This window comes from Gopherus flavomarginatus, chromosome 1 (genome assembly GCF_025201925.1).
Source record: "Gopherus flavomarginatus isolate rGopFla2 chromosome 1, rGopFla2.mat.asm, whole genome shotgun sequence".
NCBI classification, from domain to species: Eukaryota; Metazoa; Chordata; order Testudines; family Testudinidae; genus Gopherus; species Gopherus flavomarginatus.
The window spans coordinates 212,981,088-213,053,176 of NC_066617.1; the positions used below are offsets into that span (position 1 = coordinate 212,981,088).

The window sequence follows — 72,089 nt, forward strand, 5'->3', positions numbered from 1 at the left end:
CACTTCAGACACATGACTGTCATGCATAGTAGTAGGGCTGGCCAGAAAATGAGGATTCCATTTTGCAAAAAATGTTGAGGTTTCAGCATTCTGTTTCACTTTGCATCTGAGGGAGAGGAAGGGTCTACACTGCAATTGGACACCCACAGCTGGCCTGTGCCAGGTGACTTGGACTCACAGGGCTCAGGCTAAGGAGCTCTTTAATTTCAGAATAGACGTTCAGGCTCAGGCTGGAGCCTCAGCTCTAGGATCCTGCAAGGTGGGAGGATCTCAGAGCTTGGGTTCCAGTTTAAGCCCAAACATCTACACTGCAATTAAACAGCTTCTTAGCCTGAGGCCCGTGAGCCTGAGACAGCTGGCATGGGCCAGCCACAGGTATCTAACTGCAATGTACACATACCAGAAGAGAGACTTACCCTAGAATAGCCAATAACTTAGCATTTAGGGCATTAACCTGGGATATGGGATATGACCCAGGTTCATGTCCCTGATCTGCTTGATTCAAAGCAGAGCCTGGATTTCCCACATACCAGGTGAGAGCTCTAACAAACCCATTTGTGTATTGGCTATTCTAGGGTAGCTGGAGCTGTATCTCTCTGATCTGGCAAGTAATTCCATCCAGGACCCAAGAAACCTTCCTGATGAAAGTTTCCTCAAAAGTGAATCATTTCTGCAAAAAGTTTCGGTTTCGATGAATTGACATTTCTCGACAAAAAAAGCTTTGTTGAAAAATTCCCATCCAGATCTACTAACCAGTACTTCAGGGCAGCCAAGCACAGAGATTTCTTCCTTCTAGTAAGTCATCAAACATAGCTTCAGAGTTGTAAGCTGTGTGATTAAGAAACATTTTAGGTAAATTGATTCATACAGTATTTATACAGCTAAACCAGTATATAGCATCAGTTCAGGTGGAGTGTGATTGTTCTCTAGAGATGTAAATGTCAACACAGCAAGGCAGTTTATGAGGAGGTTAAGCCACAAAAAATAGTGGCCATAACTTTGAATAGAAATTTGAGGAGTGAGAAAGTTTGCATTATTGAAAAATCAATTCCAGTACTTTGCCTTCTCCTGAGTCTTGCCCCGGGAGTTGGCACAACCTTTCTTTAGCATTTATACTGTCCACTTAAGCAATACAACAACGAGCACCAGCTACAACCACAGCAGCACTACATTTCTCCTTTACTCTCCATATTAACATTAAACCTTCCTAACAAGAATAGCACTTTGCAGAAAAAATGCCCTCTGTCATCAGATCTGTCAAGATTCAGTAACTATCTGTTCTATAGCAAACCTCCCAACTGACACAGAAAGACTCCAGGCATTATTTTGCTGAGACTGCTCCTATCATACAAAGATCTGCTGGAGGCTTCAATTGCCTTAACTTACTGTAGTAAGAGATGATCTGGCTGGGTTTTCTGTGGAACAGCCAGAAAACCCTGAGGAGGAAAAGAAACAAGCAGGATGTGGGAGTCGTAGTCTGAATGTATATAATGCAATATTCAGAGCCTTCTGGCTAAAAATGTTCTGATGGCTTAAGGGGAGCACTAGTCATATTATTAAGAAAGGATTTGGGATGGGCTATATTGATGGACAAAACCAGCTATTTTCCAAGACACAAACCTCTGAAGACAGACTGCACATTTCCAGTGTGGTAATGGTTAAATAAAAGCTTTTCTGGCACCATAAAGTCCACAGCAATTTAAGCTGCAAACAGCCACACAAACAACAATGAGCTAAATGTAATAAATGGTACAGTAGAATTGGGGTCAGATGCATAGCTTATGGGCATGGTATCTTATCATTTCAGAAACCCACACACTGGAGTTGGAAAGTAAATATCCTGTATCCAGTTTCAAAGCAGAAAATAATATTTTCAACTACTACAGGACAAAGTCAGGATTTTTATGTGAGGGATAAAAAATATGCCCTAGTATGGCAAAAAAGAGAGATTGTTCCTTCATGGAGAAATCAATGTTTAAGTTATACCTATTTTAGCTGTTCCCAGGAGAAAGGAGGTAAAAGGAGCGAGGCATTATAGAAAGTCAGTCCAAGCTAGGGGGTAAGGCTGGGCAAGATGCTCCCAGAAAATATATAGTGCATCAAAAGCAGCCAGTGAAATGGATTTGCGTCATAGTCAGATTACGAGAGAGATTCCCCCTTTTATGTAATTGTGGGAATTACCTTCTTTCCAAGTTTCTTCAAGACACAAGGGAAGAGAAACAGAAAGCTAGGCACAGAACTGACTAGGTTTCACAGACTATTTTTTGGGAGCAGGGTGAAGAAATGTTTTGTGCTGAAAGAACATAGAAAAAGGCATATTTTAAGCATCCACATGTAGCAAAGGGCAGTTGGACGTTTCTGTTTGGATTATTACCCGGCAGTATAAATGTTTATTTGAACACCATACAAACTATCCGAAGCTACTGAGTCTACCAAATTATGCTGGAAATCTCACATGACCATGTTTTCTCATGAGATGTTTCGTTCATTCTATAATAGTATTTTGTCTCTTGTGCCTCCAGTCCTAGCTGGAGCCTGGAAGCAGAGGATGGAAATTGAAAAAAAAGTAGAAAAGGTACAAATACATATATAACTAGCTATAGCAAGCTTCCAACAAGATAGAGCTTAGAGTTGATTCAGATAAAGGTCCAGGTTAGTTTTATTTTATTTGGATATGTTTGCTCATCTCTTGTCACAAAAGCAAATGGGTATTTATTGATTACTTCCATCCACACCACTGGATTCAATGTTTCTGCTATACCATTGCACTGATCTCTTCTGGCTAAACCACTGTATTGATTTCTTCTGCTCCTGTTATATGCTTTCTCTGATTCTCTTGTCCACTCACTTCATTTAGCCAGGAAGTTATAGGATTAGGCCTGATCCTGCTAACATTTATGCACACAATGAATTTACACACATGAATACGCCTGTGATTGCAAATCTGTCGTACAATTGCTCAAAACCTGTGATGGGCTTTCAGTCATTCGGTCAAAATGATATTCGGTAGCAATCTATAGTTATCAGTGATGGTAACTGGACTTTCTCTCCCTTAAATTTCAAAGACGTCAGAACTCACAATCATGGCCTGCTTTTCAAAAGAGCTCATTTTGGACACATGTTGGATGCTGAGGTTTTCTGAAAATCTGACTCTTAATTATTGCCTAACCAGGAGCTGGGCTCTTTGGGAAATCTTACCCTAGTTAAGAGTGCTGAACTCTTGAAAATCTACTACTGTGAAAAGAATATTCATTTCAGCTGTCTCATATAGATTTGGTCAAAAATGTTCCATCTTAATTTCTTACTATGGAAAATTGGGCCTTCAGTTAAACAAGCATTTGATTTCTTTGGAATTTTCAATTTTTCAATGGTAAATGAAACATTTGTGGCTGAAAATAATTTTTTACTATTTCTGGCAGTTTTTAGTTGCTAACTGTTGTTTTTTTTTAATGTCAAATTGACATTTTCTATGGAGAAAAAGAATTCCAGCTGTAATGTTTAATAAAATTGCACTGAAAATAAATGTTCTCATATTGTTCCAGACATGGGGTTTTAGATAAAAAACACCAAGTGTCATACCAGTAAATTCTAAATATTTTTAAATAATAGTCCGAATATATTTTTGAAACACATCATTAATGTTGACCATTAATGACCATATATACTCATTTTTTATATGAGGATGATGTCTTCACAGATAAAATCCTGGGATATATTAAAAATTGTATATGATAATAGCTTTGTCTGTTTCCATCTAGAAGGGGGAATATAGAGAGCTTTAATACCCGTACCAAAACAGAAAAAGAAAAAATTTATGCATGGAGAACCTGTGCTGCCTGATTATTATTACTATACTTTTTCGGGCGTCCTCTGGGTGTTATTTCCACTCACCTTTATGGCTCTTTCATCCAAAAAAACCCAAGAATTTGTAAGAAAATTCTATAACCTGGGAGACAGATTTTCTTCTTCATATAAAAACACTCACAGCCCCGTGGTGACACTGAAAGAATGGTATTGTTTAGATAGGGTTATGCACTGATGTGCATTTGACACACATTATCAGAGCAACTCTGTTCATGCATATTGCTTTTTTAAAGGAATGGGTGTAAGAGCCACATGGACATTGTGTCTTTTTAAACAAGGGATCCATCGGCACTAACAAATAACCAGAAATGTGGTGAATTCAACATGTTTTGTGCTCCCAGAACATATTAAAGCAGATAGCAATTTTTCTTAAATGTGTTTGTCACTCACGTATATTATAAAAACAGAGCCTATGGTTTGGTTCTGGACAGTTCACTGCAAGTGCCTGGGTCCTGATTCTGCAAATATTTATATGCACATGCTTAACTATAATGCATGTGAATAGTCCCACTGAAGCCCATGGAACAACTCTCATGAATAAAGCTGTGTGTGTGTGTGTGTGTGTGTTTCCAGGACTGAGCCCATAGGTGGCAAGTTCTTTGGGACAGGTATTGTCTTTTTGTTATATATTTGTGCAGCACCTCACCCAATGGGGCTGGGACCTGTACATGCTACCACAGTACAAATAAATAAAATCATAGTAAGTATTACATAGTCAAAACTTGAGCAGCGTGACTGGTCACCTATTTCTCATTGAATTGTTTCTGCTCCCTGTTTGGAGGCCATAGCTGTTCACGGGCAGCAGGCCTGAGTAAACCCGGAGCTTTGCTTTTCTCACGATGAAGGTGGGAGCTGGAGATAAGCAGGCCGAGGGAAATTTAGGATATTTAAAACTTTTTCCTTTCTTTACCATCATGGCCTTGGCCTGAAGCATCACTCTTAGGAAAATAAGGCCTCTGTAAAATGACGGGTCCCATACCATATAAGATATGCAACATTTATTCTATGGAGTGGTCCATCATTTTCTGCCTACAGAAACAGTCCCACCACAGTGATTGGCACATCGTTATTGTATGTGTGAACTGTCATAAACAGATAGCTAAGGGTTAATGTCTCTTTCACCTGAAGCACCTGACCAGAGGACCAATCAGGAAACCGGATTTTTTCAACTCTGGGTGGAGGGAAGTTTCTGTCTGAGTCTTTTGTCTGTCTGCTTGTTTTCTCTGAGCTTTGGAGAAGTAGTTTCTGCTTTCTAATCTTCTGTTTCTAAGTGTAAGGACAAAGAGATCAGATAGTAAGTTATATGGTTTCTTTTCTTTGGTATTTGCATGAATATAAGTGCTGGAGTGCTTTAATTTGTATTCTTTTTGAATAAGGCTGTTTATTCAATATTCTTTTAAGCAATTGACCCTGTATTTTGTCACCTTAATACAGAGAGACCATTTGTATGTATTTTTCTTTCTTTTTATATAAAGCTTTCTTTTAAGACCTGTTGGAGTTTTTCTTTACTTCAGGGAAATTGAGTCTGTACTCACCAGGGAATTGGTGGGAGGAAGAAATCAGGGGGAGATCTGTGTGTGTTGGATTTGCTAGCCTGATTTTGCATTCCCTCTGGGTGAAGAGGAAAGTGCTTTTGTTTCCAGGACTGGGAACGGAGAGGGGGAGTCACTCTGTTTGGATTCACAGAGCTTGTGTCTGTGTATCTCTCCAGGAGCACCTGGAGGGGGGAAGGGAAAAAGGATTATTTCCCTTTGTTGTGAGACTCAAGGGATTTGGGTCTTGGGGTCCCCAGGGAAGGTTTTTCAGGGGGGACCAGAGTGTCCCAAAACACTCTAATTTTTTGGGTGGTGGCAGCAAGTACCAGGTCCAAGCTGGTAACTAAGCTTGGAGGTTTTCATGCTAACCCCCATATTTTGGACGCTAAGGTCCAAATCTGGGACTAAGGTTTGACATGAACACACAGAGTCGGAGTTAGGTTCAGATCCCTCTAAAAAACTCCTTATCCAAGTCTCTGGCTAGGGTTTTAAAAAGCATTACAGCTATGTCCTACTACGGGATATAGCTAGCCTATATCCATTCACTATAAGTGCACTTTGCAGCAGGATGGATCCTGAAGGTAGGTTGCTGGGAGTAACTGTGCTGTAGCTGAAGCAGCTGCTTCTTGCCAGTATGTAGGGAGAGCAAAGATGATAAGCAGCCTTTCCCTGTTAGTGCTAGTTCTGGTGATGCAGCAGGAGGATGTACTTTTGTCACAGGTGCAGGAATGACCACGGCTTTTCTCTTTATACGTACTCTGGTCAGTATTGGCCAACACGCCTCCATGGTTCTTTCATTTCCCACATTGGTACTTCATTTGGGAGCTAGGTCCAAGGGGGGACAAAGATGAAGACCAGTGAGGGTTATAGCAATGTGGTCTCAGGCGAAATAGCACCAATTACAGACAGTGGCTGAGTAGTGTAGGGATAACCTGCCAGGAAGAAAAAGACACAGTGGGGTGGGTATGTTAAAACCAAACCTTTTATACATTAAGGAGATTACCACTATCATCTAAAAGGTCAGAGCCTGTGGTCTGCTGGGTGCTCAAGGAAGCAGATGCCACCAGAAGGAGAAAATCACATGGAGCTGGCTAAATAAAGCTACCTGGCTGGGCAAGATATCAAAACTCTGCTCAGTTATTTTGTAGGAACGTATTCCTATGGGTGGCAAAAAAACCCTGGTGGGAAGCCAAACAGAACAAGGCCCTGTACCTCTCAGCAGCTTGTCTATTGTTTGTCACCTATCAGCCAACTAATGATGGCAAGGCTGAGTGACAGTTGGGAAGAAATTGGAATGTTTTTAATTTATTTATTCAGACTGAGATTTTCCAAGCTGCTTAAGGAATTTGGACTAGAATTAATAGGGATTGGGCATCCATCTCTTCCAGGCAGTTGTGAAAGTCAAACCCTTAATTTATAAAAGCAAGAAAAAATGAAGGATAACATTTTCAAAAGCCTCCAAATCCCATTAAAAGTCACTGGGACTTAGGCTACCTAGTGATTTAGGTGGTTGTGAAAATAGGATTTAGGAGGCAGATTTTTAAAAGTATTCAAGCGCCTAAACATGCAGTAAGGCACCTACTGTGATTTTCAAAATCATTTAGGCAACTAGGTGCCTTTGAAACTCCTACTAGGTGTCTATCTGCATTTTGAGGTCCCTAAATAACTAAAAATATGACCCTAGATTCCTAAGTCATTTAGTCATTTTGAACATTTTACCTTAAATGATCTGGAGCCATCAAGCTGTGCTCATAGGTTAGCTGTGCAGCTGCATGATATTATCTGTATCCTTTCTCTCCTTCCCCTTTGCCCTCCAGCTGTGTGTTACCCTCACTTACTGCACTATTTTCAAAATTAAAGTGCAGATATTGATGCAGCAGCACCACAAAGAAGGAAGGGGGAGCGGTCATGGGTGCCAATTCATAATATATGTTGGTACAAGTGTATGTGAAATGTTTTGGGTTTTGTTTCACTCAGTCTATTTACTTAACTGAACCTGTACTTCAAATCTTTTTACACTGTTGACCCTAGAAAGGTGTTGAAAAAGGAAGGGGTGAGAATGGTTGTATAAGTGTGTGTTTATACTAGAAATGACTTCACTTTGTTCTTTTCTTTTTTCTCGAAAGAAAATCAAGCAGGATCCCTTTAATGGTGAAGCATGATGGGATCACTGTCCAGAGAATGAAAAGCAGCCATTCCAGAGCCCCTTTACTTTGATGTGTGCTCAGGTAGTGTAAATATCTGAAAAAGTGAGATGCGATAAAACAAGAATTCAGTTGAAACATTAGGTCAGCAGTGTAGTACATGGTAATAGTTGATGGATTTTTTTGGTTTTGGAGTGGGGAGGAGGGAAGAACTAAGGATAAATGGAAGGTGGGTTTAATATTATCTTTAATAAATCAAAAGTATTCTCTTAATGTGAAAAGGCTAAGTTAATTACATTTTGGGCAGGATTCTATGTTGCAGACTGGAAATGGGAAAACAATTGTACCTGTCTTGAGAAAGATCCCACAGGTCTATGCACTGGCAAATGCACACTGTACTCATCTATACACAATATGGGTCTAATTCAATTAAGTTAATGGAGTTGCACCCATTCACAGAGGGCTGAATTTGACTCCATCTATGGATGTATACACTTGTGTGTGAAGGGAGAGTACTAGATACTGCTTTATGTTTTGCTGGGGAGATGGAAAGAAAAGAAAGTATAATGGAAACAGAGCAACCAGCATACACAAACATGGTCTAATACAGGGGTCGGCATCCTTTCAGAAGTGGCGTGCCGAGTCTTCATTTATTCACTCTAATTTAAGCTTTTGTGTGCCAGTAATACATTTTAATGTTTTTAGACGGTCTCTTTCTGTAAGTCTATAATAGATAAATAAACTATTGTTGTATGTAAAGTAAATAAGGTTTTTAAAATGTTTAAGAAGCTTCATTTAAAATTAAATTAAAATGCAGAGGGCCTGGACCGGTGGCCAGGACCAGGGCAGTGAGAGTGCCATTTAAAGTCAGCTTGTGTGCGGCCTTCGGCATGTGTCTATAGGTTGCCTACCCCTGGTCTAATATATAATATATGTGCTGCAGTCAGGAAATCTCCCCTCACTCAGGACTTCGAAATACTATAGGTAATATATGTGGCACTTCAGTTGAGACGAAGTACATATCTCCAAAGGCGAAAACAGTCTCTGTTCGTGCACACTGATTTTTTTTTCTTTTTCTTCTCTGGCTTTGCAATTTGAAAATAGCTTTCACGTGGAAAGTTTTTCAATAAGCTCCATCCAGCCAAGAGAATTCTGGGTCTGTTAACAGGATATTTACTTTGAGGTAAATGCCAACTTTGGTCAAGGTTTATTGCAGTTAGTTATCTGTGGCTATGTATTAAAAATGTACCATGTGGAAAGAGAGACTGAAATTATGGCTATTTCCTGCCTGCTCACTCTCCCCAGGAAAGCTGTCTTTTGAGGCCCTCTGCACCAGAAAACCTAGTGGAATACTGGAGGGGAAATTTCGCTCTCTCTTCGTCCTTTCACCCTATTACTTCCTCCTCATCCCAATAGCTGTGAGCATGCCTGTGAATTGTCTGTTATTTTGAGGAATGTCACTCATTTTAGTCCCAAAGTTAACTACATTCCAGACAGATTGCATGCTCCCTTCACTTTTATTGTTGAGATTTATTGATGTTATCAGTAGCCATACAAACAAGTTTACACTCAAGGGGCAAATTCCTCAGCAAGTTTCCTACATGAATGTTTTGTGCCCCTTATTTTGTGTCTTTGACGCATGTTGTCTCCAAGATGGGCCTTGCCAGGTTGAAGGGTATGTCTGTGAGGATTAAGGTAAAATACATTGCTGATGTTCAAGAAAGCTGTCACAGCCACTCACCATTCAGTGCTCTAGAGATGTGCACATCCTCAAATGACTGAAGACCTGTAGTGCTGTCATTGAGGAGAAAGAGTAGAATAGAGTGAAGCGGTGAATTAATATGCTTGTCTTTCACCTCTAGAAGCCTTGACCTGTTTCAAACTTGGATTAGAGTTCACAAGTGAAATGAGTATTATAATCTTGACTTAGTCTCTGGTTGACATAAGTCCCCATCAAAAACTGACACACAATTTGTTTCCAATAGAACTGCTGCCTCTGGAAAGTTGTCAGTGCCAAAGAGGTGCCAAAGGTGTTTCAGTTCAGCTGTAAAAGAAGCTGACAAGTTGGTGAAAGGATTTGCACTGCAACTGCCTGTGCTATATGTTACTGTGGTCCATGACAAGAACTTCCCTGTCTCTGCAAAATTCAAGGCCATGTGGTCACGAATTGCCATGCAGAAGACTTAGGCTCAGTTCCCTGTTCTGGTCTCTTGATCCCTAGCCTAGCCAGGAAGGCTGCAGAGGCAATGGCCCAGATCTTCAAAGGTATTTAGGCACCTAACTTCATTTGAGTTCATGATTATCCCCCAAGTGGAAGGGAATATTGTGCATCATGTACTAGAAATTTTTTTGACTCATAAGGAGCAGTGTTTTGGGATTGCTGTCCAGTTGTTCTTGGGCAGAAGGATATTGCTGTGATGTGGGCTTTAAGGAGGAGGAGCATGAAGATGAGAAAGTGGAAGACTCCTCAGTGGAATGGAAGACTCCCCTTGCCCCATTCCCAAGAAAGAAAAACAAAGCAGTGCTTACAAACTGTAAACATGATTACAAATTATCAAACCACCCAATTATGTCAAGTGCTTTATAGTGCAAAGCCCCTTCCTAATAACAGATGAGTTAAGCCATGTTCTTTGTTAGGAACACTGCTCCTAATGAACAATAAACAGGTAATTGTCCAAACAGACAGATAGCCATGACAAGGAATACCCCACTGTTTTTTAGCAATATCATTTCTCAGTTAGTTAGGGGCTAGAATGTTGTAACCTTGCAAACTGCACTGCCCCAAAAGCATGCTAGGGACTGCCTCTGACAGTCACAATTTGTTCTCCCCTTGTTCCTGGGAAAAGTAACTCACTATTGCCCATGGCCAATAGAAGATTACTTTCCTTCAGAGGTGACTTACTAAGGTGACTTAACTCTGCTGGCCATTGCATTGGGGAAGAAGAGTGAGTGAAACTTCAGGTAGTTCACACAGGAACAGTCAGACACCCTTCTTCCCTGAGCAGGCTCAATGGACAATTAACAGTACTGACCTATGTAGATCAAAACTTCTCTTCTGGAGAAAAAATGGAGAAAGGGCACCGACCAAACTTACACTCTATGTGAAATCTGGATCCTCAGATAGTGCTTAGGTATTGTGCCTTTATGGATTCAGCAGATCCTGGATACAGATCTGAGGTCACTAGCATGCCTCTTATCCGAAGTACTGTAACACAGTGGAACCCACCATTTAAACAAAGACCTACTAGAAAAATAGCATTTTGGTGGAGCAAAGGTTATCTGCCTAGTAGGTTTGTGCTGTTTCTCTGTGACTCCATTGTTTATGGATATACCCATCAGTGGCTTTATCAGGCTTGAGGAGCTCACTCACCCAAACAGCTTGTAAACCACTTTTGCCTGCTCCCTTATTCCCCAGGAAAATGAATTTCAGTGCATGTATCATGCAATGCACTGTGTCTCAAATGGCAGAGGTCAACAAGTCTCTCCTTCTCCACAAACTGATTTCTTGCTGAGTCTCAAATATCCATTTGTAATGCACATTGGAAGCAGAGCTAAGTATCAGTGAGATTCTAGCCAGAGAAGTGACTTAAAAATGATAGTGTATAGTCCTGGTCCCATTTTTATTGCCTCTTGGGTGATTTCTGTAGCCTTCCAGTTTGTTCTGTGTACCAATGAGACTATTTTTCTGTCATTCCCATAAACTCAAACTCTGATCTGAAAAATCAATCTTTGCTCTTTCTGCCTCTTGCATTATAAAAAAGGAATCAAAGATTCTGTAACCAGAATTTAGCTGGCACTTTTGCAGATGACACAGAAGATAGCCTTTTATACCTCCAAGGGATCTCTAGCTAACTATTGAAAATATTAAGTTTTAGTCACTAAGATAAGCAGATATAAGTCAGAGACAAACAGAGAATAAATGCAAGGCCAAACCTGGCCCCCACTGCATTTGTTCTGTGCCACCCTGCCAAAGCATAGCAACAACAGAGCCAGTTACCCAAGGATTCCCCTAGCACTGGGCAATCCCCAGGTCGCAGAGGTGCAGCATAGGCTGGTGTAGTGCTGGCTTTCTTGAACCTCTGGTGTTAGGGCCATGTAGGGGGTTCTTTGGGAGTGTGAGTGGAACATGTTGTGCTCCAGAGAACCTCAGTTTGCATAACAGCCCTGGGGGAGGGGGAAGGGAAGGAAGTATCTACAACTAGCATAACACAGAGCAGTGCTGAAGCCAAACTCACCCCCAGCATACTTCAAAGGCATCATGGAAGTGCCAGGTGTCTCAAAGGCGCTTCTGTTCCCCCTCTGTGGCTGCACTGTACAGACCTGGTGTAGCTCAGGATTGGGACCTCTATTTTATTAAAATGCTTGTGTCATCAGTAGAGTGCTGAACCTAGCACTCCTTCCATCTCGCTGCCTATGTGAGCTTATTTGGGGAGAGGAATCACAGTTCCCTTGCTTTTGGCTCCTGTTGCTTTCTGTCTGCGAGAGATATTATCTCTGTTAGTATCTGAGCACTTGCCACATAAAATCAGTCAATATCAGCATAATCAGAGAAGACCCTAGTAGACTTCATGGCATCTCTAGCACTTCTCTCTCTTCGGGGTAAAAACTCTGCTTGGGGTAATATTTTAGAGTCGTTGATCTCTATTAAGGAGAAATGGGGCTTTAGCCTCACCTGTGACAAGATCAACTCACCTTCCCACCTGGGAAATAATGAATGAAGTAATGAAGTGATCTGATTAATTCAGGATAAGCCTGGGGATACCAGGGAGGGAGGGACAGATTCCTGGGTTAGTCCTTGAGGAAAGGAGAGTGAGTAGGAGCTTAACACGCTAGCTAGTCAGTCCGGGAATGCTAGAAGCCTGGAGAGCTGCAGCTGGGTGGAGAAAGCATCTGTAGGTGAGTGCTGTAGGGAATAAGGGTCAATTTGAACAGAACCCAGCAACAGGAAGGAGAGCTTGGGGCTCCTGATTCCAGAAGAGTGAAGTGCTTGAGTGACAGGCAGATGCTGGGGCAAAGAGAAGCTAAAGAAGGCAGGGCAAGTATTGTCTCCAGCTGCTCAGAGAGCCGAAAGAAATAGTCCAGGGGTGGCCAACCTGTGGCTCCAGAGCCACATGCGGCTCTTTAGGAGTTAGTATGCGGCTCCTTGTATAGGTGCCAACTACAGGGCTGGAGCTACAAGCACCAACTTTCCAATGTGCTACAGGGTGCTCACTGCTCAACCTAGGTCCTGGCCCCAGTTTATTCCTTCCCCCAAGGTCCCTACCCCTTCCCCTGAGCCTGCTGCGCCCTTGCTCCTCCCGCCCCCGTGCCCCCTGCACACCACAAAACAGTTGATCATAGTGGGCAGGAGGTGCAGGGATGGAGGGTTTGGTGCTGATCAGTGGTGCCACTGGGGGGTGGAGAGGGGAGGAGAGCTGACTGGGGGCTGCTGATGTGTTACTGTGGCTCTTTGGCAATGCACACTGGCAATGCACACTGGTAAATTCTGGCTCCTTCTCAGGCTCAGGTTGGTCACCCTGAAATAGTCTCTTAGGGAAGGAGGCTGGGCCCAGCTGGAGTCAGGGTGGAAAATACTTTATTTATGAGTTGATTTGAACTCAAAGTAGACTCTGAATAGGGGACTTTTGTTTCATAGCTTTTGGATTATGTGGAGTTCTTTAGGGCTGAATAGAAGAGGAAACTGAGGCAAGGTGCTGCAAGCTGCCCCTGGTAGGGAATATTTTTTTTTAGATTTTTATTAACTTTCCCTCTTCTAATTATTGGTTGGAAGGGGTGTATTGAGTGAAAGGGGGTGTCAGTGTTGTGAGGCTTCTTTAAAGAGGAAGGATTTGCAACATTTCCTCTAGATAGCCTGATCCCCTTGACTGAGAATGCTTTGTCACCACCTTTCACATCTATAGTTCAGGACTTTGCGCTCTGCATTGCCCCAGAGGAATACAACTACAGTGGTGCTTCACAGCTCAAAATTCAATCTTTAGTGTAGCTGGGGCTTGATCTGTTAATTGCTTTGAAACACTCAACTCCCTTAAAGTCAGAAGTTCAGTTCCCTTTTTGAGTGGCCCTAAGAGTTAAATCAACTTAGAATTTTCTTCCTTGTCCCCTTTGCTCCACCCATTCTTGGTCTAAATACTAGAGTTGGTTGGGAATTTTCTGTTGGAGAAGCAGCAAAGAATCCTGTGGCACCTTATAGACTAACAGACGTTTTGGAGCATGAGCTTTCGTGGGTGAATACCCACTTCTTTAGATGCATGTGTGACACATGCATCTGAAGAAGTGGGTATTCACCCACGAAAGCTCATGCTCCAAAACGTCTGTTAGTCTATAAGGTGCCACAGGATTCTTTGCTGCCTTTACAGATCCAGACTAACACGGCTACCCCTCTGATACTGTTGGAGAAGTATTCTGATAAAAAATGCCCTGGCTGCTTATCTGGAAAGGTCTGGTTAATTTTGCTTTGGACCTGTAGAGTGAAAGTACATTGACAAGAGCCACCTACGTAGGGAAGCAGTGAGCTGAGAAATTCAATTTTTGGTTCTCCCCAAAATTCCTTCCTGTGTGGGGAACCTTGCATTTCCTACTTTTTGTCCTGCTTTAGGATGAACTCTTTACAAAACTCTGTGTGTGGGTAGGGACTCCAATTTCCTGTCCAACTCTACTAACCAGCACCCTTGCCCCTTCAGCTGTTTCTCCAACTCATGTCAATGGACCTTCTCTCATACAACCTCTTATACCTGAAACCCCTTTCTGACTGTTAGCCATTCTTCCACTCTCTACACATTGGAACCTCTCTTAGTTGTAGAATTTAAGGCCAGAAGGGACAACAAGATCATCTAGTTTGACCGGTATGTCACAGGCCACCAACACCACCCAGCAGCACCCCTATAGCCTCTTAATCTTTCCTCAAAGTAGTTGTTGCTTAAGAACAGGAGGATGGAAATAAGCGTGTACACATATGCGCTGTTAACGGCATGATGTTGCTGTAACCCTTGTCCTTCATTCTCACAACCACTCAGTACTTGTCACCATCATTTATATCCAGTCCTAGCTAAGGGTTCAATTCTACAACCCTTTACTTACATTAGTAGCCCTCATGCAAGTATTCCATTGAAACCACTTGAGTGAGTAAGGACCACTCCAATGAACCAGGGTTTTCAGGAGTGGGGCCTTGAGTAGTTGTCATGATCATTGTCAGTAAAGCATCTTGCATACCAATGGCACTGTCTAAATAAGAAATAATAACTATTATTTCTGCTACAAATTAGCTATCTAGTTAAACACAGTATTAATCCATCATAATTGGCTCAAATCATCCTGAAACTGTGGGAGTGTTTTTGATCCAGATCTGAATTTGACAAATTGTCCATTATTAACAGAGATCTGCTTCTAAACCTGGATCTAAACATCTTTGATCTCTAGTGTTTCTAAATCCAGATGAGGATCCAAATACTGCAACTTGCGCTTATTAGTCATGGCTACATTGACAACCATGTTGCTGTCTTTTTTGTGTTTAGTTTAAAAAATAAAATAAAACTTTCAGTGGTTTATTTTGTTTTTCAGAAATAAAACTAGCATACTGTAATGTTAAGTGAGATACATGTTGTCTTTGAGGTAAGATGACTTTTGTGGGATAGCCAGAGAAACTAACCTGCATTGAAATGCTGTCACTTTAGACCTGTATCTGTTTCTATCATTGATGCAATCTTCAAGATGACAATGAATAAATTCATTGTTAAGTCTTAAGATCATCTACAGCAAGAATCATGTTTCTTATCACAGAAAACCATGTCAGTGGAAGTGAGCATTACCAAATACAACCACGTTTAATAACATCAGCAGAAAGTTGATAGCATGCCTGGGAATGCAGCCAAGGACCTAAGCAGCTAAGGGATTAGCCAAGGAGGGACCTACTTTCAAATGCGTTTTCAAAAAGAGACTTAAGGCTTGAGGTGTCACAACAATATGTGAAGGCATTAGAGTAGAACCTCAAAGTTACAAACACCTCGGGAATGGAGGTTGTTTGTAACTCTGAACAAAACATTATGGCTGTTCTTTCAAAAGTTTACAACTGAACATTGACTTAATGCAACTTTGAAACTTTACTTTGCAGAAGAAAAATGTTGCTTTCCCTTTATTTTTCAAGTCGTTTACATTTAACACCGTACTGTGCTGTATTCTTTTTTTTTTTTTTGTCATCTTTGCCATTGCCTGATCGCACAATTTCAGTTCCAGATGAGATGTGTGGTTGACTGGTCAGTTTGCAACTCTGATGTTCATAACTCTGACCTTCTATTGTAGTTTCCTGACTCATAGAGGTGCCTATCTTATTATAAAGATATGGGCACCATATCATTGGGGTGACATGGCCTCCGTAAAGTTATATGTACAGAACTAAGCTCCAAGTTAAAATGTCCTGTCCAAATGACCTTACCACAATGAAATCAGTCACACTTTATTCAGTGTTTTGTTTTTTTTAAAAATCCCATTGCTAATTTTTTTCTGAATTAGTCCAGAGAAACTTTCTTGGACATGATTAAGGTTGCAGAGAGGCCAAAAGGGTATTTATAGAATAGAAGAAAAAGTTTCAAGGCCTCTTCAGGTTAAGACATAAGTAAGCATGTTAGCTCAGATCCTCAAAGGCATTTAGGCACCTGTCTACCTTTTGAGGACTTGGGGCATTAGGTTTTAGGATATGCCTACACTATGAACATTAGTCAAATTTATAGAAGCTGATTTTTTTTTTAGGAAGTGATTTTATACAGTTGATTGTGTGTGTTCCCACTAAGCACATTAAGTCAGTGGAGTGCGTCCACAGTACAGAGGCTAGTGTCAACTTTCGGAGCGTTGCACTGTGAGTAGCTATCCCACAGTCCCCCCAGTCTCCGCCACCCATTGGAATTCAGGGTTGAGCTCCCAGTGCCTGATGGGGCAAAAACATTGTCGCGGGTGGTTTTGGGTACATGTCATCAGTTGCCCCTCCCTCCGTGACAGGAATGGCAGACAACCATTTTGCGCCTTTTTTCCATGCAGATGCTATACTACAGCAAGCATGCGGTCTGCTCAGTTCAGCCACTGCTGTTGTGTCCTGGGTGCTGCTGGCAGCAGATAGTACGATAGGACTGCAAACCATCGTCATGCTTCCGCTGTCACTCTGCTGTCCTGCAGACACCATACCATGGCAAGCATGGAGCCCACTCAGATCACCGCAGCAGTTATGAGCACTGTAAACACCTCGCGCATTATCCTGCAGTATATGCAGCACCAGAACCTGCAAAAGCAGGCGAAGAGGCTATGGCAGCGCAGTGATGAGAGTGATGAGGACATGGACACAGACCTCTCTCAAATCATGGCAATTTGGTAATAGTGCAGGTTCATGCTGTGGAACACCAATTCTGGACCTGGGAAACAAGCACAGACTAGTGGGACTGCATAGTGTTTCAGGTCTCGGATGATTCCCAATGGCTGCGAAACTTTCGCATGCGAAAGGGCAGTTTTGTGGAACTTTGTGACTTGCTTTCCCCTGCCCTGAAGTGCAAGAATACCACGATGAGACCAGCCCTCACAATTCACAAGTGAATGGCAATAACCCTGTGGAAGCTTGCAATGCCAGACAGCTACCGGTCAGTCGGGAATCAATCTGGAGTGGGCAAATCTACTGTGGGGGCTGCTGTGATCCAAGTAGCCAATGCAATCACTGAGCTGCTGCTATCAAGGGTAGTGACTCTGGGAAATGTGCAGGTCATAGTGGATGGCTTTGCTGAAATGGGATTCCCTAACTGTGGTGGGGCGATAGATGGAACCTATATCCCTATCTTGGGACCAGAGCACCAAGGCAGCCAGTACATAAACCGAAAGAGGTACTTTTCAATGGTGCTGCAAGCACTGGTGGATCACAAGGGACGTTTCACCAGCGTCAACGTGGGATGGCCGGGAAAGGTACATGACACTCGCATCTTCAGGAACTCTGGTCTGTCTGAACGGCTGAAGCAAGGGACTTCCTTTCCAGACCAGAAAATAACCGTTGGGGATGTTGAAATGCCTATAGTTATCGTTGGGGATCCAGCCTACCCCTTAATGCCATGGCTCAAGAAGCCATATACAGGCACCCTGGACAGTAGTTAGGAGCTGTTCAACTATAGGCTGAGGAAGTGCATAATGGTGGTAGAATGTGCATTTGGATGTTTAAAATGTGCTAGTGCAGTTTACTGACTCGGTTAGACCTCAGCAAAACCAAATATTCCCATCATTATTACTGCTTGCTGTGTTCTCCACAATATCTGAGAGAGTAAGGGGGAGATGTTTATGGTGGGGTAGGAGGTTGAGGCAAATCTCCTGGTGGCTGATTATGCACAGCCAGACACCAGGGCAGTTAGAAGAGCACAACAGGGCACGCTGTGCATCAGAGAAGCTTTGAAAACCAGTTTCATGACTGGCCAGTGAGTGAAAGTTCTGTTTGTTTCTCCTGATGAAAACCCACCCCCCTAGTTCACTCTACTTCCCTGTAAGCTAAACACCCTCCCCTCCCACCTTCGATCACCATTGGAAAGTCAATAAAGTCATTGTTGTTTCAAATTCATGAATTCTTTATTAATTAGTCACAGGAATAGGGGGATAACTGCCAAGGTAGCCTAGGGTGGTGGAGGAGGAAAGCACCAGATGAGGTAGGGGAGGAGGGAAGGACAAGGCCACACTGCACTTCAAAACATATTGAATGCCAGCCTTCTGTTGCTTGGGCAGTCCTCTGCGGTGGAGTAGTTGGGTGCCCGGAGGCCCCTCCTCCCGCCTCTGCGTTCTTGGGCAGCTGGGTGAGGAGGCTATGGAACTTAGGGAGGAGGGCGGTTGGTTACACAGGGGCTGCAGCAGTGGTCTGTACTCCTGCTTCCTTTCCTGCACCTCAACCATACACCACAGCATATCAGCTTGATCCTCCAGTAGCTTCAGCATTGTCTCCTGCCTCTTCTCATCACACTCCCGCCATCTCTCTTCTTGATCCCACCACTTCTCATCTCGCACGTCCCTCCTGTTCTCGTGTTCATTTTTTGTTTTCCTGGACTCTGACATTGTTTGCCTCCACGTATTATGCTGGGCTCTTTCAGTGCGGGAGGACTGCATGAACTCAGAGAACATTGCATCGTGAGTGCATTTTTTTTACCTTCTTATCTGCACTAGCCTCTGGGATGGAGATAATCATGGTAGCGCTGAAACATTTGCAGCTACAGGAGGAAAAAAGGGAGAGTTGGGCTGACCATTTAAAATGGGTTGGCCATTAAAAGGAGGGGCTAAGATTTTCTGGTTAATGTGCAGCACAAACCCAACTGAACTCCCCCTCACACCCAATTTTCTGGGATGATCGCTTCACTGCTCCCCCCACCACATGGCTAACAGCGGGGATGATTTCTTTTCAGCCATAGGCACACAGCCCAGCAGGAATGGCCACCTCTGAATGTCCCCTTAATAAAAGTCTCCTATTTCGACCAGGTGACCATGAATAATATCACTCTCCTGAGGATAACACAGAGAGAGAAAGAATGGATGTTGCTTGACTGCATTCCAGTAGCTTTACTGGCCGTGAATACATCCCAAGTCTTCAGGGAAAATTAATTATTAAACACTCTTGCTTTTAAACCATGTATTATATTTACAAAGGTACACTCACCAGGGGGGCCTTCTCTGCCTTCAAGATCCAGGAGCCCAGGTTGGGAGGGTAATGTCTCTAGGGTGATAAACAGTTAATGGCTGTCGGGCAGAATGGTTTCTCCACTTGTCTGCTGTGCACTATCTTCAGCCTCCTCCTCATTATCATCTTCCTCATCCCCAAAATCCTCATGCCTGTTGCATGAGACTCCCTTGCAGGAGTCCACATACAGGGGTGGGGTAATTGTAGGGGCACCCCCTAGAATTGCATGCAGCTCATGATAGAAGTAGCATGTCTGGGGGTCTGACCCACAGTGGCAGTTTGCCTCTTTGGTTTTTTGGTAGGCTTGCCCGAGCTCCTTAAGTTTGACGTGGCACTGCTCTGGGTCCCTGTTATAACCTCTGTCCTTCATGCCCTTGGAGCTTTTTCAAATGTTTTGGCATTTCATCTTTTGGAATGGAGTTCTGATAGCACAGATTTGTCTCCCGACACAGCGATCGGATGCAGTACCTCCCATTCAGTCCATGCTGGAGCTCTGTTACGATTCTGGGACTCCATGGTCACCTCTGCTGATGAGTTCTGCATGGTCACTTGTGCTGATCAGCTTGCCACTCTGGCCAAACAGGAAATAAAATTCAAAAGTTCGCAGGGCTTTTCCTGTCTACCTGGCCAGTGCCTCTGAGTTGAGAGTGCTGTCTAGAGCGGTCACAATGGAGCACTCTGGGATAGCTCCCGACACCAATACCGTTGAATTGCATCCAGACTACTCCAAATTCGACCCGGTAATGTCAATTTCAATGCTAATCTCCTTGTCAGGGAGGAGTACAGAAATCAGTTTTAATACTCCCTTTAAGTCGACAAAAATGGCTTCATCGTGTGGACAGGTGAGGGGTTAAATCAATCTAATGCTGCTAAATTATTCTCTCTCACACATCAACATAAGCAAATCTCCATTGATGTCAGTGGAGCTACACCAGTGTACAGACAGCTTTCATGAGGGCACAATCCAGTTCAGTGTGCCAGATCCATTAGTGTATTCTGGCTGAATGCCTCCGGTGAGGCAAAGTAGCCGTAACGCTGATTAACTGAGCTGTTAAGCTGGATGCCTGGATCTTGCGCATCACTGGAGCAGCAGAAAGCAGCTGGAGCATTGTAGCGGCTCCATCCCTGAGGCCTGGTCCCCATGCAGTTATTTCTACTCACATACTTACGGTGATTAGGCATGTGAGGTGGGTTTTTTTGTTTTGTTTTTTTTTTTAAACCAAAATAATTATACTGGTAAAAACCCCCATTGTGGACTCAGTATAAGGCACTTTTATGATACTGTAGGGTGACCTGATGTCCCAATTTTATGGAGAGAGTCCCGATTTTGGGGTCTTTTTCTTATATAGGCTCCTATTACCCTCCACCCCCTGTCCCGATTTTTCACACTTGCTGTCCGGTCACTCTATGATACTGGCATAAAGGTGCCATTTACTGGTATAGATTATTCACCTTCTTGTATGGGAATGGCTTTACGGGTATAACTGGCCCCACATCAGGGGAGCTGTACTGCTCAGACTATACTGGTATAGTTCAAGTGGTGCATCTCTTTCATGTACATAATGCCTTTGTTGTGGACAGACATGAGGGTGGCTTCAAGCTGTTTTGCTGAATGGAAAAAAATATTGTGGCTCTGGAAGGAGGAAAAGAGGAAAATAAGAGATAGTTAACCCCTTCTTAATCTGTTTTTAGTAGGTCAGACAAAACTCTGGATTTCTGGAACTAGCATTCAGTTCTCTGATTAGCGGCTTTATCTCTGGCCACAGCTTTTGAAAACATTTCCCTTTTCCATCTTTGCTTTCTGCAAAAACATTGTCTTCCTACTGCTCAAGGAGCTTATGGAACTGATTACCATCTGAGACTGGGAGGAAGGGAGAGGAAGATAATAGTATGTAAGCTGATAAAAGCTGCAGGAACATCTATAAACAATCATGCATGAATTATAGCTTCAAGAACAAAAGGAATTATTGAGTGACTCAGAAAACGCAGATGGGTTTGAGTTTGACCATTTTTATTTCTCTTTCTTTCCGGTGTCTTGGATCCCTTTCAAGTGTCCCTGATTTTGCATGAAGAATTCTTCTTCTCCCCTTAATGTACATGGTGGTGTTTGTCAATAACAGAACAGGGAGATCAGCAGAAAAGATCAATTAAGGTGGAGCAGGCTGCTCCACCCTTGTGCTCCAGCCTTACTCCATGGACCAGTGTCCAGCAGAGGATGAGGCCATGACCCCGCCGCCTTTCCATACTAATGTTCAGAGTCCTGCTCCATCACAAGCAGCCCTAGGACATCCTAGAATATAGGGAGCACAGCAGGGAGCAGCTACGCAGGGGAGGGAGAAACTTCTCTCACCCCAAAGCTCTGAGAGTCTCTGGCTTGCCCACACACTCGGAATTCATCAGACAACTACAAACCAATGGGCACGTTCATAAAAATCAAAGCTATTTCTGGATAACTTGCACACAGAAAAAAAGATTAAAATTGAGCAGATAAATGTTTTCATTACTGCTCTCCCTGAGCAAGTCAATAAGGATTAGGTTTAAAAAGATCACATGGCACGCTGAGCATGATGAAGAATGTACGGCTATTATTTTGTTTAAGTTTTGCACCCATCAGGAAATGACCTCAGAGGTAAAAATCATTATTTCCGAGAGAGTCCTGAGGGAAATCAGTCAGGACTAGAACGAGCCGCCAATGTTTGCATGCAGTGTTGTATCTATAACTACACATGAAGCATGGACTTCAAGATCATCATGACATACATGTATGACTGCAGACATGTGAAGGCTGAAAAGGTTAACTTCTCATTACACCAATGAATCAGGAAGGTTGTTACAAGCAATGGAAGCTGAATCTTTGAAAACTTTTTGGTCTGCATTTCTGCTCTAGCAGAGCTGTAACAACGTTGTCTTGATCAATGGAAAGAACTGTTAACCACTCCTGCTAGTAAATTTGACAGCCAATTTGGAATTTCAGTTATTAGATAGTGATACATAATATACAACCACATTCTTCCATTTTTCTAATGACGTCATTAGCTTATTTTCTATATAGTATAATATGCATTAAAGGAGCATCTAGCATTCCCAACTGAAAGATGAGCCCCTTGGTGCTTTGCCTTGTACAAATACACAGCGAGACATTCCCCACACCAAAGAGCTGACAGCTGAAATAGACAAAGCATGTAAACCTTGCCCTAGGTTACACTGTATTGTTCTTTAGCTGTTATTGCCACTTTCAGGAATGGTACTTCCTGCGGTAACCTTGATAGTGCCTTGTCTAATCTGAGACCAAGTGACTAGTGATTCAGCATTCTTCAATTTCTGGGTGCCCAACTTGAGACTGCTTAAGGGAACCTGAGTTTGAGAAAGCTCTAAGTTCTTGATTCTCCATCAGTCAGCCTCTTTAAGGTGTGTCAAGTTAAGCACCCAAAAATGGAGGCAACCCAAAATCATTAGTACCTTTTTTAAAAACCTTGGCCTTGGTTTTAACCTGTCAGGGGGCCAAGGCCATTTAAAAGCGATGTATAAAAATAGTTTCTACAGTTTCCAAGAACACACTTGTTTAGCTAGAAGTATGTTTAAATTCAGTTTCAAAGCAATCTCCTAGCATGATTTAAAAGTTCAGTGTAGATGGGACTTAAAGATGCATTTAAGAGTCACTAAGGAAGAGTAGCAAATCAAAACACAAACCTGACCTACTTACTGACTTTTACACCTCCCTCTGTATTGGAGGGGTGTCATAGTATAATTCCCAATTCTGGACCTTAGCGTCCAGGATATGGGTACTAGCATAAAGTCCTCTAAGTTTAATTACCAGCTTAGATTCTGTAGTGCTACCACCAATCAGGAATTCCAGGGCCTGATACCCTCTGGTCCCCCAAACCCTTCCCTGAGGGCCCCCAAGACCCAGATTCCTTGAGTCTCACAACCAAGGGGAATGAACCATTTCCCTTCCCCCTCCTTTCTTCCTCCCAGCTCTTTCCCACCCTGGGTACACTAGGAGACCACCGTGATTCAACTTCTTGAATCACCACCCCAAGAGGAATGTTACCTTCCCCCTCCCTTCTTCCCCGGAGAGAGATACAGAGATAAACGCAGAGAGCAGGTTTTTCTTCCCTCCTCCCTTTCCTTTCTCCCACCAATTCCCTGGTGAGTGCAGACTCCCTTCCCTGGAGTCTTACAAAAGATAACCAAAAAATCAATTAGATTCTAAAGAACGAGGAAAACTTTAATAAAGAAGGAAAAACATAAAAATTGTCTCTGTAATCAAGATGGTAAATATACAGGGGTTTTTTTTAGCTTATAAACAATAGAAAGAAGCTTTTTCCAGCAGAAATACAATTTAAGCTACTTCCAGCAAGTACACATCTGCAAATAAAGAAAAACAAGTTAAAAGACTATAACAGCCTTTTTACTTAGTCACTATTCTGAATAGATAAGAGACTGATGCAGGGAGATTGGCAGAAACCTGGTTGCACCTCTAGTCCCGTCCAGGACCCAGAGAGAACAATGCACAAACCTCAAACTCACAAACAAAGGCTTCCCTCCACCTAGATTTGAAAGTATCTTGTTTCCTGATTGGTCCTCTGGTCAGGTGTTTGGGTCCCTGTTTGTTAACCCTTTACAGGTTAAAGAGACATTAACCCTTAACTATCTGTTTATGACAAGGAGCCTTTCTGAATTATGTTGGCTCCCATCAAGGGCAATGGACTCCATCCAACATGTATCTGCAGCTTGCTAGTCTACCTGTGAGAGTGGTAACACTTTCACTTGCATTTTTGTTTTTGTAAATTGACGCTTATTTGGGGCCTGATCCTGTACCATTGACATCAAGGGGAGTTTAGCTATTGATTTTACTGAGAGCAGGATTAAACCCTTTCTGAGGAAAGACATAGAAAGAATGGGACTTTACTCATTTAGCTGATTTAATTCAGAAAAAGAAACAGTAGGAACCTGCATGGTACCATTAACCTTACAGTAGTTCAATTTGCCGAACATTAGCTGACAATCTTTTTCAGTCGCCTAATTCTTACTGTCATGAGGAAATCCATTTCCTGCTGGGACATGAACACTTGATCTAAAATTCAAAACCACCTGATTTAAAGGAAAATTTCCATTATCAGAGCTGGAGGAGTGCTGCAAAAATGTCAGTACGTATTTGTTTGCATATTCAAGAGAATTTACTTTTGTCTGCACCACGTCGTTTGTTTTCTGTGAATATTCTGCCAGAGGAGTTTACTCACAGGGATATTGGTACAAAACATAAAATGTAAGCCAGAAGTGAGCAAACTATGGCCCGAGGTGACTGCATCCAGTTCTCCAAATATTTTAATCTGGCCCTTAAGCGCTCAGTGGGGAGCAGGGTCTGGGGCTTGCCCTGCTCCAACGCTCCAGCCAGAGAGTGGAGTCAGGGGTTTGCCTCACTCTGTGCGTGCCATGGCAACCCCTCAGCCCCATCCCGGAGACCTCACCCCCTCCCACACCCCAAACCCAATTTCATGAGCATTCATGGCCCGCCTTACAATTTCCATACCCAGATGTGGCCCCCGGGCCAAAATTTTCCTACCCCTGGGGTAAGCAATACTGGAGAATATTAACAGAAAACAACCAGTCAGGGATTAGAAACATACCAGGTAACCAGTAGCCAAATGTTTCAAAACTGAGTGCCTAAAGTTAGGCAGCAATAAAGTTAGGCACCTCTGGTTGATGATTGGCCTGTTTTTTTCTGGGAAGCTGAGCAGCTGTAGCTCTTACATGAGGTATCATTTGTTCACATGCCTAAGTGTGGATCTTGCTACTTAATTCTAGGCACTGAAGTTGGAAATTTGGTGAGTGTGTTCACAACACAACTCAAATTGGACCAGATACTTGGAACAAACTGGCCACAAATAAACTCTAGACCATGAAGTGTTTGAGGAATTTATTAAACAAATAATTCTGAATGATAAATACAGCTAAGAAAATAGTGATCTCCTCCTCAATGACTTGCAAACAGAAAGAGATCAAATTCATCCAGTAAGTTATTCATTACAAATTGTTTACTGAGGCTGATATTCACCCCGTGCAGAGACGAGCACAAGGCTTATGCACCACTTAAGCCCCACCTAAATCCTGGGAGCTGAGAAATATGACTAACATAATTTAAGTGATGCATAGGCCTTTTGCTGACCTGTCGATACACATCATTGTACACCCTCAGGTCTACTATCCAATAGCTTTGAAGTCACTTGTCACTAGCAGAAATTATATACTTTAAAAAAAACAACACAAATCTCTCAAACAAGGACCTGATTCAAACATAGTCAGTTGAATTCAGCGAGCTTTGCATCAGTTCTCAGATGCACAAACAAACATTTCCCGCCTCCCTTTTCAACATTGGCCCCTTCTGGAATTTGAGTCAAGAATTTTCTGTTACCTTTTCTTTATTTACTCAAGGAGGACAACGTTCCACTCAATTCCACAAGAAAGGTGGCACTGGCCCTTTAAGAGAGGCCAGCACACCTGTGTCTCATCAGCTGCCCCCCAGTAGGGTTTAAGTGGGCCCATAAAATGGAGAGAGATGGAGACCAAGGGGTCAGTCATGAAAAGGGCATGTAAGAGACTGTAGGAGGTGTCTGAAGGAAGATGAAAGTGGTTCCTGGGGAAGATTGAAGGCAGGACTATGGTAGAGAAGTTGACGGCTACCTCCCTGAGCCAGGGCTGGAGAGAGCTGATAGCAGAAGAGCAGCAGAGAGAGTTGCTTGCTGACTTCTAAGGTAAAGCTGAGGGCTGATGTCAGGGAAGCATACCTGCCTCCCTGAGGTATCCATGGAGGAGAGCTGGAAAAGGTTAACAGGACAAAGGGAAATATGACTGCTCCTCTGGTGAGGATGCACTCCCAGAATAGGGGGTGGGGGGTTCCAACTAGGAAGCGCTGGGTTGCACTCTAGCTGGAAGGGCTGGGGTGACTGTTCTGGCAATAAGACAGGAGACGACTGAAAATGTGAGGTAGAAAATGCCAGAGAGTGATATATGGGGTATTGAGAGATGAGATGACTTTGGATTTTAGGACTACAAACACATACATGGAATAAATAGACTGTCTTGGGGTGGTTTTTACAAAAATCATAATTCAAGTAGTCCATAATAAATTGGCCCCAAGGAGGGGTATTAGTGAGTCAAGAAACTTGGTGTAGAATTAATGGAGACTCTGCAGAATGGACACTGAGGCAGGCTCTCCTGTTGTGTGCTGGAGTGAGCACCAGGTTTTGAATGCTGTCCTCTTCTGGAGGACAGTCCTTGTCAATTTTGAGCCCTTCTTCCTTGAAATAATCTTTCTGTGCTTGAGAAGATGAGCAAAATGCAATGTGCAGATACAAAATACTTCTCAAAGAGTTTTTTGAAGATGTAGCTGCCCAACTTACAGTGATGTTAATAGGACTAAATCCTCATACTATATGTAACTTAAATAATTTAAGGACATGTCTTCCTTTATCTTATTATCCTCTGATCAATTGGCTATCGCTTGGTATTTCCTCATAGGAAAAGAATTCATTTTGCACTTATCTTTGTTAGTCATACTGCCATCCTTATCACTAAATGCCTCCTTGATCTTACAGATAGGATGCTGGTTTTAAAATCTTCTCTCAGACTGTCCAGCTGTGCTTCCAGACGCATAGGAACACAATTAGTGGGGCAGTGCTGGCACAACGCCATAACGGTTTTTGTTGTAGAGAAATTGCATTGAGTTACTTGCAGGACAGCCAGCTGCTTCTTAGCTTTGTCCAGTTGTACTAGTGCCACAACCACTGTTGTGCTCTGCTCTGCTGGCCAAAAGCTCAGTGGATAGCATAGTGTGGGGAATCCAGTCTGAAAGTAATCTCTGACCCTAGGAGGGACTTAAATATCAAAAGTAAGGTGATTCTAGTCTCCACTGATGGGGAGAGAGAGGATGCCTCTCTCATGCATTTGCCTAGCACATCATTTGGGGAAGTGTTACTCTACTTGTTGATGAGTCCTTCTGTCCATGAACCTGCGTGCTGAGATACAGCCATAATGATGGTTTGCATATAGGGAGATGGCAAACATCATGGCAGTGGCCCAGAGCAAAGGGATGGCCCTATTGAAGTCAACAGGAGTCTTGTCATTGGGCTAGAATGTCACACTGTGACACCTATTTGGACTGGCTACAATCCTGAAATACTTTGCACAGGGAAGGGAGAACTCTTTGGTGTACTTCATGGCCAGGCTCAGGCCAGCTGAGGGACTGCTTACACCCAGATTCCTGGGAGCCATTGGCTGTGAGTATGATGAAGCTGCTCTAATCATTATGAAAATCAAGAGTCTGAATGTCGGCATAAACATCCTAAGCTGTAGCTAAAGGAGAGAAGAGAGGATTTTCTCTCCACGTGGACAGCCATTAGCAGGTGATGCAGCATGTAGATTTTCAGAGAGATGGCTGAAAATTGCTATTCTCTGGACCCCACCTCAACAAAAGAAAAAGATTAATGGGAAATGTTCCATAGCTGCTCTGCATATCCTGCCATCTCATCTACAGGCTGCATGCAGCTTCTTCAGTGGGTGGCCATTTCAAAAGGGCTAGTCACCTGTGGGCAGGGAGTAAGAATAGGAGAAATTGGTGATAGTCAGATATTTCTCTGTAAATAAACAATGTCATCAAAATCCCATTTCCCTGAACAACATACAAAACAAACTGCAGGAGAAAGTTCCTGTGTTCACTGTTCCAAGCCCCTTGCCAGCCAACACTCTGTACCCAAAAAGCTTTTTCTCAGGTCCCTGTTACCAGCCTTCTGTGACTGATGGACCACAGGGACAGAAGCAGCAAGAGAAAACTATGCAGGCAGTATGGGTTCTATCTCTCAAACACACCTAGACAAAAGCAGTTCCGCCAATCCAAACCCTAGCTACTGCATTTGAAACCCCTTAGGCCTGGTCTACACTACGAGGTTAGGTCAAATTTAGCCGCATTAGGTCGATTTTATAATGAATGCGTCTATGCAACCAACCCCATTCCGCTGACCTAAAGGGCTGTTAAAATTGACTGCTGTACTCCTCCCCGATGAGGGGAGTAGTTCTAAAATCGACCTTCCTGGGTCTAATTTGGGGTAGTGTAGATGAAGCGCTGTGAAATTCGATGGTATTGGCTTCTGGGAGCTATCCCAGAGTGCTCCAATGTGACCGCTCTGGAAAGACTTTCAACTCCGATGCACTAGCCAGGTACACAGAAAAGCACCAGGAACTTTTGAATTTCATTTCCTGTTTGGTCAGCATAGCGAGCTCAGCAGCACAAGTGACCATGCAGTCCCAGAATCGCAAATGAGCTCCAGGATGAAGTGACTGGGAGACACTGGATTTGATTGCAGTATGGGGAGAAGAATCTGTGCAGGCAGAACTCCAATCGAAAAGAAGAAATGTTGATATATATATGCCAAAATCGCACAGGGCATAGTGGAGAGAGGCTACACCAGGGTTGCACAGCAGTGCCACATGAAAATTAAGGGGATCAGGCAAGGCTACCAAAAGATAAAGGAGGCAAACGGTCACTCTGGGTCAGAGCCCCAGACATGCCACTTCTATGCCATTCTAGGAGGGAACTCTACCCGTACTTCAACACTCTCTGTGGACACCTGCATGGTGGCAGCCTCACGCAACATGGATGAGGATTTTGTGGAGGAGGAGGAGGAGAATGCGCAGCAGGCAAGCTGAAAATATGTTCTCCCTGGCAGCCAGGACCTTTTCCTCACCCTGGAGCCAATAATCTCCCAGGGCCTGTTGTTTCTGGACGCTGGAGGCAGAGAAGGCACCTCTGGTGAGTGCATATTTGTAACTACACTACAGGGGTTAAAAGCAATTGTGTTTAATGTTTGATTTGCCCTGAGCAATTGGGATGCATTCACTGCCAGTATAGCTAATGGAAAAGTCTGTTAGAGTGTCTGGGGATGAAGAGGGAATTCGCCAGGGACATCTCCATGAAGCTGTCCTGGAGGTACTCAGAAAGCCTTTGAAGAAGGTTTCTGGGGAGGGCTGCCTTATTTCGTCCTTCATGGTAGGACACTTTACCACACCAGGCCTGTAGCAAGTGCTCTGGAATCATTCCAGCAAAAAGAATGGTAGCGGATGGTCCTGGGTTTTGGTAGCATTCATGCAACATTCAGTCTTTATCTTTCTGTGTCAGCCTCAGGAGAGATATCGTTCATGGTTACCTGGTTGAAATAGGGGAAATTTTGTAAGGGAACAGTAATCCCCTCTGTTTGGTGATCCCCGACACATTAGACTCTGGGCATGCTTGGCTGTTTTCACTTGGCTAAAAGGGATCATTCCAGAGAATAGCAACACGAGGAGGGAGGGGTGTGCAGCACATCCACCCCAAAACCACAGCCCCTCCTTTTAAACGGCAAACACAACCAGCATTGGTTGCTATGGGAAAGGAGGGCACTGTAGTTTGAAGCTTTTCACACATGTTATGAATGCGGAAGAAGCCAACCTCACGTATCCTTCGGCTTACCATGGCTGCCTGCAAACTGAATTCTGTTGCCCAGCCATGTGTAATGTGTCACCATACCGGCAGGCGCGCAATATAAAAGGCAGAATGTGATCTTGTACCTAAAACACATGTGCTATGAATTGCTTGATTCACTGTGAAAGAGTCTCCCTTTTGTTTTTAGAAATGTATCTTAAAAGTCTACTCTCCCTTTCTTCCCCCTGCTGCTGCAAATGTTTCTATGCTCCCTGCATCATCTCCGTCCCTGAGGTTATCGCAGATTAGAAGGTAAAAAAAAATGCACTCACGATGACATCTTTTCGGAGCTCATGCAATCCTCCTGCACTGAGAGGGCACAGCTGAATGCATGGAGGCGTTCAGTGACAGAGGCCAGGAAAGCCTTCAGTGAGTGTGATCAGAACAGGCAGGAGGAGATGCTGAAGCTAATGGAGCAAACAAACATGACGAGGCATCTGGTGGAGCTGTAGGAAAAGCAACTAGAGTACAGACCACCGCTGCAGCCATTGTATAACTTCCTGCCCTCCTTGCCAAGTTCCATATCCTTCTCACCCAGATGCCCAAGAATGTGGCTGGGGTGGGGGGGAGGGGAGCAGGGTGGGGAGGCTCCGGGCACCCTGCCACTCAACTCCGGGGGATGGCTCAAGCAACAGAAGGCTGTCATTCAAACAGCTTTGATGTGTAGTGTGGCTAAAATAAGCAATGTGGCCTTGTCCTTCCCTTCTCCCCCACCCCACCCTGTTATTAAACCCTTTGTACACCCCGGCTTCCTTTTACTACTCAGTGTTATCAGTGATCAATTATTTTTAATAAAGAAAGAATGAATGGATTCAGAACAATAGAGACTTTATTTCCTGTGCCAGCTGTGGTCAAATGGGGCTGGGGGATTGGCTTACAGGGAAGTACATTCACCAAAGGCGGTGGCTTTGCATCGAGGACAAACACACACAACTGTCACACCATAGCCTGGTCAGTCATGAAACTGTTTTTCAAAGCCTCTCTGATGTGCAGCGTGCCTCGGTGTGCTCTTCTAATTGCCCTGTTGTCTGGCTGTTCAAAATTGGCTACCAGGCGATCTGCCTCAACCTCCCACCCCGCCATAAACGTCTCCTCCCTACTCTTACAGATATTATGGAGCAAGCAGCAATAACGATGGCAATATTGCTTTCATTGAGATGTAATCTACTCAGCAAACTGTGCCAATGCCCTTTTAAACGTCCAAATGCACATTCTACCACCATTCTGCACTTGCTCAGCCTGTAGTTGAACTGCTCCTTACTGCTGTCCAGGCTGCCTGTGTACGGCTTCATGGGCCACGGGAGCAAGGCGTAGGCTGGGTCCCCAAGGATAACTATTGACATTTCAACATCCCTGTAAGCCGGTTGTGTCGGGGCTCGTCCCCCTCAGGCCCGGCGGGGAGCCAGGGTGCCTCCTTACGCACTGCAGTCCGGGTCGGCTTAGCCCCTCGGCAGGTATTGAGCGGGGTATAAGGTCTGTAAACAGGGTAGAGCCCCGGCCCTCTAGCCTGGGTCGGGGCTCTCAAAGTCAATAAGCCCCGGCCCTTGGACAGGGCGGGCAGCAATAGTTCAGGCTCAGGCCTCTAGCGGGGCTGAGCAAACACAGTATCAGCCCAGGCCCTTGGACAGGCCGGGCAGTAATAGTTCAGGCTCAGGCCCCTAGCAGGGGCTGAGCAAACACAGTATCAGCCCGGGCCCTTGGCTCGGGTGGGGCACCAAACACAAGTCTAGTTTGCTCTGGCCCTCTGGGTCAGGGCAGCGCAGTGGCAAAGTCAAAGGGGCCCAGCCCTTGGTCCGGGCGGGGCACCAAACACAAGTCTAATTGGCTCTGGCCCTCTGGGTCAGGACAGAGCAATGGCAAAGTCAACGGGGCCCAGCCCTTGGTTCGGGCGGGGCACCAAACACAAGTCTAATTAGCTCTGGCCCTTTGGGTCAGGGCAGAGCAGTGGCAAAGTCAATGGGGCCCAGCCCTTGGTTCGGGCGGGCACCAAACACAAGTCTAATTTAGCTCTGGCCCTCTAGGTCAGGGCAGAGCAGTGGAAAAGTCAACGGGGCCCAGCCCTTGGTTCGGGCGGGGCACCAAACACAAGTCTAATTAGCTCTGGCCCTTTGGGTCATGGCAGAGCAGTGGCAATAGGCGGGAAGAGGGGGAGTCTGCAACCCGGTTACGGGTGGCAGGGGGAACGCAGGCCCTCCCACTCCACTGCGTTCCAGCCCGGGGCCCTAGCAGCGGTCAAGACCCGCTGCGGTCAGTGGGGATCCTGGCCGCAACACACTGACATGGGTTCGGGCTCTTCCGGAGCCAAACCAGGGTCGGCTACCCCCGGGCCACTTCCAACCTCCCCCTCTCTGGGTACCTGGTTCTTGCCGGCGTCGTCTGGTGCGTCCCAGACCATAGGTTCCTCCGGGTACCGGTCGGGAGGAAGCTCAGGCCACTCCTCGGGGTATCGGGCACACGGCAGATCAGGCCGACATTCCTCCCGGTACTGGGTCTGAGGCAAGTCCAGCCAGCGCTCCTCTAGGTAGTGGGCGCGAGGCAGGTCTGGGCAGCGCTCCTCCGGGTAGTGGGCGTGGGGCAGGTCAGGCCAGCGCTCCTCTGGGTAGTGGGCGCGGGGCAGGTCCGGCCCGGCGGGAGCCCGGGTACCAGCGTCTGTCCTCTCAGGCAGCCTGCCTCCAACTGAGCGCTGGAGCCGGGCTTTTATACTTCCTGTCCCGCCCCTTGACTTCCGGGGGGCGGGGACAGGCCGTGCTGACTCCGCCCACTGAGGCGCCTGCTCTGGCTCGTCCCCCTCAGGCGCGGCGGGGACCCAGGGCGCCTCCTTACAATCCCTAATGGTAATTTTCTGGTCTGGGAAGAAAGTCCCTCCTTGCAGCTTTCCGAACATCCCAGGGTTCCGAAAGATGCGAGCGTCATGCACCTTTCCCAACCATTCCACGTTGATGTCGGTGAAATGACCCTTGTGATCCATTAGTGCTTGCAATGCCATTGAGTTTATGTACTCTTTGGCAAAGTGGTCCAGTGCCAAGATAGGGATATGTGTTCTGTCTATCACCCCACCACAGTTAGGGAACCCCATTGCAGCAAAGCCATCCACTATTACCTGCACATTTCCCAGAGTCTCTACCCTTCTTAGCAGAAGGGTATTGATTGCCCAAGCTACTTGGATCACAGCAGCCCCCACGGTAGATTTGCCCACTTTGGATTGATTACCGACAGACCGATAGCAGTCAGGTGTTGCAAGCTTCCACAGGGCTATCGTCACTCTCTTCTCAACTGTCAGGGCAGGTCTCATCTTGGTATTCCTGCACTTCAGGGCATGGGAAAGCAACCCACAAAGTTCCATGAAAGTGGTCTTACACATGCGAAAGTTTCACAGCCACTGGGAATCATCCCATACCCGCAACACTATGCAGTCCCACCAGTCTGTGCTTGTTTGCCGAGTCCAGAATTGGCGTTCCACTGTATCAACCAGCCCCACTGCTGCCATGCTGTCCCAATTGCCACATCCCCGTGCTTTCAGGAACATCTGTTTCCATGTTCTTCTCACAATCTTCCTCGTGCTGGTGGCTCCTAGCTAGGCTCTGCACATACTTTAGGATAATGCACAAGGTGCTTGCAATGCTCATAAAAGCAGTGTCCAGCTGAGCGGGCTCCATGCTCGCCGTGCTATGGCGTCTGCACGGATAACCAGGAAAAAAAGGTGTGAAATGATTGTTTGCCGTTGCTTACAAGGAGGGAGGGAAGGGAGACTGACGACTTGAACCCAAAACCACCCGCAACAATGTTTTTGCCCCATCATGCATTGGGAGCTTAACCCAGAATTCCAATAGGCAGCAGGGACTGTGGGATAGCTACCCACAGTGCACCACTCCGTGAGTCAGTGCTAGCCGTGGTATTGAGGACGCACTCCACCGACTTACTGCATTTAGTGGGGACACACGTGATCAACTGTATAAAATCAGTTACTAAAGATCAACTTCCATAAAATCGATCTTGTATTGTAGCATAGACATGCCCTTAGACCACATGGCTAAGCTTCAACTCAAGTTTTTTCATGGTCCTGTGTTTTGGGTGCTGCTGCTGTGTTTCAACCACTTATTTACAATGAGTTCTTTATGTTTATCCTGAAAGGAAGGCAACAACTATATCTGACCCATAACATTTAGTCCAAACCATAACTCTCATACTTATTCTATACTTATGGAAAGAGAGGGTCTTCTTTTAGGGAAACCTGTCTCCGACAATGATCCTGGCCTTGTGGTGAAAATCATAAAGAAGTAAAGAGCATAAAATATATAGACAGCTGAGATTTTAAAATTATTTTTGGCTCTTAAATTATTGTAACCCAGGAATGTTTTGCCTGTGGCACTCTGTATGCCACAAATAGTATATAGGATTATCCTGTTAGCACTAATAAGCCCCAAATTTCAAAACATAAAGCATTTGACAACAGTTCAGGGATTATTTTGGCTTCAGTGAAGAAATGTAACTATTATAGCTCTAAAGCCATGAGATTTGATGATGGAGAATTTATGATCTATTCATGTCCCAACACTAATTATAAAAGAAAAGATCCCAGAATTACCAGGTTGTAGAGTTCTAACACAACTTAATAAAAACACTTTACATTTTTTCCCCAAAGTGTTTTTCTTTTCTTTTCTTTTTTTTTTTTTTTTTTTTTTTTTTTTTTTGTGTGTTTGTGTAGTATAAATTATTTTTATGGCCCCAGACGAATTATCTGCAATAATTTATCCTGCATACAATAACGCCTCTTGGTGAGGACAGGTCTAATCAACTGTACTGAATCCCTTGTCATTGAATCCAAGCAACTAACCTCTTGACTCCAAGAGATAGTTTATATTGTCTGAACAAAAGGCACAGCCTTGAGGGGCAAGTGTTTACTTCTTCCTAATAAATGGAGAATAATAGATCTGTAAATGTTTTCTGCTATTCTGCATCAAAATGAAATATTAAATTCAACATATAGCACCGGCACTATCACCACAATCATCAACAGCAAAAACATACCTTCAGTGTAGCAGCTGTAGCTACTTTAATGAGAAATCTACATAGAAAAAATAGGCAATCAAATTTCTGCAAAGTATGAAATTTTCCATTTAAATTCTCTTCCTTTAATATAACACAGCTGCAACAGTTCTCTATGGCTTTTCCTACAAATGCCTCCACTCAGATGACTCTTAGTAACAGAATATCTTTGAAACAACTCATTTGAGATTCAGAAGATTTCCCCTAAAAGAGACTCGCCCTGACCCCAAAAATTTTAGCAAGCAAAAACCTGTATTATTTGCAGTAATAAGGCAGCAACTAGTTATCCAGAGACTGTTGTAAATGAAGAACATATTTCTGATAAGTGAAAATGGCTACAGATGTAATGAATTTCTATGTCATTTGCTTCCAAACAAATATCTGGTAATTTTAGTCAAAGTATTAATCTTCAAAAGGCCTTTGATGTTATGAGCTGTTTGTCTACTGAACTTTATAGTTTTGGTTTTAATGAGGAAGGGGTTCTGTGCTTTTCATCATAGAAAGTCATTATTGGTGGATTGAATTGCTTAGAATTTACTGTAAATTGCAATGTTTGCCTATTGCTGGAGCTGCTAAAATACTGGTCTTGACATGCTATTTTTTTCATATATTAATGATCATCCGAATCCTTGTTCTGTTTCTGAGACTTCTATGTGTTGATGCTGGATTTTCTGTATACATGGGTTTGCCATGGCTCTTAAAGAAATAACACAGCATGATTTGAATAATGAATGCATTTGTCTTTGGAAGATATTACTGAATGAATACAAAAACCCAAAGAATTTAACAGAAAATACTGTAACTGCTGGCTGTGAAGTAAAAATGTGTTGGCTTTTTTAAAATTACTGCGATATCAAGTGAAGAAGTGGTGGATTGTGTTAAAATTGGGTCAAAACTAAATGATTCGCGTCCATTGATTTTTCACCACTCCCCTCCATGCAGAGGGGCAGCACAAGGCCTATGCTACACTTCAGTCCCTATTAAGTTCTATTCTGAAGATTTCAGTGGAACTTAAGCAGTGCATAGGCTCCTCTATACAGAAGGATGAATTTCACCCTTTATGAATTGCTGTATATGAGCAGTTTATTAGGTATCTGCAGGTATAAAGAAGTCATTATCTGTATGAAATTTTAGTTTGTACTGACTTCACTAGTGCTTTTTATGTAGTGTGTTGTAAAACTAGGCAAATATCTAGATGATTTGATATACCCCGGAAGACCTCTGCATATCCCCCAGGGGTACATGTACCCCTGGTTGAGAACAACTGCAATAGATGACAGTAAAGTGGCTTCTCTCAAAACTGAGCCATTGTTTTATTAGTAAAGTGAAGAATAACAATATATGCAGTAACCATTTTAGTTCACCATGTCCCTGACATTGAGGGCTGTGTCCTAGAACTATGCATAAAAGTAAGAAAATTATTTATCCAGTATTTTTAATGGAAGAGTACACCAATTTGGCTTTAAATTATTTACCAGTGTTTTCTCTCTAAATGTGGTATATTTTGCATCACGTCTTGCTTGCTAGAATGATGAAGGTAGGTGCTGAAACCTCATAGTAAATATTATTCATATGAAATGAGTCAATGTTGCCTAGTAGATGGAGCACTAAATTGGATTCAGGAGACTGGAATGCAATCCAAAGTAGGAAAAAACAGATTAAAAAATATTTAGATAGATGAGATGCATTCAAGTTGGCAGGGCCTGATGAAATTGATCCTAGCATACTTAAGGAACTAGCTGAAGCAAATTGTCTTCAAGAACTCATGGAGGATGGGTGCAGTCTCAAGGACTGGAGAAAGGCAGACATTGTTCCCCTTTTTCAAGATGGGTACTAAGAGGACAGTCAGCTTAACTTCAGTAGCTGGAAAAATACAGGAACAAATTATTAAACAATCAATTTGTAATCATCTAGATGATACGTGATATAGTCATCATGCGCTTGTCATCATGGATTTATCAAGAACAAAATCATGCCAAACCAACTTAATTTCTTTCTTTGGCAGAGTTAATCATAGAATCATAGAATATCAGGGTTGGAAGGGACCTCAGGAGGTCCTCTAGTCCAACCCCCTGCTCAAAGCAGGATCATTTCCCAACTAAATCATCCCAGCCAGGGCTTTGTCAAGCCTGACCTTAAAAACCTCTAAGGAAGGAGATTCTACCACCTCCCTAGGTAACCCATTCCAGTGCTTCACCATCCTTCTGGTGAAAAAGTTTTTCCTAATATCCAACCTAAACCTCCCCCACTGCAGCTTGACACCATTACTCCTTGTTCTGACATCAGGTACCACTGAGAACAATCTAGATCCATCCTCTTTGGAACCCCATTTTTAGGTAGTTGAAAGCAGCTGTCAAATCCCCCCTCATTCTTCTCTTCTGCAGACTAAACAATCCCAGTTCCCTCAGCCTCTCCTCATAAGTCATGTACTCCAGCCCCCTAATCATTTTTGTTGCCCTCCGCTGGACTCTTTCCAATTTGTTGACATCCTTCTTGTAGTGTGGGGCCCAAAACTGGACACAGTACTCCAGATGAGGCCTCACCAATGCCGAATAGAGGGGAATGATCACTTCTCTCAATCTGCTGGCAATGCTCCTACTTATATAGCCCAAAATGCCGTTAGCCTTCTTGGCAACAAGGGCATACTGTTGACTCCTATCCAGTTTCCTGTCCACTGTAACCCCTAGATCCTTTTCTGCAGAACTTCTTCCTAGCCATTCGATCCCTAGTCTGTAACAGTGAATGAGATTCTTCCATCCTAAGTGCAGGATTCTACACTTGTCCTTGTTGAACCTCATCAGGTTTCTTTTGGCCCAAACATCTAATGTGTCTAGGTCCCTCTATATCCTATCCCTACCCTTCAGCATATCTACCACTCCTCCCAGTTTCGCGTCATCTGCAAAGTTGCTGAGAGTACAGTCCACGCCATCCTCCAGATCATTAATGAAGATATTGAACAAAACCGGCCCCAGGACCGACCCTTGGGGCACTCCACTTGAAACCGGCTGCCAACTAGACATGGAGCCATTGATGAAAACCCGTTGAGCCCGACGATCTAGCCAGCTTTCTATCCACCTTATAGTCCATTCACCCACCCCATACTTCTTTAACTTGCTGGCAAGAATACTGTGGGAGACCGTATCAAAAGCTTTGCTAAAGTCAAGGAATAAACACATCCACTGCCTTCCCCTCATCCACAGACCCAGTTATCTCCTCATAGAAGGCAATTAGATTAGTCAGACATGACTTGCCCTTGGTGAATCCATGTTGACTGTTCCTGATCACTTTCCTCTCCTCGAAGCGCTTCAGAATTGATTCCTTCAGGAACTGCTCCATGATTTTTCCAGGGAATGAGGTGAGGCTGACTGGCCTGTGTACCCTGGATCTTCCTTCTTCCCCTTTTTAAAGATGGTCACTACATTAGCCTTTTTCCAGTCATCCAGGACCTCCCCCGATCACCATGAGTTTTAAAAGATAATGGCCAATGGCTCTGCAATCACATCCGTCAACTCCTTTAGGACCCTCGGATGCAGTGCATCTGGCCCCGTGGACTTGTGCTCGTCCAGTTTTTCTAAATAGTCCTGAACCACTTCTTTCTCTGCAGACGGCTGATCAGCTCCCCATACTGTGCTGCCCAGTGCAGCAGTCTGGGAGCTGACTTTGTTTGTGAAGGCAGAGGCAAAAAAATCATTGAGTACATTAGCTTTTTCTACCTCCTCTGTCACTAGGTTGCCTCCCTCATTCACTAAGGGGCTCACACTTTCCTTGACTTTCTTCTTGTTGCTAACATACCTGAAGAAACCCTTCTTGTTACTCTTAACATCTCTTGCTAGCTGCAACTCCAAGTGTGATTTGGCCTTCCTGATTTCACTTCTGCATGTCTGAGCAATATTTTTATACTCCTCCCTGGTCATTTGTCCAATCTTCCACTTCTTGTAAACTTCTTTTTTGCGTTTTAAGATCAGCTAGGATTTCACTGTTAAGCCAAGCTGGTCTCCTGACATATTTACTATTCTTTCTACACATTGTGATGTTTTTTTCCTGCAACCTCAATAAAGATTCTCTAAAATACAGCCATCTCTCCTGGACTCCTTTCCCCCTCATGTTATTCTCCCAGGGGATCCTGCCCATCAGTTCTCTGAGGGAGTCAAAGCCTGCTTTTCTGAAGTCAGGGTCTGTATTCTGCTGTTCTCCTTTCTTCTTTGTGTCAGGATCCCGAACTCGACCATCTCATGGTCACTGCCTCCCAGGTTCCCATCCACTTTTGCTTCCCCTACTAATTCTGCCCTGTTTGTGAGCAGCAGGTCTAGAAGAGCTCCGCCCCTAGTTGGTTCCTCCAGCACTTGCACCAGGAAATTGTCCCCTACACTTTCCAAAAACTTCCTGGATTGTCTGTGCACCACTGTATTGCTTTCCCAGCAGATATCAGGATGAGTAAATTCTCCCATGAGAACAAGGGCCTGCTATCTAGTAACTTCTCCTAGTTGCCGGAAGAAAGCCTCATCCTCCTGGTCTGGTGGTCTGTAGCAGACTCCCACCACGACATCACCCTTGTTGCTCACACTTCTAAACTTAATCCAGAGATTCTCAGGTTTTTCTGCAGTTTCATACCAGAGCTCTGAGCAGTCATACTCCTCTCTTACATACAATGCAACTCCCCCGCCTTTTCTGCCCTGTCTGTCCTTCCTGAACAGTTTATATCCATCCATGATAGTACTCCAGTCATGTGAGTTATCCCACCAAGTCTCTGTTATTCCAGTCACATCATAGTTCCTTGACAGTGCCAGGACTTCCAGTTCTCCCTGCTTGTTTCCCAGGCTTCTTGAGTTTGTGTATAGGCACTTAAGATAACTCACTGATTGTCTTGCTTTCTCAGTCTGAGGCAGGAGTCCTCCCCTCTTGCACTCTCCTGCTCTTGCTTCCTCCTGGTATCCCATTTCCCCATTTACCTCAGGGCTTTGGTCTCCTTCCCCCGGTGAACCTAGTTTAAAGCCCTCCTCACTAGGTTAGCCAGCCTGCTTGCTTAATGATGTAGTGGAAGCTGTAGCCATGATACCTTGATTTTAGTAAGATATTTTTGACATAGTCTCACATGACATTCTCATAAGCAAACTAGAGAAATGCAGGCTAGATGAAATTGCTATAAGTTTAGTGCACAACTGATTGAAAGACTATTCAGAGTAGTTATCACTGTCAAATTGGGAGGGCATATCTAGTAGGGTCCTGCAGGGGTTAGTCCTGGGTCCCAAACTAGTCAATAGTTTTATTAATTACTTAGATAATGAAGTGGAGAGCATACTTATAAAAAATTGCAGAAGATACTAAAATGGGAGGGGTTTTAAGTACTTTGGAGGACAGGATTAGAATTCAAAATGACCTTGATGAATTGGAGAATTGTTCTGAATTCAGTAAGATGAAATGCAGTAAAGACAAATGTAATGTGCTTCACTTAAGAAGGAAAAATCAAATGCACAGTTACAAAATGAGACATAACTGACTAATCATTGGTACTTCTGAAAAAGATCTTCAGGTTATAGTGGATCACAAATAGAGAAAATCAATGATGTGGTATCATTGCAAAAGTGGCTAATGTTCTGGGGTGTATTAACAGGAGAGTGATATGTAAGAATGGGAGTACTGTGTCCAGTTCTAAGTGCCATGCCTTAGGAAAGATGTGGACAAATTGGAAAGAATCCAGAGGAAAGCAACAGAAATGATAAAGGTTTGAAAAACCTGACTTATGAGGAAAGGTTTTAAAAAAAACTGTACATGTGTAGTCTTGAGAAAAGACTGAAGGAGGACTTGATAAGTCTTCAGATATGTTAAGGACTATCACAGGGAGGACACTGATCAATTGTTCTCCATGTCCACTGAAGGTAGGACAAGAAGTAATTAGCTTAATTTGTAGCAAGGGAGATTTAGGGTACGTCTACAGTACAAAATTAATTTGAACTTATTTTATTCGAATTTTCGGAAGCAATTTTATACATTTGGTGTTGTGTGTCCCCACTAAAGTGCATGAATTCGGCGGAGTGTGTCCACAGTACCGAGGCTAGCATCGAATGTTGGAGTGGTGCACTGTGGTAGCTATCCCACAGTTCCTGCAGTCTTTGCCACCTATTGGAATTGTGGGTTAAGCTACCAGTGCATAATGGGACAAAAACTGGCCAGGGTACGGTGTGACAGTTGTTTCTTTCTCTTGAAGTTACCCACACCCTATATATATATGAAAGAAAATAAAATCAAAATTGTTTAAAAACTGTTCTTTATTATTTGATTCACAATGCATTGAGAGAAATTAGAAGGTAGACTGGGGAGGGGTTGGGTTGGGGGGTGGAGGAGGAGGGAAGGACTAGTCCAGAAACCAAACCAAAAGTTCGCATATCCCAGCTTTCTGGTGCTTGGGCAATCCTCTGGGGTTGTGTGTGTGGGTCCCCATAGCCTTCCCACTTGTGTTCTTGGGCATCTGAGTGAGGAGGCTATGGAACTTGGGGAGGAGGAAGGGCGGTTATACAGGGATTGCAGCGGCAGTCTGTGGTCTTGCTGCCTTTCTGGCATTAGATCCACCATGCAGCGGAGCATGTCAGTTTGCTCCCCCATGAGCTTGACTATAGCCTCCTGCCTGCTCTCATCGCGCGTGTCCCTCCTCTCTGTGTTCCTGTAATGCTTTACAGGACTCTGCAATTGTTTGCCTCCATGCATTCAGCTGGGCCCTATCAGTGCAGGAGGACTGCATGAACTCAGCAAACATGTCTTCCCAAGTTTTTTTTTCTGCATTCTAATCTGGACTAGCCTCTGGGATGGAATAGATAGGGGCCGCATTGAAACATTTGCACCTGTGGGAGGAGAAAAAGGGAGGGTAGTATTTTAAAATATACATTTCAGAGAACAAAGGGGACAGTTTGGTATGAGTAAGCCATCACACACAGCCAGGCAACAGAATTCAGCTTGCGGGCAGCCTAAGGGCACGCGGGGTTCTGCTTCTTCTACCTTGATTTCAATGTTTTCAAACTGCTGGGACCCCTTTCCCATAGCAAGCAATACCTGGTGGGTTTGCCATAAAGGAGGGCCTGCGGGGTCTCTGAGATGATCACTTCACACAACACCCAACCCCTCCCCCATCCCCCGCACCCACCGCATGGCTCTGATGAGGCTCTGAGCAGGGATGAGCCCTTTAAACTATATGCAAACAGCCCAGCATGCCTGGGTTTCCTCCCCGCCCCCCAATGCGTGGCTCCAATCAGGCTATCACTCACCAGAAGTACCTTCTCCAGGGTCATGGTCCAGGAGCCTGCATTGGGAGTGGGAGGAGGCTATTGGCTCCAGCATTAAGCATAGTTCCTGGCTAGGGGGAAAAACGGATTCCCCACTTGCCGCCTGTGCACTGTCCTCCTCCTCCTCCTCCTCCTCTTCGTCCTCCAATGACTCTTCCTCCTCGCTCCGTGCAACTCCCCCCTTGCAGGTGTCCATGGACAGTGGTGAGGTAGTGGGCGTCACCGCCCATAATTGCATGCAGCTCATGGTAGAAGCGGAATGTATGGGGCTGTGACCCAGAGCGCCCGTTTTGCCTCCCTGACTTTTTGGTACACTTGCTTGAGCCCCTTGATTTTTGTATGACACTGCTCTGTGTCCCTGGAGTAGCCTCTTTCGGTCATAGTCCTGGAGACTTTAGCGTATGTATTTGCATTCCTTTTTTGGAACATAGTTCTGCCATAACAGACTTGTCTCCCCAACATGCAATGAGATCCAGTACCTCCCATTCAGACCATGCTGGAGCTTGTGTGCGAATCTAGGAATGCATGATCTCTTGTGATGGTGGACTCTGCATGGTCACCTGTGATGGTGGACTGTGCTGACGGTCACCTGTGCTGATGGTGACCAAACAGGAAATGAAATTCAAAAGTTCCCTGGGCTTTTCCTGCCCACCTGGCTAGTGCATCGGAGTTGAGAGTGTCGTCCAGAGCGGTCACAAGGGAGCATTCTAGGATAGCTCCCGGAGGCCATTAACGTTGAATTGCGTCCACAATACCTTTAACCTGGGATTGCGATCTTGGTTTAAGTGCTACTCCACTTGCAAGTTGCATTGTTAAAGGTTAAACATGTGAGTCCAAAAGGGCTTATGTGACTTCAAGCTGTGATGAGGGACATTGTTAAGGTCCTGGTGGATGGGGAGATGTTTGTTTTCCACAATCCTCTGGAATTCCCAAAGGGCTGTGGCATTGTGGTGAATGGATGGAGGAATGATGTGTCACAGCACCAGCAGCCAAGATGCTGGGGTCAGCTCGAGGGTTCCAGCGATGCTCCACATTGCAATGTTCAGTTGGACATCAACAAGTCAAGTATGGCTACTTGTGGTCCATATCATGCACATTACTTGGCCCTTATGTAATTGGTAGCCATTCCTGATGTCCATAATGCTGATGCTCCCCAGCTTGTGCTTGCTAGTTTCTGGACCAGGTTGATCTTGTCTTCGTCTTGGCAGCTACCTTCGTCATATCGTTGTGTAAGTTTGGTGTGCAATCTAGCTTCATTCTGAGATAGGTTGGAGTGGGGTCATGTCACACAGTGTTGCACTTTCAGGGTGTGCTCAGTGTTCCTGTTATCAAGATGGAATGCAGTGATTGTTGTTTTGTGAGGATTTGGCTTGAGCCTCCATTTCTGAAAATGTTCCTCCATGTTGTTTATGTTCCCATTCCAGGTGGACTCGATGTCACTGAAGGTGGCTGCTTGTGTTACCAGGACAAGGTCATCCTCATATGCATGACTTTGTTGATGGCATGTCGCTCATGTAAACATTGAAAAGCATCAGTGCTACCTACTGAGTCTTGTGGTAGTCTGTTTTTGAGGAACTAGGGTGAACTCACTTCATTGTCCAAGTGGACATGTAGCTGCCTATTGCTCAGCACAGTCCACAGCAGGTGTAGTGTTTTGTGGCAGGGAATGATCTTTGCAAGCTTCAGCATCAGGCCTTTAATCCAGACCATATCATACTGTGTGCTATTATACTATGTACAACTGCTAAGCAGTTGTGGAATGCATTTATTATGTCTGTGCAGTATTTAGTACCATGGGGCTTTGATCCTTAATGGGGCCTCTGCATTGAATTAATGATCAGGTACAGGGAGTGAGCCAGGCAATGTTACATTCTATACTGTGAATGAAAGATGGGATAGTGTTTATTTCAACTTATCTGTAAAACAAAAATAAACTCATCCCTGGCTCTGGATGCCTTTGGCAAATGATAAAACACAAATGGATTTAGCCGCATAAATTCACCCCACAGCAAAAAATAGCCAATCAAAAGATTAATCTTAAAATGATAAATCCTCCCACGAACACCAGCCCTCATCAGCTTCCTTCTGCCTCAAAGTCTGGGCAAGCAGAAGGGTTAAAGTCTACTGATTCAAGCTGGTTAAAGAGATTACTCCCCAAGAGAGGGAGGAATACTAATGTCTCATGGAGAATGCCCTTTTGGCAGCAACCTCTCTTAAACCAATGAGGCTTCTATGACATTACACCCCATATTTTTTATGGAAATATGCTTATGATATGGATCTGGCATAACTGAGATATATTTTATCTAAGATGGGTCTTGTAAGGTATCATTGGAAAGCTTATAATTTACTCAATGTGATTACTCAATTTGTATCAGTCAATATTCCTAACTTTAGATACAGAAATATGTAACAATTACAACTGGGTGTGTATTTGGGGAAACACCCACCAGACAACAGGCCGTTAGCCTTGATGTGCCATTAGGAAGAAACAATAAGACTTTGAAGATACTAACCTCTCTCCTTCCTGACAGGCATTCTGGGATGATGCTGTGACACTACTAGGTCATGTGGTCATGCCACCTGGTACTAAACACCATCTTGAACTTCTAGTAATTTTCCACTAAAAGAAGCGGGAGGTCAAGACTGGGAAACAAAAGAGTGGGAAGTAAGCTGATCTTGGTTCACTCTTCACTGAATCCCCACCAAGGATGACTGCTGGAGACACTTAAGGAACAAGGACAAAGGGAAAGGAGGAGTTAGTACTGAATCCAGGCTGGAAAAGGGATCTGGTCCGTGAATAAGATACCTGAAGAATTAAGCTGAAAGCAGAGTAGCTAACCTTCAAGAATTTCTGCAACCTGCCCCAAAAGCAACATTTAGGGTAAGAAATTACTTCTTGAAACTAGTTTCTTTAAGATCCTAAGCTTAGTATGCATGTTTTGTTTTGCTTGGTAATCTGTTTTGTTTTGTTTGCTACCCCTTATAATCACTTCAATTACCTTTTATAATTAATAAAATTATTCCTTTTTTATAACATAACCCAGATTGTGTAATTAATATCAGGGAGTGGGGGGCAGAAGCTGTGCATATCTCTCTTCACAATGAGGGAGAGGGTAAATTTTTATGAGCTTGTGCTGTGCAGATCTTTCTATACAGCGCAAGACAATATTATTTTTGGCTTACTCCCCAAAGGGGGTGTGCACTGGAGTTCTGGGAAATTTCCTAGCTGAATCTCCCCATAAAGAGTTGCTTGCAGACTCTGTGATTCTACAGCTGGTGCATCCCTACGTGTGTGTGTGTATGTGTGTGTGCGCGCGCACACGCTGCCAGCGAGCCTGATTCAGCAAAACAGGGAGAGGGAGCCCAGGCTAGTGGAGCAGGTGAGCTCAGTGAAACCCCAGCACATCAGGTGGCATCCCAGACAGGGGGAGGGGTCCAACCTTGTCACTGCTCCAATACAGGTACTACTGTTGACAGCAGTTGCAGCAGTATCAGACAATGAGTCAGAAGGGAATCACACAGAGGCAAGTCACAAGCTATTGTGGGCTCTATACTTCAAAACCAACCCCTTACCCTCCTTGCAGAAACTGATAGGCAGCCAGTGGACAACTGAAGGAAGTTCAGGTAACACAGTACTGTAACTCCCTTGCTTACTGAGACTTAGAATATAGTGCAGAATGCTCACAGAGAGCAAGTACACAGCAATGGCCTTCATCTTTGTTCAAAATATAACCCAAGAATCACCCCTTGGTTTATACCTTGCAGCTGTAAATGTTCAGAGCTTTACTTTGTCGTTCATCTTATTTTATTTCCTTGAAGAGGCAGCCAGAACTGGCAGGAGAGAGGATGACCCAGCTAGTTTACTAAGGTCTTGGAAACTGAAGTGGATGATAACTGGGGTCCACAGCAACCAGCAAGGAGAGAATTGTCTCAGAGAACAGACACTTTCTCCCTCAAGCCCACGTTTCCTTGTTCACAACAGAAGATGTGTGGTTAAAACTCATTCTATTGTCCAATTCTGAATGACAGCTTTGTGCCTTGATCCCACAACTGCCAACAGGGCCTTTTTCTTTCTTTTTTTTTTTGGTGAATAAGCTCTATTGCTATGTATGACAATAGAGCCTTTTCCTATGATGTGTTCAGTTGAGACCTTTTTTTGTGCTAATGGTAGGAATGTTTTTCCCACAAACATTTGCTTGGATTTCCTATTTGGTTATCTCGGGAGATTCTTATTTGTGTGTGATTTGATTTTTATAAAAACAATAAAAAATTCAAAAAGGTAAATGACTTACAGCTCGTTTATGTTTCCAAATACTGCACGCATCACAGGCTCACCAATAGAACTATGCAACTCCTCAAAACTGCAAAACCAGAGAATACAAACTCCAACAACACTACATCATTAGGTTGGGGTTTACAGCAGTAAAATAGACACACAAGTATATAGGGGAAAGAGATGACTAGGGATGGGAGGGAAAGGAGATGGGGTTAGGTGGAACAGAGATCTGGCGTTCTTTGAGAAATCTCAACATCTTTTATGCAAATATATCTAAAAAGGGGCTCCAAATTTCTTCAAACTCATTTAATCAGTCTCCACAGGTATAAGCTATTCTTTCTGTGGCTGCTGACTCAGGCAAGTCTGAATACTGTTACTTTAATCTGGGCATAACCCTACTCTTCCACTTTTGTAAAATCATGCACTTGATAATCACTGCAGTCGTCAAGAACTAAAGTCTTTGTGACAGAAATCAACCTCGCTTAGCAGGTAAATATACTGGGATATAACTTTCAGCAAAAGTTTATCTGTTGAAATTGATCACTGTTGTAACTTTTGTGTCCACCTCTTTCCAGGGCTACCTGTCTGTTGGACAGTCCCATAGCATTTGCATCACAGAAACTTTATTTTGAAAATGGCAGCAAACCATAAAATACTGGTCAAAGTCACAAAGTCCTCAGCAGAATTGGGCAATGCTATCTTTGGATAACAGGTGTCTTTTAAAAAATATTTTGATACATCTAGCTACTTATGAACAAACAGAACACAATATAAACTAATCTTGTATAACTTCCTCCTAAAGTTAGAATAATTTTGTCTTCCAAAATTGCCTCACAAACAAATTTTGGCCTTCATGAATCAAACCATTGAAAAGTTCCTCTCTCTGTGACATCTGTTGCTTAAATGGCAAAATACAGGTTTCTCCAGCCTGACTCTGAGTTATTTAACCAGCTGTTTAGCTAAAATGTGGGAGATCATTTTGCAGTTTCAACAAATTTCTGCTGGGAAGGAGGAAATCTGTTACTTGAGCCCAAAAGTACTATAGATTGGTAATAAGTACCATGTTGAAGTCGTTCAGAAAATCTTATTCTCTCAATTCTCAGAGTTGCATGACTCCCATTGATTTTTATTGGAAGTAACAGTTAAAATCCCACATACTGTTTTACAAATGTTGGATTAAAGATCTGACTTAAGCCCATAACAACACAGCAACAGTCAGAATTAGGTTCCCCTTGGGGTGCTGATATACAATCTGTGTACCATAGGGAGTCGCTAAGTGTTTAGAGACATCTGCAAAGTTTGAGCAGACATGGGGGAGGAGAGGAAAAAATTGCAGCCTTAATCTTAAATTGTCTCGCTTCCCTGGAATGCAGTGTCACCATTATTATAATTTGATATTAGATTTGGTTTGGTTTGCAAAGCAAATAGAAGACTGAAGAGAAAAGAAATGCTCTTGTGGTTAAAGCATTGGGCAGCGACTCTGGCAGAGCTGGAAAATGAACCTTAGACTTCCTGTGTGACTTTGGGCAAGTCACTTAATCTCTTTCTCAGTTCTCCCTCTGTAAAACAGATAACAACACTTCCTTTCTTGGTCAATTTAGATTTTAATCTTTTTGGAGCAGGGGTTTTTATTGTGTATGTACAGCACCTAGCACAATGGGGGCCACAATTTGAGTTGGTTGGAACACTTTTCAAACTCAATGTATTTCGCTGAAATATGCTGTTTCATTGAATCCAAATAGTTTCACCAATACGGTGTCAATTAAGCTTTTCTCCAGAAGGACTTGCTCGTTACTTCTGATGAAAGACAGCAGAATCAGAAACCTGAGCATTATGAGTAGAAAACAATTTTTTGACACAAATGTTTTGTAAAATGGTCATTTTTTTTATTCTAATGTGAAACAAACAAATTTCACCCCCCCAAAAGTTGTTGTGAAATGTTGTCCTACGGCCAGTTCTAGACACAGTCCTTATTTCTACCTGTAGACTTTATCATAAAACAAATAAGTGCATGAGACTGTTTGTTTTTTCCACTCCTGAAATATAGGGGATTTCTAAGGCGCCCCCTCATTCTCCGTGACAGTGACGGATGCACAGAAAACCGATCAAAGAATACTCAGTTGACAAATTTGACTGTAATAGAGCAGTCAAGGCCCATTGTCTCAGAGCTCAGTTGGGTAATCTTTAATCTGAAGATTTCTGACTCATTAGCATGCAGATTATTGATATTATGGCCCTTAATGGCTCCATATGAGCAGTTATGGTCCACTGGACCAGTACATTTGCACTGTGATTCCTCATCTGATCAAACACTAAATTCTATGTAGGTTTGTATACCATGCTCACCAGTGTGGTACCCAAGCTCAGTACAGTAGAGCATTAGTCCTATTGCTCAGCATCTGTCACATGTTGGCTGTTCTCTTTTCTTCTCTCCGGGGGAAAACTGTGTTGTTTTGGTAGGGTTCTGTTTTTTGATATTCTGCCTTTGACAAATCTTACACCATTTTTGGTGTAAAACAAAATTCTATACATGTGAGGTTTATTTGATTTTTTTTTTCAGGATATTCAAATGCACTTTTCCATTGACAAATGAAAAAATGAAACAAACTCTAATCCTTTTTTAAATCATAGGCGCACAATAGATTTCTGAAGCTATTAACATACTTTTTTCCTTCCTATAATTGAAAGGAGCATGCCAAGATTCTATATATTGAATCTACTTTCTAACTTTATGGGTAGATTTTCAAAGGCACGCATGGGAGTTAGGTTCCCAATTCTCACACACTTATGCCTTTGAAAATCTCCCCCTTTAAATAGTAACACTTTCTGCTTAGTGTTTAAAAAGGTACTTTACAGGACAAATATACAGATATTCTACCCTGAAAAATTTACAAACAAACTTTAGGTTTGATGTAACAAATAGCACAGGGGTAGGGTGACAAGACTTGTTTTTCAGCAATAAGATAATATGGCTATTCAATTTACTTCTACTTAATTTCTAGACAATTCAATTGAAACTTAAAAAAATGTGGTGGTGGTGTGATGATGGTGATTATAAATAGTGAAAAAGTGAATATGTAGTATTTTGAATTTTTGTCACTATTTTTACAGGACCTACAAAAAAGCAATTAAAATGTTTTTGCTGACTTTGTAGCAACAATAACATTGAGCCAGTTCTTTAGCTATTGATTGGTATAAGTAACACTGGCTTCAGTGGAACTGCACTGATTCACATGAGCTACACCCAGTTAAAACAAGGATCATGTTGATGACAGTTACACAACTGAGACAAAGGGTTTTTTTTTCCAGCTCAAGAGATTCTTTTAAACTGCAGGATTGTTGTGAGTTCCTCCCACCCTCAACAAAAGAATCCCAGGCCATATTGCACCAGTGATTATGAATAAAGTTGTGCCCCGGAGAGTGGCGTAAGAGGAGGCATTCTCCTGCAGAGGGAGACTACTTCTTTGAGAGTGCGGTGGGAATGTGACCTTGCTCTGGATAGGCTGGTGCAAACAGAGGCAGGGCACAATGAGATGGTGGGAAAAAGAAGGATGATCCCGTGGCTAGGGCACTAGCCTAAAGCTTGGGACACCCAGATTCAATTCCCTGCTTTGCCACCACCTTGTAAGCTTGGGCAAGTCACTTAGTGTCTGTGACATACCAGGTTCACTCCAAACTATAGACCAGCTGTGTCATCCTGCCCAACAAACTTGGTTGCCTTACAATGCTTTCAGCATGCAAGCAACACCCTGAGTGTTTGTGTGTAACTGCAGCCTGCCAGCCACACTTGGGTTACACTCTGGCTCTCACCAGCCATGATTATACCACAGGGTAAGCCCAACACACCCCCAGTCTCATGTTTGTTGGGGAAAATCTATGTCCTGTACTGACCAGCCCTCTCCTGGACAAGTTAAGTTATATAAAGTCTGTTTTCTTTGATAGAAATAATATACACACAACTTGCCACCCCAAATGAGTTTCCTAGTCAATTTAAACACATTGGGTTAGATAAAACAAGTTTATTAACTACAGAGCAATTTTAAGCGAATACAAGTAATGAGGCATAAGTTAGAAAAGGTGACAAGAAAAATAAAGATAAAATGCTCCTGGTGCCTAACTTAACTTTACTTTGAATTTAACATGGTTTTTTTCACCATGTGATTTCAGCAGTCTTACTGACAAAATCTCTTAGATCAGGACCCATTTTCCCACAGTCAAACAAAGGTTTCCTTTGTTGCTTTTGGCACAGATAATGTGATAGGCAGTGAGAGAGAGATGGGTCCATTGGGGTGTTTGTCCCTCCTTTTTGTAGTTTGTCCCATTTTGAAAAAAATATATTTCCAGCTGGGTAGCAGGAGACAAAGTCGATGGGGAAGGAGGTTCCCTGCTGCTTTTTTCTTATCTGTTTGAGTACCCTTTGTTTCCCTTCCCACTTGATGGCTCTGTTTACTGCTTGAAGCAAATTAAGCAGAACACACATTCCTTTGTTTGAGACAGACCTGCCTGACAACCTCAGTTTGCAATGCTGTTGTAACCCTTCTGCCCCTCTGAGTTGGCAGCAACAAGGGCCGGGTTAAGTATCCAGGGGTTCCGTTTCAATAACACAATGCATAACCGGCTCGAGCCCCCACCCAGTGACCTGGGACACTTACATACCACACCCCCTGGGCGCCTCTAGGAGGCAATACTTCCCCTCTCGCAAGCACGGAGTCTGAGTGTAGCAAAATCCTTTTAATAAAGGAAGGAAACAATGCAGCATCCCATTGGAGAAACACCACAAACAGGATTATAACACAAACCATAAGCAAAAACCCACCTCCAAGTACGTTTGGCAATGTCCTTTCCCCCTTAGGGTCTTAAGCCCAATCACCCCAAATTCCAACAACCCAAAAGTCTCTGGTCAGTGCCACCCCAGAATTCAAAAGTTTATCTGCAGAGTTTTACCCTCCCAGCCTGGGTGGAAATGGGGGGGGAAGTCCACATAGGGTGTTAAGGGGCACCTTACATGGGCCAGGGCCAACTGCTCCGCCTCTCTGTGGAGTTCTGCTGCAGCCTTCACCACGACCAGCTCCACTACACCAGCTGTGCCGCTCCTCCAGCTGTCCCTACAACCCGCTTCACTCCGCTCACTGTTCCATGGGCTGCTCCAACGTGCTGCAAATGCTCCACTCTGCCAGCCGCTTAATGATAGGTCTTCAGGCTCCCCCACTAGTTAACACAGCACTCAGTGATCTCAGCTGAGCTCCTTCAGTGATTTCAGCTCTTAGTAGGGGAGCTCTGGGGCTGGTGCACCATTGGCCCAACATGAATTCAGCTCAGCAGTCTCGAGATGGACTCCTAGTGGAATCAAAATTAGCTCTTCTCTTTTACAGTGGAGAGAAAAGGATGTGCAATGGGTGTTCCAGGCCCTCAAAAGGGGGCTCATACTATTAGATACACACCAGCCCCCAACCTCTCTCAATTCACTGGGTTTTGGAACCCATGTCCCTTGTCTAGCAAGTGTCACTTCAGTTATATTGATACATCTCTGTCATAAAGCAGTCTCGTAGTTCCTCATTCACATAATCAGGTGGCAACACTTTATTTATCCTGCCCCAATAACAAAGAAATTGGGGATCCCAGAGCTGTCAAAATAACCATCTCAGTCTGCCTTGGGCTATGATGGGTTTGCCCATGCAAATACCTGAGATTTCACACTTTCTGAAATTCTTTCCACACTTCCCATAATTCACCACCAGATGTCAGGGTAGAGCTCATCCTGACTCTGCTTTCACTGTATTAACACCACATCATGGAATCTTATAACTTCACATACAGTGTTGATACATGTTATCAGGACAATACTGATCAGTAAATCATTTTAAAACTAATAATACCTTACACTGTGTACTTTACACACTATTGTAATAATCCTTGTACAAGGTGTGAATACAGGAATACAGCCTGTCACAGTTTCTTTGTGTCTCAGTTCCCCATCTGTAAAATGGGGAAGGTGATATTTCCTTACCCCACAGGGGTGTTGTGGGGATAATGCATGCAAGAGTGTGAGGGGCTCAGATACTACAATTCTGGGGGCATGTGTTACCTTATATAGGACCATGGTCACTGATTTCAGCAGAGTTATTCTGGATTTACAGCATTCCAAGTGAGAGCAGGATTTGGCTCTAAGACTTTGAAAACCACAGTAGGACTGGAAGTAAGTTAAGCACAGAGTGCCTACTTCTCTGTTCTCTTGCACCAGTTTTACACTGATGTAACTCCATTGACTATGGTGGATTTGTTCCTGATTTACATCAGTGCAAGTGAGAAGAGAATTAGGCCCCTGACCTTTTGCTAGTGTACACCAGTATTGCCATTGTTTTTGGGGTGTGGTTTTGCTTTGTTTTAAATCATGCATCTCATAATATTTGGTGGCTTTCTTAAAGCGCCAGTTAGAGCCAGGTCATTTTGTGGGAAGTTCAGCATTCATTTATTTTAAATACACTTTTAGTCCTTGGGAGTGCTGAGGCATTTGAAAATGTGACCCTTAATGGTCCAAAAGCCACCTCATCTTTTATTTTTAAATCTCCTGATTTTTCAGCAGGCCTGATTCCTGGGTTTTGAACACTTAGACATACAGTACTGCTAATCCCTGACCTCTGTAATGTAGGTCCAAACTCTGCCTGGCACCTATGTGTGTGCACAGTGGGGTGGAGGGTGTGAGGAACACTCTCCCCCCTTGTTGAGGTTCTGTAATGGCCACATAAAATGGTAGTTCCTATACACAAGGAAGCAGAGAAGCTGATCCTTCCCTATTTTCTCTCCCTCCCTCCACACACACATGCATCCCTTTCAAAACAAGATGACCCAAAGAGGTGGAGTCATAGCTCTGAATCCACCCCCCTTGCGCTGGCCAGCCTTGTGCGTGGGAATAAGGTGCACTCTCTAAAGCAGTGTCGAAGCTGGCAAGCATAGCGAAGTAGTATACCTCCCTCAGACTGAATAAGCCCTGGTACCACCCTGGAGCAGGATTGCTCTGCATCAGTCCACAGGAGAGTGCTGTGCCTACAAAGTGCGGCTGAGCTCTGAGCTTTTACACTCTTTTCTCTGTTTAATCAGTCTTTGCCTAGTATTCTCTTTATTTCTTTGCCTCGGGGTGGGTGTATTAATTTATCTCCTTTCTCAATCAAAGGGTTTCTATTTAAAATGTCAGCTAATTATACTAAAGGAATTGCATTCAGTCTGTAACTTTTTCCCCCCTAGTTTAGGCTGTGCCTTTTCAAGAATGTGTATGTACCAACATACAAGTGTTTGCACAAACTGCAATTAATCAACTAGGCAGCTAGAGACATTTTCAACCTTCAAGGGGGTTTACTGCACTGTAGTGCAAGTCAGACTTCTCCTCTGAATTCACCTGGAGTCCTTTCCAGCTCCCACAGAAATCAGTGCAAACATACTCATTGACTTCAGTGTGAGCTGGATCAGGCTGTGGATGGACATATTAGAATTATTATTTGTATTACTATTCCACCAAGCAGCCCTAGTCATGAAACAGGGTCCCATTGTGCTAGGCTCTGGACAAACACAGAACAAAAAGACAGAGTAAGCATAAGGCCAGAGAAAATGGATGGACACAGGCAGAGTTTTATGTATGGCTAATTAGGGGGAGCTGAAGTTCAAAAGTTAACTGCCATAAACGATGCCATAGTGTCAGTGTGACTATCACCCCACCGATCTGCTGTGCTCCCACTCTCCAGCCTTGAGGAAGGAGGACAGGCCTTGGAGTATAATTGACATGACGCTAAATATTTTCTCTTCTGGTTAATACAATACCTTTGATTTCCTAGTTTTCATTTAGGGCCTGCTCCTATAGAGAGCTAAGGACTTTTTGTGGGAGTACTGCCAGAGTGTAGATGGGAATGGACAGTTCTCAGCAACTTGCAGGATTAGACCCTGGTGTGTTTTACTCAAAAGTGGGGGAAGGGTTTTGAATGGGGCCTGGGTTTGGTTTTCACTAGGAGAGGGAGATAGCTGGGGTGGGAGCGAAGTAAGCAGAAGAATTACAGAAAATAAGTAAACAGCCAATGCAGACAGGAGGAGGAGGAGAAAGGGGTGGTGGAAGAGTTTTTGAGGGAGAAAATCTCAGAACAGCTTTGTTTTTAGTTTTGTGCCTCCCTCAGCACTAAATAGAAACAGCTTTTATGAAATACACCCATGAAAAATGTCTAAAAGAAAAATCACAAAATCATGAAAGTAGGAAACAAGTTACTGTCCCTGGCAGCATTCTCAAGAGTTCCTTCCTTCTCCCACACTTGCAGCACATTATTAAACCTCTCTGAGATGCCCTCAGCAGCACTAGGTATTTGAATAAGAGCACAGTTAGGTCCAGCAGCTAATCAAAGGGCCAAAACAGCATTCCCAGCCTTCCTTTAGAGCACACTGTGTTCACTCCCACCCAGAAAGTAATTTGAAGGCTGGACAAACTATCTCCATGTTTGGAAACAAGTACCCGCACCAAAGGAGAACATCTTCCTGGTAGCTCTGCCAGGGGAGAATGGTAAAGGAGTAAACTACACCAAACTATCGGATGGGAGAGAAAGGTGAAAAGACTCACCCCACCTCAATTCCAGAAAGCGGCCTAGAAAGGCAAATAGCATGGTGTCTATTGCGCCTTCCCCCCACCTCTACCCCTCTCTTAAAGACCCAGTGTAACTGTGGCAGGAATGCATAAAAATGGCAGAGAGTCGACAGAATCCTGCTTAGACAGAATACTTCAAACATATAATTTATTTAACATGTCCTTTAAGTCACACTGACTTCACTGGGACTTAAATACATGCAAATCAACAGGAGCTATATCTGGCCCTAAACAAGGGATCCCACTTGAAATACAGGACAGATGCTCACTCTATCACTGTCTTTCAGTCAGTGAGAAATGAGAGCATAGGTGCGATGCAGCACCCCCAGGTTTTATGTGGGGTCACAGCAGCCAGCCCCATGCCTGGGGTCCCAGGTGCCATCCCTGCACTTGCCCCCAGCTGTGGCCCCAGCCTGGCCCCCTTATGTCTGTCTGAGTCCCCCCTGTGCGGAGACACGGTCCTACTCCCAGCTCTGGGGGGGTGCGGACAGACAGGGGTAAAGGGGCTGGCTTTCAGCACCTCCACTATTAAAAGTGTTCCAGCGCCACTGAATGAGAACACCACTTTACCATGGTTTGTAGCATTCCCACAAAGAGAGGTCTTGATAGAATGATCTTTATCCTCAGCATTACATCACCATGATAGATATCCATTTTTGTAGCTATGATTGAAAATTGATTGCAAGTCACCGGCCATGTTCTATTTTCACTGTAATAATAGAGTAGAATCATTTACCCAGACAGATGTTTATGTGCTATGGGTCAGTGCTCCAATCTCTTCCTTCCTAGGGCATGAAAGTCAATCAGCATTCATGGTGTGGCTGGTGGTATTGGGGTCTCTATCCTGTAGGGTCTCTAAGAACAAAGCCATCTTGTAACCTCACACACTTTTCCTGTTTGTCATTGCAAAGGTGCTCTCCTGGTTGGTTGGTGATTTACTGTCAGAGAGAAACAGCACCATATGATAAAGGGTTGTAAACTGTGATGCTGTAGGAAAGGTCATGTTACTCTTCTGACTATCAACCTCTATTTTGTAGGGGTTAATAAATGGGCTATAAACATGCAGCCCAAGTGAAGCTTGGCATAAAACCTGAGGAGTGAAATGTCTGACTTAAAGGAGTTTGGAAAAAAAAATAGTAGTTGATTTCAGATTTTGTTTTTCTCCTTTCACTTATATGACTCAAATCCAAATTTGATTTAAAAGATTAATGACTTAATAATTTCTGGGTAACCATTTGTTTCACAACACAATGAAAATATATCTGTGATTATGTTCGTGTGTCTGGGTGCTTGGAGCACTGCATCAATATATATATTTTTAAATGTATATAATACATCTTTGGATGTAAAACTAAAAATGATTTTTAAACCCTGAGAAAAAAGCTCAGTTGCCTCAGAAACTCACTTTAAAGCTTATCTATGGATTACAGATTGTATAGGTGCCACGTCAAGTGGCTTTACAAAGAGCTCCTAGAATCTAATGAAATCATCAATGAGAGACCAAAGGTGTAACTGAGGTGTAGGCTTTGAGTATTCATTGCTTAGTGTTTCACTCCTTATGTAAGCTGACAGATCCAGTGTTTTTCAGCTATACAACTTTCCATGGTGCATTTTCACAGGTAACACCACTATCATGGAATACACATACCACTGCCAAGCATCCACCCCACTGCATTTGTTCCAACCCCTCAGACAGAGACCAACACCTACAAGATCTTCACCAAGCATTCTCAAAACTACGATACCCGCATGAAGAAATAAGGAAACAAATCAACAGAGCCAGATGTATACCCAGAAGCCTTCTGCTACAAGACAAACCCAAGAAAGAAACCAACAGAACTCCACTGGCCATCACCTACAGTCTTCAGTTAAAACCTCTCCAGTGCATCGTCAGTGATCTACAACCCATCCTGGACAACAACAACTAGCTTTCACAGACCTTGGGAGGCAGGTCAGTCATTGCCCACAGACAACCCGACAACCTTAAGCATATTCTCACCAGCAACCACATACTGCACCATAACAACTCTTACTCAGGAATCAATCCATGCAGCAAACCTCGAAGCCAACTCTGACCACATATATACACCAGCGACACCATCACAGGACCTAACCAGATCAGCTACAACATCATTGGCTCATTCACCTGCACATCCACCAATGTTATATACGCCATCATGTGCCAGCAATTCCCCTCTGCTATGTACATTGGCCAAACTGTACAGTCCCTGCGTAAAAGGATAAATGGACACAAGTCAGATATTAGGAATGGCAATATACAAAAACCTGTAGGAGAACACTTCAGCATCCCTGGCCACACAATAGCAGATGTAAAGAAACACATCTTACAGCAAAAAAACTTCAGGACCAGACTTCAAAGAGAAACTGCTGAGCTTCGGTTCATTTGCACATTTGACACCATCAGCTCAGGATTAAACAAAGACTATGACTGGCTGGCCAACTACAAAAGCAGTTTCTCCTCCCTTAGTGTTCACACCTCAACTGCTAGAAGAGGGCCTCACTCTCCCTGATTGAACTAACCTCATTATCTCCAGACTGATTCTTGCCTGCATATTTATACCTGCCTCTGGAAATTTCCATTACATGCATCTGATGAAGTGGGCATTCACCCATGAAAGCTTATGCTCCAATACATCTGTTAGTCTTTAAGGTGCCACAAGACTCTTTGTTGCTTTTTACAGATCCAGACTAACATGGCTACCCCTCTGATACTCAACAGACCCATACGCTCTCATTTTTTAAAATCTATCTATATATGGAAATTTGTGTCTTCTACATAAACAGCCCTCATCCTAGGGTCTAGGCACCCGTCACAAACTTTAAATAACAGGTGTATATAATAGATGCTAACAACCAATGTCTTTTGTCCTCTTTAGCATCCCACAATAGTCTGTCTGGTGTCAATAGACCAATGCTGGTGGGCAAGACATAAAACCTTCTGTATGAAATCAGCACTTCACACTAGATAATGTGTCTCTTTTCTCTGGTGATTTACAGAGGCTCACTATACATCTGCTCAAATATTACTTTACAATATGGGATACAGATATTGTAAGTGAGATTATATTGCAGCAACTCACAAGCATTCAATAAAATCTAAACACATTCTTATAATCCTAATAGCTATTTTACAAACACAGATGAGACAGACTGATTCCAGCTATGTACTTGTCAGTAGTCAGTTGAGACATGGGTTGGCAGCTGGTCTGCTAGCAGCACATAACCTACCTGGCTGCACCTGGAAAGCATGCCATGCCTAATTAAAAATGAAGCCCAGGTGTGGGAGGAGCTGGGTGGTGAGCGTAAGGAGAGGATGTCCCAGATGAGAAAGAGGCTTCAGGGAGGGAGGGAAGAAACTTTATAGTTTCTCTGGTTGTTAGAGAGGGGAAGAAAGGCATGGACCCTAGGTTCTAGAGCAAGATGTACTGTAATCCCAAGGAAGGGCTATGGGAAAAGGCCTGAAGGAAAGCTATTAGGTAGAAGTCCAGTGAGGAGTCTGATGGAGCAGACTTTGGATGCTTTCTACAGGTTCTTTGGAGTGGAACGTAGAAGAGAGAGAGGGTCTGTATTCCCCTGCCTTTCACCAGAAGATGTGGTGAAGAAACACCCTGACACAAAGGGAAGAAGGACTATTGAGTTTTGAACTGGGGCCCCAGGAAGAGATCCCTGGGAGGCATTTCTCCCACAAGAGCAGAAGGACAACCCAGCAGAGCCTGGGAAAGGGTGAAGAGTCTACAGAGGTGCAAGCCTGGCTAAAGACAATGAGTTATGACTATTTGAGTTTTGTTTACTGGACTCCTTGCTTATCCTGGAAAGGGTGGGACTACTTTTGACCTTACCAGAAGGCTGAGTAACAAGAAGAGGCAGGGCTGGAACAGCTGTTGGCAGAGGGGCAATAGGGGAAAGAGCTGTGACACTCAGCACCAGCGGTGAGTCAACCCTTCTACCTAGTTAGATGTTAAATGGTTCCTATGACTCGGTTTTATACAATATTAATAAATAAATATAGAGTAGCCCCATGTCCGTCAGAGCATGGACTTGGTTTTCCCCTGTGGTGTTACTCTGGGAGTGGTGCTGTGACCCCTGCTATTACAGGGAGGATGGGGAAACTATTGATTATCCTGGAAGGGGTGGACTTTTTGGATTTAGCAGGAGAACTAGGTCACTGTAACGACTTCACAGTGCTAGTAGTGCTAGGCGCCCGTGAACAGCTAAAACTGAGGGGAAATTGAGACCGAGGCAGCATCTGACACAAGGGACTTTGCTACTATATTTACAGTGTAACAGATCTTATGGTTAATATGTAATACAGTAAGTAGCTGGTGTAGTTTGGGGATCTATTTGTACACATGATAAATTGGCTGAAGTTATCAGAGTAATTAACTATGTCTTCCTAGCTTAGTAATCAGTTTATCTGATGGTTGAAAATACATCTGATGTCTCTTGAAGTCCTAAACCTAAGAGCTCAGATATTACTGTAATAGGGGACAGTACAAACCACTAAAATTTTAAGATAAAATGGTAATATACTACACTTCCTGCCTCAGCTACTGAGTTTCTAGAGAGGAATGTGACTGCACCAATATGGGCAGGTGCAGACACTCACAAAGAGAGCAGATGGAGTTCAGGAGGTGTTTGCAATACTCAGGCTTGGTTCTAAGGAAGGATCTGCAGAACTTTTGAGATTACTATATGAAAAAACAAAAATCATTGCAAGGAAAATAGTAGTTGGTGAAAGGGAGAGGTTTTACATACTGCCAAAGCAGAGTGGAATTTTCCTTTTCATTCTGTATTATGGAAATATTCCACAAGGAAATGGTCTCATTCTCTAGTAGCCAGAGATGTACAAAGAGGATCCAGTTCTACAACTGTAGCTATCCTATAGCTTAAGTAGCAAGACTGGTGCTTATTATCATCCTTGGTTTAATTACTAGTAGAGTGAAGTGACTAATATCACCATTAAGGAGACTCAGGAAAGAGGAGATGGCTCTAATGCATTATTGTTGACACTCTCCAGTGATAGGAAGCAAATTCTAGGAATAACTGATGTGAATTAACACAAGATCCTAAAGGTAATTTTATGTAGGATTCTCCTCAAACCATAGTGCCTCTGCACAATTCAGGAAAAAATGTCATCACTGAAAAAACATTTTACTTCAGAGTAACAACTGCAAGGGTATTTTTATTGGAGCTGGCCAGTAAACAAGAATTCAGTTTTGCAAAAATGAAATTTGTTTTGGTGTGCATTGGTATGGAACTGAAACCTTTTAATTTTTGCAGAGGGCAAGAGGAATGAGACCCACTTTCCCCCAGAATAACCAATTACCTGGGCACTCACCAGCAGCAGATTTAGAGTTAGTGGGGCCTGTTATCAGATGCTATGTCATCTGTCAGATGTTCTTATACACAGGTACAAACAAGTTACACATCACTCCTGACGTACTGAGGTGCAACCCTTCCACGTAGCAAGGTACAACCCCTCTACGCAGTAAGGTACCGCCTCTCACCTTGTACAAGTTGGTTCGAACAAAACAACTCTATCCATCATATTACCCTTTTGGCCCTGTCATTGGGATGGGTCAGTCTGTTTCTTGTTATGTGTGGAGTGTACAAGTATGCAAATGTTCTGCTATCTAGTGTCCAGTACCTTTTAAGTATGTCTCTTTTTGCAGCATCAGCCCTTTCCTTGCCAGCTTCTGTGAACAGGGCCTCCCTCTGGCTCACAGTTTAACTTTGCTTTATGTTAGCAAAGTCTTGACCATTACCTTAGTTCAGGCCTTAGGCCTCAAATCAGGCCTCTGATACCAAGGTTTATATCTCAGGGCCTCCTCTTACTACAGGGCCCTGTGCGCAGCTTCATTTTCAGTCCCCCTCCCACCCCTTGGGACCCAGCCAAGAAAAAGAACATTCTCTTATCTCCCCCCATTTGTCATTCTTTTTTCTTCCTCCTATTACAAGTAATGGGAAGTAAACGAAAATAAAGTGAGATATCTTGGTTGGGGTGCAGGAGGGGGTGCAGGGGTCGGCTCTGGGAGGGAGTTTAGATGCTGGATGCGGGCTCTGGGCTGGGGCAGGGGATTGGAGTGTGGGTGGGGATGCAGGGTGCAGGCTCTGGGCTGGGGCAGGGGAGTTAGGTGCAGGAGGGGTGAGAGGTCAGGCTCTGGGAGGAAGTTTAGGTGCGGGCTCTGGGCTGGGGCAGGGGTTGGGGTGTGGGGGGGGCAGGTGGGCGGCACTTACCTCAGGTGGCGCAGCTCCCAAAGTGACAGGGGCACACACCTCTCTGGCAGCTGCATCTAGGTTGGGGTAGAAACAGAGGGTCTCTGCACATCATTGCCCTCAGGTGTCGCCCCTGCAGCTCCCATTGGCTACAGTTCCCAGCCAATGGGAGCTGCGGAGTCTGTGTTCAGGGTGGGAGCAGCACGTGGAGGCACCCCTTCCCCACACAGGGGCTACAGGGACATGCCAGCTGCTTCTGGGCATGGAGGGAGGGAGGCAGAGCAGGCAGGGAGCCACCTTAGCCCTGCTGATGGCACATCTCTGCATGCCCTTTGGGGGAAGGGGGATAGCAGGTCTCCATGCACTGCCTGGGGCAGGAGCAGAATGCAGAGCTCCCTCCCACCCACCAGGGATGTGCAGAGATGTGCCAGCAGCCGTCCTCTTGCAGGAGTGGCATGGGGCCACCAGCCATGACATGCAGGAGCCCTGCTGCACTGCGAGCTGGGACTCGGGGGCAGGTTATCAAATGAGATTTGCCCTGCATTTTGGGAATCCCCCTGTTGTTGGAGACCATGTGCCACCGCACAGTTTATTTCATGGTAAATCTGCTCCTGGCACTCATGTAGAATATGAGAGATCCAAGTAGTCTCTGGTCTCCATGATTTGGAGCAGGGACTTGAACCCGCTTCCACCAGGCTATTAGGTCAGTCTCTTTCTCTCTGGCCCAATGAATATTTAATTATTTATACAAAGTGGAACAGCTCCAAGAGGAGGGAGTGAGAGATGGCCTATAACCCAGTGGCCAAGGCACTTGCCTGGTATGTGAGAGCCCCATATTCAAGTACTCTGCCTACTTTGGAGGAACTTGAACCTGAGTCTCCCAGGTGAGTGACCTAACCACTGGGCTATTAGCTATTTTGGGGTCTCTCCCAACCGGAAGTTCCATCCTGGACCAGAGTTTCTGTGAAAATTTTTAATGAATCAGCATTTCTTGATGTAAAAATAGAATCATAGACTATTAGGGTTGGAAGGGACCTCAGGAGGTCATCTAGTCCAACCCCCTGCTCCAAGCAGGACCAATCCCCAGATTTTTACCCCAGTTCCCTTAATGGCCCCCTCAGGGATTGAACTCACAACCCTGGGTTTAGTAGGCCAATGCTCAAACCCCTGAGCTATCCCTCCCCCCAATAGCTTCTTTCTTTTTAAAGGCAGATTCACTAATTATCTGCTTACAAAAATGAAGAATGACTTAAATACCTACAAATCAATAGGAAACTGACCTATAAAAAGTGTACTGAGATCCCATTTGTTCAATATATGGCTGCATTCACTAAAACCCTAAAAGACACTAAAATGAAACTCAACATTGTAGAATACTGCCTACCCTACATAGGATTAGCTGGAAAAATTCAGTACGATGTTATCTTGGAGAGTGTCTTATTCAGTGGAACTGCAAACGTATGTTTCAGAGATGCTTGATGGTACAAAAAGTATATGGAATCTATACCAGAGAATATTGGTCACATTGAACATAAGTGTTATTACTACAAAAATACATTGTTGACACTGGAAATCCTATTCAAAACTTGACACAAATGAATGGACAAGAGTATCTGTTACAGCTTTGTATGAGACAGTAATAGTAAACACAGGAATGTGTACATTGGAAAGTGACAAAACAATTTGATTGTACAGTATATATAGTAGGGACATTGTTTGTGTTAACAGATACTGGCAGTGCTGCTCCTCCTTTTGGGTACAGATCTTCTTTCTTCCTGGCCCTTTTTCTTTTGCCCTCTTGTTATTAAAGAGAGACAGATGATCATTCCGCTAGTTAAAATGAAATAGACGTACTATACTGGCTCTGTAAGAATTTTCACGTTAACTTTGTTTTGAACTCCTTACATTCCATAAAGGTGAAATACACTCTCCTCCTCCCCCCAAAATCCTTCACAAAGCCTGGCTAAATGGGATTTGTGAGAGAAACTACATGGAGGCTGAGGGGACTGAATTTATCTATTAACCCACTGGCAGGATGCTGGCCACCTCTGCAGCTGCTAGTCCATCCACAAACTCAGCTCAACCCCATGTGAAGTCAGCAGTTACAGAATCTCTAATTGCAGGCCCAGGGTGTTGTGTTTGCTTCATAAATGCAGGGAAGTTAGATAAAAACATACTCTTGCTGAAAGGTTGCAACATAACCCTATTTATTTCTTGGAATACAGAACAGTACCATGCAAGAATCCAAAAATGAGGGGGTGGGGATGACGGACAGGCTGTCTCTTAAGACAGCAAGGCACAAGTTACCCACCCCTTGCTTTAAATTGGCTCCTTTGAGCCTGTAAGCAGGACCAGAAACCTCCATCTACTGCTCTAAAGGTGATAGCTTGCAATTTGAACACAGTCCTCAGTAAACAACAGGGTAAACCTTTTCTAAAGTGACTAAGTGATTTAGAAGCCTTACCCTCACTGAAGGTCAATGGGACTTCGGCTCTTAAGACATGAAGTACCATTGAAATTTTTACCATTGAAGCAGAACTGTGGCCTCTACTGCAATCAGAGGCTGTCACCTCTGTGTCTGATCCGCTGCTATCCAGCCCCATGCAATGGAGCAGTTACTGTTCTACTGAGACTAAAACTCTTCTGTGGGTCCCTATGCTTTGCAAAGCAGCTATCACTGTTTATGGAGGTGGGGTGTGGCTTGCAGAAACCAAAGGTCCACCGCTGTTATGGTAGGTGGTGCTCTGGACTAGAGGGGGCAGAACAGTCTGTGTTTGCTGAAGTTTCTAGCAGGATCTCATGTTTAACGAAATAGCTTTGTTAAATACAAGTTGCCTGCCTTGAAGAGAAGAACACCACATGTGTGTAAATGAGAGAGAAAAATGTCACTTTGAGTTGGTAATATAGGAAATAATTCTCACAAACTGAGCAATGTCAGGCTTCCTTTATTTTAGCATTGTATGTTGGACCACAACCTGTCACAAACAGATAGCTAAGGGTTAATGTTCTTTTACCTGTAAAGGGTTAACACAGGGAACCAAACACCTGACCAGAGGACCAATCAGGAAACAAGACTTTTTCAAATCTGGGTGGCGGGAAGTTTTGGGGGTGAGTTCTTTGTTCTTTGTCTTGGTTCGGTGACCCTCTCGGCTCTGAGAGTGATTTTTCTATCTTCTGGCTTTCTAGTCTTCTGTTTCCAAGTTGTAAGTACAAGGATAGTAAGACAATAGGTTTATATTGTATTTTTTGTATTTACATTTGTGTAGTTGCTAGAGTGTATTCTTTTTGGATAAGGCTGTTTATTCATTTTTCTTTTAAGCAATTGATCCTGTATATTGTCACCTGGATACAGAGACTATTTTATGTCTTTTTCATTCTTTTTATATAAAGCTTTCTTTTTAAGATCTGTTGGAGTTTTTCTTTAGTGGGGACTCCAGGGAATTGAGTCTGCAGCTCACCAGGGAATTGGTGGGAGGAAGAAGTCAGGGGGAAAATCTCTTTGTGTTAGATTTACTAAGCCTGACTTTGCATACCCTCTGGGTGAGGGGGAAGAGAGATTAGATCTCTCTGTACTTGTGTTTCCAGGACTGGAAGCAGGGAATCTCCTAGGGTCGTCCAGGGAGGGGAGCCTGGGAGGAAGTAACAAGGAAACAAGGGGAGGGAGTTATTTCCCTTTGTTGTAAGACTCAAGGCATCTGAGTCTGGGGGTCCCCCATGAAAGGTTTTGGGGAGACCACAGTGAGCTAGGCACTGTATAATTCCGAGCTGGTGGCAGCAATTACCAGGTCCAAGCTGGTAACTAAGCTTGGAGGTTTTCATGCTAACACCCATATTTTGGATGCTAAGGTCCAGATCTGGGAAGAAATGTTATGACACAACCAACAAGTCCATTATCACTGTGGTGAAATATGCTCATTACAGACAACATTTCAGTCTTACTTATTTGCATGATTTTGATGTAATCATGAACTGTGCTCAGTTTTATTTTCCTCAACCAGTACCTTGGTGATGGACACAAACATCGGTAGCATTATCTCCCTTTAATACTGAAATGTTTTTATGGCTATGTTTGTCTGAAGTAGCAGCAGGGATAGATTTGAAAACACTTACAGAGTACTGTCACTTGAGCAATTGTGGTATGTAGCTTGTTCTCCTCTGGCTGAATTGTTTATACGTTTTTTAAAAATAAATAATTTAGTTGTATCTTAGGCTCTCAACAGCTTTTCACTTTCTCTGGCTAGTGTCAGATAAATATATTTTTTAAATTAATCTTCAAGTGGGAGAAGACTGTGGATGCTGTTCAGAATATTAAAAAGTGAGGTTTGGGGTCTCCATATGTGCTACCTGTCCCCCTCTCCTCTTTAATGTGTAATAAATGGGGTAGGGGACACAATCCAAGTTTTATTTATGGCTTAATCCACTACCTGCCCTCTCCCCCACACACTTTATTTTTCTTTCTCACTGACATACCTCAGACTCAGTGTATATACAGAGCAAAATACACAAATGCTATAAAATGTCTAGCATTTGTATATGTCTGAATACTAAGATGAGCGAACTAGTCTGCCTAACGTTAAATGAGGATATTGATATAATAGGCATCATGGAAACTTTGTAGAATGAAGATAATTGATGAGACATAGTAATAGGGTACAAAATATATAGCAATGATAGAGTAGTTTATGCTGGTAGGGAAATGGCATTATGTGCGAAAGAAAACAGAGTCAAAGGGAAAATATTGAATGAATCACACTGCACTACAGAATCGTTATAGAGAGAAATTCCATGTTTGAACAATATGAGTATAGCAGTAGGAATATACTACTGACCAGAATGATGAGGGTGACTGTGAAATGTTCAGGGAGTTTAAAGAGGCTACAAAGTCAGAAAAAAACAATAATTGTTGAAATTCCCCTTTATTAATTACCTCCCACTTCTTGGGTACATAGCAGCTCAGGATAGGATGGAGAGAGAAAATTTCTAGACACCATAAATGACTCTTCTTGGAACAGCTTGTCTTGGAGCACACAAAGGGGGGAGGCAATTCTAGATTAGTCCTAAGTAGAGTGCAGGTTCTAGTCCAAGAAGTGAATATAGGTGAATGGCTCAGTAATAGTGACCATAATGTAACTAAATTTAAACATCGGGGGGGAGAGAAGATGCTGAAGAAACCCACCACAGCAGCATTTAACTTCAAAAAGGGGAGCAGCACAAAAATGAGAGAGCTAGTTAAATGGAAATTAAAAGGAATAGTCAGAAGGGTGAAATACCTGCAAACTTAATGGAAACTACTTAAAAACACAATAATAGAGGCTCAAAGTAAATGTATATTCTCCTCCCAAAATAAACAGTAAGGGGACAAAAAAAATGCCACTATGGCGAAACAGCAGAGTGTAAAAAGCAATTAGAGGTAATAGAAATTGGAAGTCAAATCCCACTGAGGAAAATAGAAAGGAGAATAAACTCTGGCAAGCCAAGTTTAAACATATATAAAGAAAGAATTTTGAAGAGCAACTAGCAAAAGGCGCACACTAACAGCAAATTTTTTTTAAGTACAGGAAAAGCAGAGAGCCTACCTAACAGTCAGAGGGCCACTGAATGATTGAGGTGTGAAAGGAGCACTAGAGGCAGACAAGGCCCTTGGGAGACACTAAATGAATTCTTTGCATTTGGTCCTCACTGCATAGGACATGGGGGAGATTCTCACACCCAAAACATTTTTTAGGTGACGCAACTGATGAATTGTCCCAGATTGAGGAGTCAATAGAGGATATTTGGTAACAAACAGATGAACTGAAATGTATTAAGTCACCGGACCAAACGGCATTCATTGAAGAGTTCTGGAGAAACTCAAATATGAAATTACAGAACTACTAACGGTGGTATGTAACCTATCGCTTAAATCAGCCTCTGTACCAGATAACTGGAGAAGAGCTAATTAATGTATATTTTTTTAAGTCTTCAGAGGCAATCCTGGCAATTACTAGCCAGTAAATCTAACTTCATTGCCAGGCAAATTGGTTGAAACTATAGTAAAGAACAGAATCATCAGACACCTAGATAAACACAGTATGTTGGGGGAAGAGTCAACATGGCTTTTCTAATGGGAAATCATCCCTCACTAATCTGTTAGAACTTTTTGAGGTGCCAATAAGCATGTGGAAAAGGGTGATCCAGTTGGTACAGTACATGGACTTTTAGAAAATCTTTGACAAGGTCCCTCACCAGAGGCTCTTAAGCAAACTGAGCATTCCTGGGACAAGAGTGAAGATCCTCTCAATTAATCCTCTCATTGGTTAAAAGATAGGAAATAGTGAATAAATCATCAGTTTTCACAGTAGAGAGAGACAAATAGCAGGGTCTCCCCAAGGATCTGTACTGGGACCCGTGCTGTTCAATATATTTATAAGTGATCTGGAAACGGGTGAATGGTGAGGTGGCAACATTTGGAGATGATACAAAATTACCAAAGATAGTGAAGTCCAAAGCTGACTGTGAAGAGTTACAAAGAGTTCTCACTAAAGTGAGTCAGTGGGTAACAAAATGGCAGATGATATTCAGTCTTGATAAGTGCAAAATAATGCACACTAGAAAAAATAATCCAAACTATACATACAAAACAATGGTCTAAATTAGATGTTATGTCTCAAGAAACATCTTGGAGTCATTGTGGATGGTTCTCTGAAAACATCTGCTCAATATGCAGTGGCAGTCAAAAAAGCTAACAATGGTTGGAAACATTAGGAAAGGGATATCTAATAAAATAGAAAATATCATAATGGCACTATTGTAAGTCCATGGTACCCCTACACCTTGAATACTGCATGCAGTTCTGGTTGCCCTATCTCAAAATATATATATTGGAATTTTAAAAGGTTCAGAGAAAGACATCAAATGATTATGCGTATGGAACAGCTTCCATATAAGGAGAGATCAAAAAGTCAGGGACTGGTCAGCTTAGACAAAAAGTGACTAAGAGGGAATATGTTTGAGGACTATAAAATCATGAATAGTGTGAAGATAATGAATAGGGAAGAGTTGTTAGTCCCTTCAGAAAACACAAGAAACAGGGTCAACCAATGAAATTAATAGGCAGCAGGTTTAAAACAAACAAAAGGAAGTACTTCTTTATACAATGCACAGTCAACCTGTGGAACTTGTTGCCTGGGGATGTTGTGAAGACTAAAAGTATAGCTGGGTTCAAAAAAGAATTAGATAAGTTCATGGAGGATAGGTCCACCAATGGCTAGTAGCCAAGATGGTCAGGGACGCTCCATAGAATCATAGACGATTAGGGATGGAAGAGACCTCAGTCGGTCATCTAGTCCAACCCCCAGCTCAAGGCATGACCAACCCCAACTAAATCATCCCAGACCGGGCTTTGTCAAGCTGGGCCTTAAAAACCTCTAAGGATGGAGATTCCACCACCTCTCTAGGTAACCTATTCCAGTGCTTCGCCACTCCCCTAGTGAAATAGTGTTTCCTAATATCCAGCCTACATCTCCCCCACCACAACTTGAAACCATTGCTCCTTGTTCTGTCGTCTGACACTACTGAGAACAGGTGAGATCTATCCTCTTTGGAACCTCCCTTCAGGTAGTTGAAGGCTGCTATCAAATCCCACCTCATTCTTCTCTTCTGCATACTAAACAATCCCAGTTCCATCAGCCTCTCCTTGTAATTCATGTACTCCAGCCCCCTGATCATTTTTGTTGCTTTCTGCTGGACTGTCTCCAATTTGTTGACATCCTTCTTGTAGTGTGGGGCCCAAAACTGGAAGCAGTACTCCAGATGAGGCCTCACTAATGTCGAATAGAGGGGAATGATCATGTCCCTCTATCTGCTGGCAATGCTCCTACTAATGCAGCCCAATATGCCATTAGCCTTCTTGGAAACAAGGGCACATTGCTGACTCATATCCAGCTTCTCATCTACTATAATCTCCAGGTCCTTTTCTGCAGAACTGCTGCTTAGCTAGTTGGTCCCCAACCTGTAGCAGTGCCTGGGATTCTTCTGTCCTAACTGCAGGACTCTGCAGTTGTACTTGTTGAATCTCATCAGATTTCTTTTGGCCCAATCCTCCAATTTGTCTCGGTCACTCTGGACCCTATCCCTACCCTCCAGCATATCTACTTCTCTCCCCAGCTTAGTGTCATCTGCGACCTTGCTGAGGGTGCAATCCATCCGATCATCCAGATCATTAATAAAGATGTTGAACAAAACCAGCCCCAGGACCAACCCCTGGGGTACTCTGCTTGATACTGACTGCCAAGTAGACATCGAGCCATTGATCACTACCCGTTGAGCCTGACAATCTAGCCAGCTTTCTATCCACCTTATAGTCCATTCATCCAATCCATATTTTTTTAACTTTCTGGCAAGAATAATGTGGGAGACCTTATCAAAAGCTAAAGTCAAGATATATTACGTCCACTGCTTTCCCCTCATCTACAGAGCCAGTTATCTCATCATAGAAGGCAATCAGATTGGTCAGGCATGACTTTCCCTTGGTGAATCCATGTTGACTGTTCTTGATCACCTTTCTCTCCTCCAAGTGCTTCAGAATGGTTTCCTTGACCTGCTCCATGATTTTTCCAGGGACTGAGATGAGGCTGACTGGTCTGTAGTTCCCCGGGTTCTCCTTCCATGCTCTGGGTGTCCCTAAACCTCCGACTGCCAGAAGTTGGGCCTGGACAACAGCAGATGGATCATCTGAAATTTCCATGTTCTGTTCATTCCCCCTGAGGTATCAGGTCACTGTCAGCAACAGGATACTGGGCTAGATGGGCATTGGTCTGACCCAGTGTGGCTGTTCTCATGGCCTTAAAATAACAAAGCTTTAAAAAAATCAGAACTCAACAGAGCTAATGACACAGGCTCATTCATAATGTTCACTTATGTTCCACTATCCCTATTGCCCTCCTAGGCTGACTTGGAGAAGTGCAGGTTTTCCAGTTCATTCTAGTATGTGGATTTCAATGGAATTTTCCCCCTTTCATTCTTTTTATACATGGAGGAAACAGACATCCAGGGTGTGTGTATTTCCCCCAAAACTTAAAAAGGAATGTACAGTTTAAAGTTTCTGGACTGACAGCACTTTAATCTACAATGCCCTGCTTATTTAGAGGACAAGTAGAGCATGAGTAGTGGCAGCGTCACTTTCTCCATGCCAGTCTGCCATGTACACCAGTCCTGACATGGAAGAAACTACTTGTAGAGATAAGAAGCTTTTTCAGTTCCCTTGTTCATGTTCAAGGATGCCAGTTATGATAATTTGAGAGGTGGTTGTTGTTTGTTTTTTACATGGACACCCGCCCATTGGCAACTCGGTTGAAGCCATAAAAAAGAGAGCAAAGAATAATTGTGTACTCACCCAGCTGGATTCAGAGCAGTGACCCAAAGATGAAAGGCACTCACCATTTTAAAACCTGTGACCTACCTGGACAACATGAGTGTGGAACTTGTTAAAAGTTACTTTTCTCTCCCTTATTCAGATTTTTCTCCTTTACTTTCTATTCATAGCATAGTATTAGGGACTGCATCTGCCAACCAGCAGCCAGGCACTGGGAAGAAGAGTGTTATGTTGTGTAAAATGGACTGAGATAACACATCTTAGAGGTGACCAGTCTACTTCTAACCCATCCACAATCAAACAACTTCATTAAAATATGCTGATGACACTGAGGGAGTGCTAAATAATGAACATGATATGTCACTGATTCGGAGCAATCTGTGTCACTTGGTAAAATGGGCACAAGCAAATAATATGTGTTTTTATGCAGCTAAATAGAGACATATAAGAGCAAAGAATATAGGCCATACTTAAAGGATAGGGGATTCTATCCTGGGAAGCAGTGACTCTGAAAAAGATTTGAGGGTCATACTCAGGTCCCTGTGTGATGACATGGCCAAAAGGGCTAATGCAATCATTGGACACATAAAAACAGTCTAGCAGGAGAGAGAGTATATTATTTCTATATTTGACACTGGTGCGACTGCTGCTGGAATAGTGTGTCCAGTTCTGGTGTCCACAATTCAAGAAGGATGTTAATAAAGTGAAGAGGGTTCAAAGAAAAGTCACGAGAATAATACGAAGATTGGAAAACATGCCTTGGAGGCTGACCTCCTGTAGCCAATCTATCGAGTTAAACAAAGATAAGGTTAAAGGGTGACCTGATTACAGTCTGTAAGGTCCTACGTGGGGAAGAAAAATGTGTTAATGGACTCTTCAGTCTAGCAGAAAAAGGTGTAACATGATCCAAGGGCTGGAAACTGAATCTAGACAAAGTTGGACAGGAAATAAGGTGTATGTTTTAAACAATGAGGGTAGCTAATCATTGAGACAATTTAACAAGGGTCCTAGTAGATTCTTCATCACTAGCAATTTTTAAATCAAGATTGGATGGCTTTCTAAAAGATACACTCTACGAGTAATTTGGGGGAAGTTCTATGGCCTGTGTTTTACAAGAGGTCAGACTAGATGATCACAACAGTCTGTTTTGGCCTTGGAATCTATGAAATCTGATATCTATGAATTGCACAAGCACTAAGGCTGGAAATGCGTTTCTTTGGAATCCAGCTAGCACCCAAACATCAGTATGTGTTTTATGCACATTCTTTTGTTGTTTTTTTGTTTGTTTGTTTGTTTTGTTTTTTTAAAACCCATCTGTTACAAAGTCTACAAATGAACAGCCAAGGGATCCAGTTTGTCATATAATCTTTCATTACTCATTAATATCACCCCAGAAGATTTAAATCTCCCCCTTGATTTTGCAAACACTTATGCAAAGGCCATAATGACATCATTAGGGGATTATTGGAGCTGGAACCCTTGAATAAGATAATTTTTTTTTAGTTTCCTAATAATTTGTTATACCGACCTTTGCATGCACTTTCTGCAAAC

The 72,089-nt window shown here is 43.4% G+C and overlaps 1 long non-coding RNA gene across 1 annotated transcript; it reads left to right on the forward strand.

Annotated features, from left to right (window-relative positions):
• Positions 1–7,527: 7,527 nt before the first annotated feature.
• LOC127043068 (uncharacterized) lies at positions 7,528–44,932 on the forward strand. Its single transcript, XR_007772136.1, has 3 exons — positions 7,528–7,627; positions 8,648–8,726; positions 44,588–44,932. It is a non-coding gene; the product is annotated as an uncharacterized LOC127043068 (long non-coding RNA).
• Positions 44,933–72,089: the final 27,157 nt, after the last annotated feature.